Source organism: Mytilus trossulus, chromosome 10 (genome assembly GCF_036588685.1).
Source record: "Mytilus trossulus isolate FHL-02 chromosome 10, PNRI_Mtr1.1.1.hap1, whole genome shotgun sequence".
Classification (NCBI taxonomy): domain Eukaryota; kingdom Metazoa; phylum Mollusca; class Bivalvia; order Mytilida; family Mytilidae; genus Mytilus; species Mytilus trossulus.
In genome coordinates, this window is record NC_086382.1 from 53,858,601 (window position 1) to 53,920,350 (window position 61,750).

General features: G+C 32.6%; 1 protein-coding gene across 2 annotated transcripts; it reads left to right on the plus strand.

Moving 5' to 3' along the window:
- Positions 1-919: 919 nt before the first annotated feature.
- LOC134686347 (uncharacterized) lies at positions 920-46,823 on the plus strand. Of its 2 annotated transcripts, none has more exons than XM_063546024.1 (7): positions 920-1,033; positions 36,017-36,129; positions 36,845-36,919; positions 38,467-38,567; positions 40,670-40,820; positions 42,065-42,117; positions 45,827-46,823. In XM_063546024.1, the coding sequence occupies exons 2-7, from the start codon at positions 36,083-36,085 to the stop codon at positions 46,522-46,524; spliced, it is 1,125 nt and encodes a 374-aa protein (XP_063402094.1). In that variant the 5' UTR covers positions 920-1,033; positions 36,017-36,082; the 3' UTR covers positions 46,525-46,823. The 2 variants fall into 2 exon arrangements, with proteins under 2 accessions (XP_063402094.1, XP_063402092.1); XM_063546022.1 differs by lacking the exon at positions 920-1,033 and adding an exon at positions 35,309-35,427.
- Positions 46,824-61,750: the final 14,927 nt, after the last annotated feature.

Here is a 61,750-nt window from a genome sequence, read left to right on the forward strand (position 1 = left end):
AACTAGATGAAATTCAGAAATTTCTTTCTAAACAATAAGCATCCAAAGCGACTGGACTTGATGAAGTTGATTATTTTTCATCAAATTATCATGGAAAGCTTAAGCCCTAAGTATAACGTATGTAGTAAATTTAAGTATACTAGATTGTGATTTCCGAGAAATTCTTAACTTAGCTAACGTAAATCCAATATTTATACATGTTGATAAACAAATTTCTGAAAACTATAGTCGCCGTCACGTAAAATTGGCACCATGATTTTTGTCAAAATTTTCTTAAATATCGACCGCGTTTACTCGAGATCATGTTTTTCAATTAGCGGAATAAAAATCCAATCCAAATATATACTACTGTCCTACCTTTTATTGTGTTTGCACTGTATAATCCTGATCTTCACAAAATCCAAGATTATTTTGTATGGTGGAATCCGACATTGTTATTACCGGAAGTGTTGCCGTGGAGTCCACGTGCTCTCAATTTTCTTGTGTCTCTCGGAGCTGTGCGTCATCTTTAAGCAAAAAGCGCGGGAAATCGTATCATCAGTGACAATGATATTATGGGGACGAAGTCCACAATAACAGTAGAAAATTAAAAAAAAAAAAATCGGGAAAATTTCCCGTATTTTTCATTGTACTAATGAACTCAAAATCGTTCAATTTTTTTTAAGTCATGTTTTGAAATCCCGGACCTGCGCAGAAATCTACAATGTACCTCCTTTTTCCGGTCTCGTTTGTATGAATCTTTGAGTAAAATATATATTAATCAGTTTAGTATGAATCAGGAAGGAACGCAATTTCATTTTTGATAATTCCTTGATATGAAAAAACGTTACCTGATGATAGCGTTTCTTTGTTTACATTGCATATGACGTCATAACTTAAATAACGTCACAACTAAAATCCCCAACAACAGAACTAAAATCGGAAACGTTACGGTATTTCCGTTTCTTTTTTTTTTTAACAAATATTTAAGTTACAAAACTAATTCATACAGACTTCGTCCCCATTTACAGGTTATGACTGCCTCATATTACCGGTGAGTAACGAATGTTATGTAGTAAGGGATCCTCATAGAAACCAAGATGGCGGTTTTACAATGAAAACAATCTTGAAAAATGTGAAGGTCAGGATTATACAGTGCAAACACAATAAAAGGTAGGACAGTAGTATATATTTGGATTGGATTTTTATTCCGCTAATTGAAAAACATGATCTCGGGTAAACGCAGTCGATATTTAAGAAAATTTTGACAAAAATCATGGTGCCAATTTTACGTGACGGCGACTATACATACTTATATCAATACTTCCTCCTCTATCAAATTTATTTAAAAAACATGTCGCAAAACATTTTTATCTATATCAGTCAAAACATTTAATATAAAGTATCACATAAGGCAAGATTTGCATTCCGACCACTAACCACTCATGTCAGACAGCCCTTACCCAATTGACACCTGGCTTTATAAAAGTATTGAAAATGGCAATGTTGTAGGGACAATCTTTCTAGATTTAGAAAAAAACTTTTAATCTGGTTAATCACGCCAGTCTCTACCATAAATTACATTTGTACAAAGTCTCTGATCATTCAATAAAATGGTTTGAGTCGTACCTGTCTAATGGAAAAAAAGTGTGCTCTGGTAATACAGCCTCTTATTCTAAATGTATCAAATATGGGTTTCTCCAAGGATCAATTTTAGGTCCCCATCTGGTTTTTTTATTCATAAATGTTTTGACTTTAGCAGCCACTCATAAAGCCATTAATATGAATGCAGATGATACAACACTTCATGCATATGGAACAAATAAGGATGAGATAGAAAGAAAATTAAATTACGATGACAGCACCATATATAATTAGTGTGTTAGCAATTGGATGGTTATAAATCCTTTAAAAGCTAGTTTTATTTTAATTTGAACAAATAAGAAACGGACGTTGCTAGCAAATGATATGAATACTAGTATATCAATACAAGATAGCCAAATCACATCCCATGAAATACAAGTTTGTCGTATCGCACTGCGATCTAGAATTAAGAAATTTTTGGATATTGGTAGTAGAAAGCTGTTTTATAATGCTTATATTCTGAAAAAATATGATTTTTGCTGCTCACTATATATGGAGAAATTGTTATGAAAATGGATATAAAAAAAGTGCTGCACCAATACTAACACCTGGTATATATATGTATTTAAGGAGCTAAAATGATGAAATTTCAAATCTAGAATATCATATCATTAACTTCTTCTTGTTCATAAAATTGTCAACGATTAATCACCTGATTAATCAAAGAACTCTGTTGTCCAATTGTTAACCTACATAGTAGAAATAATTCAGCTGTTGTGCGACCGAACTCAAACTCAATGAAGAATATTTGGCATATAGCTCCTCAATACTTTGGAGTACACTACTAAATAAAACAAAATATTGTGAAAACCGAAGACATTATTTTTAAAAAAACTGAATGTGAATTTTTCCCTTTGCAATACTGGGTATTTTAAGCATTCCTGTCAAGTTTAGTCATAATCAGTTCAATAAAAAAAAATCTAGTATAATGAAAGAGCGATTCGTGCAAAATTTCTTCTACAAATCCAAACCAAGCCGCATCATAATAGAATAAATCGTGGCAAAAAAAAATATTTATCTCATCTGCCTACAAACAGTAGAATACGATACAGAATATGATTTAGTAAGATAAAACTACTAATGACCCTTCTTGATAATGTCTCTTTTCGTCCATTTCTACCTCTTATTTCATCAAAATTTCAACTTTTCAGGCCAATAAATAAAAATAATGGGGTAACTTTCACTCATTAATGATAGAATTGTTATAAGAAATGAGTCATTGAAGTATTCAAGCAGAATGAATAATCCATATAAGAGTTTACTTTCTCTAAGGAGGTTCTTACGTAAACATTAGATTTACGCTGCGTTCCAGAGAGGGACATAAAAGGCTACTTTTTTTAGTGAATAATTTGTTGTTACAGCATTTAAACTTATAACTTTATATTTATTAAATTATTTCTTAGAAAAATGTTCTATCATAGCAGAATAAAAGAAATAAGGAGAAAATGCTCCTCAAAACACTAAGTATGGCTTAAACTATTAACTGAATATTCATGGTAGAGTCCTATTTCCAGGATGTTTTCTAATAAAATGTGTTTTAGAGACTCAATCCACTCAGAATATTCCATTTTTGTAATATTTCACTTGAATAGCAAGAAATTTTAACATATAAGGGTACTCAAAAGGTCAAAAGTGCATATACAGTTTCCCATATTGGGTGTAATACCACCAATGATTTTCCCTATAAGTCTTTGTTAAATTTGCACTTTCAAATTATGCAAACTTTATCTTTGTTTCTAACAAAGAAATACTTGGCAGGAGTAAAAGTTTTATCCTGTCCAGTACTATAGGCTCATTTCACATAACATTTCACTGCATATAAGAAAATAACCATCACTGGAAGTTAACCAATCAAATTCCCCCCTAATTTAACCTGTGTACAAGATTTAGTAACCATGTAAGCTCAAGTTTCCAAAATATTCTATAGAAACCCCAGATAAAAAAAATGGTCCTGACATACCCAAGACATAGGTTTATGACACAGAAAATGTTTTACAGCAATAAAATGTAGGATTAATTACCGTAAACTGTCAAATTCATGGGGCTATTTTTTCGCCCTATTTTCCGGATATGACGTACCATGATTTGGTGGTATAGCACCTATACACTTTTGTACAAACATGTGTAGATTTCTTGACTGTAAACGATCGATAACAACTCACTCATATATATTCTAATGATTTTTTATTTTATATATATTTTTATATGAATTTAATTTCTCTTGCTATACCGCCACTGTAAAGTTAGCATGAATATTGCATCTATATAATATGTTCAAAATTGTAAACGTTGTAATATTTGTACTGTTTGTTCTTAGTGATGGCCTCAAGGTTGAATTGATGTTTTATTTTTTTTTGCATCAGAAATAACCACATTTATTCTATAACCCGTTATTGTTGACATTATACGAGTTAATAACATGTTCTTCTCGTATTTATGAAGGCCTGTCACTTAACTCCATGGGTATTGCATCTATGATAAAACCAAATAATGCTTTTCTTGGCACAACTTCAGCATAGATATGTCAACTGTAACGAAACATAAATCTAAGTTGTAACCTATTTTAAGTCACATGACACCGAATCAATATTACAGACTTCTACAATGACGTAAAAATGTATGCTTATTCAATAAGGATTGAGTGTGTCGTAGTATTCCATTTGCCGTATAAAGTCTAGCCCTTTCGAGCAAGTTTTGCTACTTTATTGTGTACTAATTATCAATAAGAAGATGTGGTATGAGTGCAAATACACTCTCATTTCAAGTCACTGTGCATAAAAATAAACAATTATTCTGAAGTACGACTTTCAACACAAATCCTTGGCTCACACCAAAACAGCAAACAGAAATATCTGCTTCGCTAATCTTTGAATATACTTCAATACTCATGAAGCATTCCGGGGCCGTAAAAGCAAAGCCATCGTAAAGTTGTGTATAGTATTGTAAAGATTCCAAACATAGCTTTCTGAGTAATAGACCACTTTCGAGTTCATCCGTCACCGGAAAAAAACCCGTCAATTATACGCCGTCTTTATCACCGTCATTTGTGCGTTTAGGGGCGTCGTCACTTCCCTTCCAATTGTGAGCGAGTGGTTGGAAAACTATAATTCTATATTATACGAATTATTCGGCAAATTGAATTCTCAAAATTACTATCAACACTGCTGTCATTAGGGAATTGTCAGTAAGTACCTACAGAGCAACCATTATTTCTAGTTTATCCTGCACAAAGACGATCACTAAGACGCTTGATGAACGTAAATAGTGAAGGGATACAGGCGACCCCCTCTATCTGGTAAATGACGTCATAAAGGCGTGCAAAATTGACGAGTTTTTGCCGGTGACGGATGAACTCGAAAGTGGTCTATTGATTTAGGTGGTGAAACACAGTTATTTAGTATGGCGTTCATTATCACTAAACTAGTAAATATTTGTTTATGAGCCAGCTGAAGGACGCCTCCGGGTGTGGGAATTTCTCGCTACATTGAAGACCTGTTGGTGACCTACTGCTGTTGTTTTTTTCTATGGTCGGGTTGTTGTTTCTTTGACACATTCCCCATTTCCATTCTCAATTTTATGTATGGAGATTTTTTAAGAGCATGCATTTTTCCGCGATTTAAACCTATTTCAAAATATAACTTATAACAGTCTTAATTCTGACTGAAGAACCTCTCTGTACAAAATATATATTCTTTCTATATTTCTACAAAACGGGTTTTTGTTTTATCACATACTTAATTGAAATCAGTATTTCTGAAAGACAAGACTTAATTCAAATATGAAAGTAAACACTTAAATCTATTTAGTTTCCAAAATATTACAGACTGTCTTGTGAGCTATTCACTGACTTTATTTGATACACAAATGACAATTTTTCGTTATTTTAAATTCTAAGGGATTCAATTTCTTTTCTCTAATTATTAGTTTTCATGACACTATATGGCCAGAAGTATAATGTAAAGTTCGGTGTAAACTTCTTTCTAATAACATTACATATCCAATTTAAGTAGACTGCTCCTATGAATGAAATACATAATATTGCAAAGATGTTATAAAACAAAACCATTGAAAAGGAAAAAAAAACAGAAAAAAAAAACAAACATCAACAATAATCAATAATCAAATTAAATAAAATCGAAACAAAAGAAACGTTCAGTTGTCTCTTCTTTCAATTTGAATTTTTGAGATATCTGTGTATGATGGAAATATTTTTATAAATCCAACAACAACAATAGACTGTAATATGACTAAGGAATGAAACTGCTTTATTTTGGGGGGAATAAATTTATAAAAATGTCAAAAGTGATAAAAAATAACAGGTATGACATTGATGCAGAATAAGCTATTTATATTTTACCATCAGAATTTACAACAAAAAAATGCACTTTAATCAAACATGCACGTATACATATTGAGAGGAGAATAAGAGTGCATTTGTTTCTAACCCGAAATTTTGTGATCGATGACTATCGTTTAGTAAACGTTAAGCTGCTAGAAACAAATACATCGTTTAAATAAACTTTATCGACCCCACGTTGTCAGACAGAAAAAGGTTACACTGACGCACTGTTAACAAACAGGTAAAAATACGGGAAATAATAACCAGGGGCCTGTTTATCGAAACTGTTCTAAGATCGGTCCTAAGAATTTCTCAGGATAGAAGTTAGGATAAAGTTTGGACCGACTTACGACACGTCTCAGCATGCACATTGAAGCTATCTTAGAAGTATCTTAGCGAGGACGTCCTAACTGATGTCCTAAATATTAGCGGAAAAGAAAATACAAACCGAATATGAAAAAAAACATATTTTATCAATAATTTTATTTCAAATATGGTTGATAAGAATATAATAACTAATATGTAGTTTAAATTAAAGGTAATAAATATTTTTTGTAAAATAATTGTACATTTTTTGTACAATTAAACTGTATAAAACAAAACATGACACAAAAATAAAAAAATAAAAAATAACTGTAAACAGGATATAATATAATACGTAAAAATCATAACATGTTTTTCAGTGAGTTTAATTCGAAACGTCACATTTTCATTCTTAAAACAGTTCAAATGCAAATCTCGTGCATTATTCATATCATCACGGAGAGTTTTTACTATTTTTACTACTGCATTAAAAAAAATTCGCGTGAAAATGAATAAAAGACAAAATTCGACTGTATCTAAAGTTAGGACCATCCTATTAAGACCATCTTAAGACACCTAAATTGGTATCCTAAAGTTAGGACAATTACTAGGATTTTCCTAAGTTGCGACATGTTTGATAAACCCATTTAGGACTAAGATGTGTCCTAAGTTGGTCTTAAGACACGTCCTAATCCTAAGAGAGCTTCGATAAACAGGCCCCAGGAATGGTGTTCTCGAAAGAATCCTAAGATTCGTCCTAAGACACATCTAAGACCAGTTTTAGGATGGACTTATGATCGACTTAGGACACTCTTAAGTTGTGTATCGAAGCTCTCTCAGACGAATCTTATGTTAGGACGTCCTAAACATATCCTAAGTCGAAACTTTATTCGTTAAAGATATTTTTTGATAAAACATTTATTGTTGACGAAATTATCTAATAAAATTGTTTACGAATATTATAATAACATGTACAGAATTAAATGCATAATTACCAATGTTATTATATAAAAAAAGATTGTTATTTAAACTGGTTTAACAATTTGTTTTGAAATTAGAATTAAATTGGTAGTGTAATCGTATCGTGAAACACGAAGTTCAAAGTTTAAAATCATGCATAATTTCTTTATATACGAGTTAATAACCGATGGTGCGTTTCATTTCATGTTCATTTTTCACGTAAAATAATGAGCAAAAAGCGAAAATCAAACTTTATAACACTAGGATAAAGATAGGATGCTCTTAAGACACCTTATTGGGTGTCCTAAAGTTAGGACGAAAAATGAGATATATCATAAGTTAAGAGAGCTTCGAGAATACGACTTAGGACAAAGACTTGGCATAAGATAGACTTAGGACACGTCCTAATTCTAAGATAGCTTCGAGAACACCACCCCAAGACTTTGAGGAAACAACACGTGCTCGTAATTATTTAAACGACAGATGCAGAAACAAATTCATCGTTTACACGTCTCAACGATAAACGATCAACGACTACGCGACTATTTTGCGCGTACATCGTTTACGTAAACGATGTCAACGTTGACTAAAAAGTATAAGAAACAAATGGATTAAACGACTACGCGCGTAATCGTTTACATCGTTTACACGGGTGTCATTCGGTTTATCGAGAGAAATAATCGTGAAAGAATATCTAACGGCGGTCAAGTATTGAGGGACGATCGTAAAAGTTCTGGTAACGGATCGTGAAAGACATTTAATGTACATTCTAGTTCAGAATCATTGAAAAAATCGCTTAATTTTTAAAACGCGGAACAAATCCGAACAAAAAAAATATGTCTGTAAAATGGTTTAACTTTCTCAACATAACTGTGAAAGAAGATAAAGAAAATATGAAGTACTTTTTGAAAAAAACACAAAAGGCGCAATGCGTGTCTATGAAATTAATTGCAAATAACACGCTTTTTGTACCTATAATGGTCATATTTCAAAATTATCATGATATATTTGAAATTTAATCTTTGATGTATCTGAAAGATCAGTAATTTAAAGTATGTTCTTCCATTAAAAGCGCTTATTTGTTTAAGAAAACCTTGAATTGTTGAAATTCCACCAAACTTGATCGTGAAAGATCAGGCAACGTATTATTTCGATCGTGAAAGAAAATGCGTTACCAGACCTAATACTAGTAATCAGAAATCAATATTTGTTTTACCATTCGATAAATCTGCAAGTAGTTGAAGCCTGTAACTATTTTGATAAAAATGAACATTAAAGCTATTATCTTTTTTCTATTCAACACTTTACCTCGAAAGTTAAAAAAACCAAACTAAGATCGTGTCTAAATAAGTGTGAAAGATTCAGCTCTGTGAATCGGTCTAGTGCACTTCAGGCAGACCGACACAAGTTAGCCAATAATATGGATATGCAACATTTAAACCAAAATGTTATCCATCAAACAAAAAATCATAGCAAAAAAAGCACATTTTATGCGTAATTTTGGATTGAACGATAACCAACATTTTGTGCAACAGAACTTTTTAAGTTCTTTATAAACAACGCAGACAAGGATTGATTTAACTATATAGTACATACTATAGAATACCATAGCGCAAATGCTGTAATATAAAAAAAGAAGATGGATATGATTGCCAATGAAACAACTATCCACAAAAGACCAAAATGACACAGACATTAACAACTATAGGTCACCGTACGGCCTTCAACAATGAGCAAAGCCCATACCGCATAGTCAGCTATAAAAGGCCCCGATAAGACAATGTCAAGCAATTCAAACGAGATAAACTAACGGCCTTATTTATGTAAAAAAAATCAACGAAAAACAAATATGTAACACATAGACAAACGACAACCACTGAAGTACAGGCTCCTGACTTGGGAAAGGCACATACATAAATAATGTGGCGGGGTTAAACATGTTAGCGGAATCCCAACCCTCCCCTAACCTGGGACAATGTTATATCAGTACAACATAAGAACGAACTGTAAAAATCAGTTGAAAAAGGCTTAACTCATCAGATGGACAAAATTCAAGTAAGCGTGGCCGGGTATTTATACATCCCGACACAAAAAAGTACAATGAACAGATCTGAGAGTACTCGCAGTTACCTGACAACTAGTTCAAATCCACTAACAACTTATTAAAAAATCATGCATCTAGACTTAACTATCAATCCGTACACATCCAACATCCAATGGATTTAGTGTAAAGACGTCATAAACAGCCAGAGAAAAACATGACTTTGTGCAATGTCAAGTTACAGGTATCGACAAATTGTAGATCAATGAATATTTATATGTATATAACATACTAGTAATAGTTAGTTAGCTTTTAATTTACTGATAACAAAATCAATAATTATACCAATAAAAACAATATTCAATGATCTTATTACAGTGTTGAATAGGTTACCTCTTAGAATAATTTTATTCAAAGAAGCGACAAGTTTACATGGATCATGTTTTGTTAGCTTTACTGATGATAGTATATTTGGTGAACGTCTATAATATAAAGGGTTTAACTAGAAGTTTCAGATGCGCGTAAGATTGTCAATGTTTCATAAAAAAAGGTCAAGGTCAGATGAACCATGCCATACAGATCTCTACAATAACCCGTACACCAAATAAATGTGTTCCGATCCTTACAGTGCCTTAGAAACTGACAAATGTAAAAAAAATATGCTTGGCCAATTAATTCGGAACATAAGGTCAAAAGTATTTGAACCCTGACCGACAGCCAGACATAGACATCTTACTATCATTTAATAAATCAAACACAATTGAAGTCATCATGGTAATATAAGAAACATGCAGACAGACATGTACACCATACACGAAACACCTTGTCGCTATAGCATACAGATACAAAATGAATATATTCAAAAGGCCAAACAACATAAAACAAACATTGCCGAATGATGCATGATAAAAGGTTCAATGTTAGTTGAAACCTTGCACAAATCGAAAGTATACACCTTATAATCATACCAACAGACAGTTATCCTAAAGCTTAACGAATCATCGATACGGACTTGACCACTAAAATGAATCTTTATCCATGAAATGAGGCAAATTCAGGGCCAGGTGAATCTTGTCTGACGGACATTTAGTTTATAGGATCCAATATACAAAATATTGGTATCCTATAACTCATGATAAGTGAGTACTTCACATGACAATAAAAAACTTTATCCTACAATCATCCAACTTTTTTACAAACAACATGTTCACAAATGCCCAAATAATAATTTAAATGTATTTGTCTTACTAAATTATAATCCTAGTACCTTTGATAACTATTTACACCACTGGGTCAACGCCATTGTTGGTGGACGTTTTGTCCCCGAGGGTATCACCAGCCCAGTATTCAACACTTCGGTGTTGACATGAATATCAATATTGTGGTAATTTGATGCAAATTTCTTATTTACAAAACTTTGAATTTTTCGAAAAACTAAGGATTACCATAGTCTTTGGTACAACTTTTTGGAATTTTGGATCCTCTGTGTTCTTCAACATTTTACTTGTTTGGCTTAAACCTATTGAGGATGGTGACCTATCTAGCCTTTCCTAATACCAATAACACATATCAATTATCATATAATGAAAGAATAATTTGAACGTCTTCGTAGCATCAGATCTTTCACGATCCTTTTCACGATCTTCAAAAATGTGGTACGTGATCATTCACGATCCAAAAAATCAATTTTGTGTAGATAGTTCTTTATTTACCAAGTTTCAGATTATATTTATACAAAATAACGATGAAAACCGTTTAATTAATTCAAATACAGTGCCCTTATTCTGATAAACGTAGTTTATCTAGTCGAATAAGTGAAAACATCGTGTTTGTTTACATTTTTTATGTCATTGAAATGTCGAGAAGCTATCTGCCTTTTGTCGTTATGTACTTTTGAAACTGGATATTCTGACATACTGATCATAATGTTGAACCATTTTGACAGACAGTTTTATTTTGTCGTAAATGTGTCTGTGTAATTAATTAAATTAGAATATTTATTGACCTTGCATATGACTTCTCGATTAAATCTTTCACGATCCGTTGCCAGAACTTTCACGATCGTCTCTCGATACTTGACCGCCGTTAGATATTCTTTCACGATCATTTCTCTCGATAAACCGAATGACACCCGTGGTTTAGGTTAGAAACAAATGCGCTCTAAGTTCTCCATCAATTCTTTGGTCAATGCGTCATTGACATAGTTCTCCGCACTTATCTAAACTGACCAAAGAGGAAAGCAAGTGCAAAGATCAAACATTAATAAGATTGATAAATCATTTACGATCTTAAAGAGTGAAACCGGATGTTGCGACGACAAACACTATTATTGTTGAGCGGATAGTAATATGTTGCTACTAAATATCGATGTCTCAGCCAACTCTTTAAAATACTAAATACAATCCTATAGTTTAATCTTTTTATATTTTATCATTTATAAAGATGAGATTTTAAAATTAGCATTGGTTTAATTATTTTCTGCTTTACCTTTATAAAGAACGCTTAATTATTAACAATTTATAATTAGGAATAATAAACCCTTTTACACGTCAGATGATATATTTCCAAAAAAAGAATACAGAAAAAAGTTCAACCAATGTCCAAGTGAGTTTATTGTAAAATAAGTGATTTTTTTTAGCCTTTAGCAGCATGTTTGGTTCAATTCTGTCAAAACAAGCAAATACACATTGCTAAGCTAATGAATAAATCATGCAATCTAGGTAAAAAATTGGACCTCACCGAATCGGCAGTAGTCCTTTTGCGCCAAAAAAAATTCAAAATGTATCATTTGCGCCAATAATCGGAACTCATTTGCGCCAATTTACCTGTACACATAGCTATCATAAATATGAATGGTTAATATTGTTTTTTTTTTTTTGGCTTCAAAAGTATCATATGATTATAGGATCAAAGATATTTCACCATAATGATGAGCATTTTGGGAGAAATTACTTGAAATGTAGTAGGCAGTCCATGTACAGAGAAAGAAGAAAGCGTATTGCTTTGCTGAATATTTAATACAAGATATGCCAAAAGAGAAGATAATATAAGCTTTTCCTGATTATGTTTTAGCCACATACGTTGATGACACAGTGTTTTGCTTCCACCATCCGTATGGGCTGAAACTCTATCTTCCGCAAGACGTACTAGTAACGGAGCAGAAGCATTCCATGGGGAATGATTATGAACTGTTCTATGCATTTTATCCTCCAATGTCTGTCCAATTTTTTTTTACAAAAAGTGAAGTTACAAGCTACTACATACATTAAATGAGGAAGTATCCATGCAGCAGCAGTAAGAAGAAAGTATGTTTCAGAAAAGGAAAGGAAATTTTTGCCGTGTAAACTGCATGCAGGTTCCAAGTCCGAATAAAGGTGGAGGGAAGTCATTTTTCTTCTAATTGGCGCAATCGTATGTTTTATTTTTGGCGCAAATGATACCATGTAATTTTAAAACAGGTGGCACAAACGTAGCATTGGAGAAAAAAAGTTGTGGCACAAAAGGACGCATTTTTGGCGCAAACGGATCTCTCCCACCGAATCAGTATTAATAATTCTTCTTTTTTTGAGTGTATTCAGTTACATAACAGGTAAAAGGAAAGACTTGTCAACATGGGAGTGAAACTAAAATACACTTTTTGATTGAATGATTCGATCCACAATCAATCATTCTTATACAAATAAAAACGAAGATAAGCATACTTTTTAACCATTAAAATGAAATCAAGTCAAATGATACTTGGTCGCAATTTATCTATATTTCTATTTATGTCTCGCATAACTCTTAGTAGCTTTTGTTTTTATATTTAAAGTTTTTATATTGTGTAAAAGTTTTTTAAGAGGTGTTAATTAAATAATATTTTGTCTTGCCTTGTCTTGTATATATCGGGTTATATATATCGGCTCATCGAAAGTTAAATTTTCGGGGAATATTTTGATAGTTTTTTTTAAATTAGATAAAAATACCCCGAACAAAATTTGGAGTTCATGAATTGTTAATTGTTTTTTTATACTTTTTTTGGTAATTTGAATATACGTTTTATTCTGTACTTAATCAAATATGAGAATGTAAATCAAATAAGGGAGAGTGAACTTGACAACTCATGCCTCATTCAGCAGATGGAGGGATTTGTTCATTCCCTATTCCCGTTTTTTGCTGGTTTTTCTTCCACTTTATTCATTTTTTTAATTCCACTTTTTCCCTGTCTCCTAAGACTGCTCTCCATGTTATTAACCCCTATATCAAATTCACTACTTCATTGTCTGAGTCTTGAACCTTTTGATTAAGAAATGATGTAAATTTAACTTCAAGAACTTACTATTTTTTACTGTGTTTACTATCTTCCATGCAAGCTCGTGTCTAGATCCGCTTTACACGTGGACATTTTGTTCTAAAATGACTCAGTCGCTTACTCATTCTTCATTAATTAATTTATTAGAAGGAGGTTACGTAATGCTAAATACATATCGATCCGAATTACATGTCGTATAATAACATTGAAAAAATAAATAATGTAAAATTACTTGTAAAAGACTTAACACAGTTGCGCGTACTTAATTATAATCCGGATACCTTTTACAGTGTATAACTGTTAAACAATTTTTTCATCTGATTAATTTAATTATTTTCCATTTTATTTTGCAGAATGTGTTTTTTTTTTTTATTGTAAAGCGTTTGGTTAAAACCTATAGCCAGATTTTTTCTTACAATGCAAATATAAGTTATTTGTTTTGGATAGAATATCAAGAATTATAATTTTTATCATGTCCTCTTCAAATAAAAATTTGTAAGGGTTCCGCGGAACCCAGTGTCTCGCCTACTTTTGCTGTAAATCGCAGGTTCAACAAAAATGAGGCAAAAAATCAATAAAAATATTCCTCTTGATACTATCCTATGATTGTAAGAAGGTTCTGTCCAAGTTTGGTAAAAATCTAGGACAGTTCATGAATCTAATAAATGTGTTGAAAACTTTAACTGCAGACTGTATGTAATGTTAACTGGAAGAAAATCTAAGTCAATTTAAAAGTAAAATACAAAAAAAATGGAGTTATCTTTATACAAAATTTACTAACTTATGATCATAAATAAGCTTCTGTCCAAGTTTGGTACAAACCCAGGATAGTTTAAGAAAGTTATTCAAATCTTAAAAACTTTTACCACAGAGTGAATGTAATGTTTCCCTGCAGAAAAACTAAGTCCATTTAAAGGTAAAATACGGAATAAATGGATTTATTATTTTACGAATTTTGCCTCTGGATACTATCTAATAATCATAAACAAGCATCTGTCCAAGTTTGGTACACACCAAGGATAGTTTAAGAAAGTTATTAAAATTCTAAAAACTTTAACCACAGAGTGAATGTAATGTTTCCCCGCAGAAAAAACTAAGTCCATTTAAAAGTATAATACAGAAAAAATGGATTTATTTTTTTATAAAATTTGCTTCTGGATACTATCTTATGATCATAAACAAGTGTCTGTCCAAGTTTGGTACTGTCACCGGATATAGTTATCCATTTTGGTTTATTAATATGCATTTCATATTAATTGTGTTTTCCGTGTTATATGTTTTCCATTCATATCATATTCATATTTCATATCATCATGTTTCTTGACGATTGACGACAATAGTTTTGGGCTGCATATTTTGAAATAGACTATAGCTTTATACGCTATGTTTACGTACTCAATATTTAAATTAGTACAATAGAAAGTTAAAGCGATTCTTATTATTATTTAAATGATATATATTTATATTTAAATAGCATGAGTTATGCATGAGCTCAAAGCGCGGCAATACTAACCATATATATATTAATACAATTTCACTTTTAAAGTTAGTCACTGGTCATTATTACAATCGGGGAGGCGGCAGACTAATGTCTACGCTGCAGGTACTTGTAAATTTATTTATTCTTTTAGCAATGTTTAAAATGTTTCAATTAAAGTAAAGTTAAGAGCAACCCTACAATCGGCCTTAGAACGTATTTCAGAATTAGAACGTTTAGAAACGGAAAACCAAAAAACAATCAAACACATGAAAACCGAAAACAATAAGCTACAAACTGATCTCGAAAATGTGAATGACATATTAAGTCGACACTGTGTTGCGAACGAACGAAAATTTATACAATACGATGCTAACCACAAACTATTTAACCAACAAACCAAAGCAATTGGAGAATTCAATTTTGATTCTTATACGACCAGCGTTCAAAAAATAGGAGCTGAGATAGAAAGGTTCAACAAATTACAAGCTTCTCTACAAAAACAAGTTAACGAGTTAAAATTATCAACTCAAAAATCATATGCCGAAAAAGTATCAACGGAAACCCCGGCTCGAACCTCTAATCAACCGTTTCCAAAACAGATGAACTCTATTCCGAATAGAAGTAATCAGCAGACAAATATAAACATTCCAGTGTGTTCACCCGTAACGGACTTACCAAGCGAAGTAAACAAATCGACTAACGGTAATATTTCACCACTGTCAACTCCGAAGTCTTACACGAATACACACTTGGACTCACATAAAGATAACGGTTCGCGTGAAATTGATAAACAATCGAACACGTCTTATAAAATACCTGTACGATTGGATGGAGTAACCGAGAATATTGATACCGCCCCCGCAGAATCGGATGAAAACTTTTTTACTGGTGTTAAAAGAAAGAGAACGGCGAGATATTATTTATCGGGCATTAATCCTAAATCCACGAGATCAGGGATTCTAGCTTATCTCGAGAAAGAAAACGTACATGTGACTTACTTAAGATTGTTTAACCCAAAACATAGTGCACAGCGAGTATCTGCCAAACTCAATGTTGTTGAAAATTGCGCAGATTATGTTGAATCGTATAACTTTTGGCCGGATGGCGTACAGTGTAGAAAGTGGTTAAGTAATTATGAGTGGAACCATCGTTTTTCAAATGAAACTGAAAACGAACAGCACCATGAATAAACTCTTTTTCAAAATGTGTAAAACAAAACTTAACTATTGTATTTTGCGTATATTTATTTTGTTTTTGATTATGTCTAGTCTCAAATTATTAGCTTGGAATGTTAGAGGCATAATGTCCTCCACTGTCTGTTTAAGTAGTCTTTTGAAAAATACAGATTGTGATATTTGTGTAGTTTCTGAACACAAACTTAAAAAGAGTTCCCTACATTACCTTTCCACTATTGAACAGGGCTACAATTGTATAGGTAAAGCTGAAGACTTACCAAATAAATATCACGCTTATCATGGGAAAGGCGGTGTTGCTATATTGTATAAAAATACACTAGAGTTCTCTGTTAGTGAGATACATGATATCAACTCTGAAAGAGTTGTAGGTTTACAGATAAAAACCAAATCAAATGGGTCAATTTTTATTTTTGGAGCATACTTACCTTCTGACGATAGCTTAGATAATTATAGAAATGAATTGAACATGTTAGATAATTTAGTTTCTTATTATTGTAATTATGGCAGTGTTATTGTAGCAGGTGACCTTAATGCTAGTTGTCGTACTAAAGACAGATTGCATTCAAACCATTGTAAATCTGATGAATTGCAAAAATTTGTTAAAAGACACGATTTGTTATTTTCAGGTGGTCAAATTAAGCATACAGGGCCTGATTATACGTTCATTACTAAAAAAACTATGATTGATTACTTTCTTGTAAATAAGAGTGTCCTAAGGCAACTGAGGTCTTGTGAAATTCTTGACGAAGGTTCGATTAGCAGTACTTCTGATCATTTACCGATAGAAGTAGAACTTTCGATAGATAATAATCCACACCGAATAATGAATTCGTATAGCAAATTTCCGGCTTGGCATAAAATTAATGACGATCATATAAGAAAATATCAAGAATATATGGACGTACCAATAGAATTGTTAACCGACCGAATTAATTCAGACAATTTAGATGTAGATACTGTTAACACGGAAATCGAAAGTATTTTACATGAAGCGGCAGATTCCGTTATTCCTAAGTGCGTATTTAACCCATATACAAAACCATACTGGACACCCGATGTTAAGAAAGCTCATCAAATGGAACGGTCAATGCGTAAACGATGGCTGGCAAATGGACGACCCAGAGGAATGAGTCATGAATCGTATAAACATTACAAAAAAGCCAAATACGAATTTCGGAATGTGCAAAACGCAGCTTACGAACAATATATTCAAAAATGTTACGATGACATAAACGAAGCAGCTGAGTGCGATATCCGGTTATTCTGGAAACTAGTAAAAAGATGTAAACCATCAACATCAAGAATTTATCCGGAAATTATCCATAATGGCGATACATGTAATGATCCAGAAAGCATTGCGAATGCCTTCATGGACTATTTTTCAAACATTTGTACAACAAACAATACTGATACTTTTGATGCGTCAAAGAAACAATTTATTGACAGTGCGTATTCAGAGATTTTAAACACCTGCTGTAACTCCAAAGAGAACCTACCTGGTGGAGTCATCAAAGAATGTGAAGTGCGCGATATTGTCAAATCATTGATGCGTAAAAAAGCCAGCGGTCACGATAAAATTCAAAACGAACATTTAATATACGGCGGAGAAGTCCTTATCCGTTGCCTTACTTCATTTTTTAACCTCATAGTGAAGAAAGGTCGTGTTCCTTATGACTGGAAGTTTGGTTTACTGGTACCACTTTTTAAAGGAAACAATAAACCTAAAACATCTCCTGACAGCTACCGTCCGATTACACTTTTGCCGTGTGTTTCAAAGGTCTTTGAGCATGTTATAAAAAACCGTTTGCTTATCATATTGGAAAACATAAACTTCCCTAACTGTCAACAACAAGGATTTCAGAAGAACCTCGGTTGCCTAACAGCTTCCTTTAATCTACATGAGACCATTTTTCATAATCTTGAATTTTGTAGTAAGATTTTTGTAGCTTTTCTTGATAGTAGGAAGGCGTTTGACACAGTCTGGAGACTTGGTCTTATGTACAAATTGTTTCAACTAGGTGTTAACAATAAATTATGGGTAATAGTAAATGACTTTCATACAAATACAAAGAGTGCTATAGTTGTTAACCAGCACCAGTCAAATTTTTTCCCAGTGTTAGAAGGTGTAAGACAAGGCAGTGTGCTGTCTGGTTTACTGTATTTAATTTTTATTAATGATTTAATATGTGAAATTGAGAAATGCAATCAAAACACAGGTATATACAGTATCAATTGTGTTGCACCTGCTCTTGCCGATGACATATCATGTATTGCCACGACCCCACTGTCTCTCCAACGCATGCTTGATGTGTGTTTCGAGTACTCTAGAAACTGGCGGTTCTGTTTTAACGCAAGCAAATCAAGTATTATACAATTCTCCATAAATACGAGAGAAAACAATGTTAACTTCCACTGGTGTATTGGAAATAAGAATATTCCTTTATCTAACAACTATACACATTTAGGTATTGAACTTAATTCTCGATTCAAAACAAAGAACAGAACTATAAATGCTTGTAGAAAAGGTAAAAACGCATTCTTCGCGTTGAAAGGAGTAATGTCAAGAGCAACTAATCCGTCTGTATTAGTTAAATTGTACAAAACTGTTGTCTTACCAAGCGTTCTTTATGGCTGTGAAACATGGTGTAACCTCAAATCCTTTGATATAACGACGCTTAATTGTTTTCAGCACTTCATTGTCAAACACATTTTAGCTTTAAAAACTTCTACCAGATCTGATATGTGCGAGAGCATTATTGGAATTCATCCGATTATGAGTTTTATCCACAAAAGAAAACTGTTCTTTTTTCAAAAACTGTGTACGTTAGATAACAATTATCTTTCAAAAAGAATATTTTTGGTTCGTCTATTTTCATTCCTCATAGACCCTCACCGCCGTCACTATGGATACATCCCGGATATCATTGACATTCTAAGAACATATGGACTTATTCAGTATCTTACTGAATATATTGATACTGGTAGTTTCCCATCAAAAAGTCAATGGAAATCGATTGTTCACAAAACAGTTAACGAACAACAGTCAGTCAACTGGTTAAACCGTATTGCGTTAGATGACAATTTTGTGCGTTTTAGAAATATCCATAAAACAGTTTCTATGACAAACTTCTGGAAAAAAGCACAATCGTTTGCAGAAATACGAAATTCATATTTTATTACAAAACTGTTAGCTGATATACCAAATTCATCAGGAGATAAGTGCATCGAATGTGAAAATGATTTTAGTGATGTATATGTACATGCATGCTGTTCCTGCATTTGCACTTTAGAGCTGCGCGAATTGTGGTGGGATATTATCATCGAGAATTTTCCGCTACAACTTTATTCTGAGCTAAGTGAATATGACGATGAGGATATATATCAAATTTTGCTCGGAAGAATTCCATTAAATTTAAGTGTTGAATATTCTGAGTTTGAGAGACTATGTCACGCCCATGTGGTTCAGTGCTTAGCATTATATGGCCGTTGTGTCAGGCTATGCAATACATGATATGTCATCAATCGAGATTATAGAAGGCCTTAATTCTGAGTGACCAAAGTGTATATATTTGTCTGTATATGAGAAAAACTGTTGTGTACCTATTTCGTTTTTTTTTGTTGTTGTCTGATATTTAGTTAATTGTATGTATTCATTATATCTCAATTATGAGGAAATAAAGACATGAATGAATGAATGAGTATGGCTTGAAAGCCGCATTTTGGTATATAAGTTAATGTCAGAATAAAGCTCCGTTGCATGCAAATATTTCAGTATATATATTGTTCATATTTATTGGAACATAATTGTAAACCAAGTTTACAATTATGTTTCCCTGCAGAAAAACTAAGTCCATTTAAAGGTAAAATACGGAATAAATGGATTTATTATTTTACGAATTTTGCCTCTGGATACTATCTAATGATCATAAACAAGCATCTGTCCAAGTTTGGTACACACCAAGGATAGTTTCAGAAAGTTATTAAAATTCTTAAAACTTTAACCACAAAGTGAATGTAATGTTTCCACGCAGAAATAACTAAGTCCATTTAAAAGTAAAATACGGAAAAAATGGAATTTTATTTTTACAAAATTTACTTCTGGATACTATCTGATGCTCATTAACAAGCTTCTGTCCAAGTTTGGTAGAAATCCAGTATAGTTTAAGAAAGTTATTAAAATTTCAAAAACTTTAACCACAGAGTGAATATTTGTGGACGCCGCCGACGACGACGCCGACGACGGAATGTAGGATCGCTTAGTCTCGCTTTTTCGAAATAAAGTCGAAGGCTCGACAAAAATGGTCACCACATAAGCAGTCATCATTTGAAAAGGTTTGTATTTCAATTTGTCACAAAAACAAAGTGCATTAAGTCATCGAAAAATATCCGTCTCCTCACTTGGTTGATGCATTTAACAGTTAAAGCGCTTAACAGTACATGAAGTCACAGTGGGACATTTATCACAAAGCAAAAGTAACAATATGAAGACCGCCCTCTAATTGCAATTTCGCGGAATAATTTGGATGATTTTGACAATGCTACTTATGCTTATTTTTTTTTTCAGTGTTACACGAAATGTAGCCTCAACTATTATTTTCAGTACGATAAAAAAGAAAATAACAAACAAACATACCTTAAGGTGACCTATAGCTGTTAATTTCTGTGTCATTTGGTCTCTAGTGGAAAGTTTTCTCATTGGCAATCATACCACATCTTCTTTCTTTACAAACAAACAAACAAACAAACAACAACAGCAACAAAAATACCAAAACGTTAAATATTCATAAACATCAACATTTAAGATTTTTGCCACGCAATGTTAACAACTGTCAACATTAGCTCTTATGGTGTTTCACATTTATATATATGCATTTTACTTACAATTGAGAATGGAAATGGGGAATGTGTCAAAGAGACAACAACCCTACCATAGAGCAGACAACATCAGAAGGTCACCAACAGGTCTTCAATGCAGCAAGACATTCCTGCACCCGGAGGCGTCCTTTACCTGGCCCATAAACAAATACATATACTAGTTCAGTAATAAAGAACGCCATACTAACCTCCAAATTGTAATTAAAGACTTACAAAGGCCAGAGGCTCTTGACTTGGGACAGGCGCAAAAATGCGGCGGGGTTAAACGGGGTTCTGAGATCTCAACCCTCCCCCTATACCTCTAGCCAAGGCAGAAAAGTAAATGCATAACAATACGCATATTAAAATTCAGTCCAAGAGAAGTCCGAGACTGATGTTAGAAGGTGTAACCAAAGAAAATAAATACAAGAGGCTGTCACAACGACAGCAAACCGGATTTATTAACATTTATGTGTGTCCTGGCAATATCACAAGTACCATTACTGATGATTGGTGAAAGTGAAAATCGTCAGTATCAAATTTGACCTCCATTTTGTCATCATTATCAACATATTAAAATTTGAAAATCTTAGAGTGAATGCATGGTTCGTGAGTAAATGCAACAACGTGAATGAAAACACCATTTTACGATCTTTCAAGAACCATAACTCCTGAACGGTAAAAGTCAAAATCATCATTATTGAACTTGACCTCTATTTTGTCATCAGTAACAACATATTGAAATTTGAAAAGCTTTGGTTGAATGGTTCATGAGAAAATGCAAAGACACGACTGGAAACACCATTTTTCAATCTTTCAAGAACCATAACTCCTGAACGAAATAAGTCAAAATCGTCATTATTGAACTTGACCTCCATTTAGTCATCAGTAACAACATATTAAAATTTGGGAAGCTTTGGTAGAACAGTTCATGCGTAAATGCAAGGTCACGACTGGAAATGCCATTTTACGATCTTTCATCGACATGACTGAAAACGCCATTTTACAATCTTGCAAGAACCATAACTACTGAACGGTAAAAGTCAAAATCATCATTATTGAACTTGACCTCTATTTTGTCATCGGTAACAACATATTAGAATTTGAAAAGCTTTGGTTGAATGGTTCATAAGAAAATGAACGGACACGACTGGAAAACCCATTTCTCAATCTTTCAAGAACCATAACTCCTGAACGGTAAAAGTCAAAATCGTCATTATTGAAGTTGACCTCCATTTTGTCACCAGTAAAAACATATTAAAATTTGGGAAGCTTTGGTAGAACAGTTCATGCGTAAATGCACGGACACGACTGGAAACTCCATTTTTCAATCTTTCAAGAACCATAACTCCTGAACGGTAAAAGTCAAAATCGCCATTATTGAACTTGACCTTCATTTATATATATAATTAGTTGTCAGTAACAACATATTAAAATTTTAAAAGCTTTGGTTGAACAGTTCATGAGTTAATGCACGGACAACATTTGATTGCCGCCCGCCCGCCGAGCATCCCCAAATCAATAACCGACATTTTTGTCACAAAAATCCGGTTAAAAATGACAATAGTACATAGATATCATCCAACTTCGAGCAGTTAACTGATATGCCAGCTCCAGACTTCAATTAAACTGATTGAAAGATCATGTCGCCATCATATGAATATCAGGCAAAATCCTTCCATTGAGGGGTTTAGTATCCTACCATCATAACATATATGAGAAGAACATAACCCGTGTCATGCCAACAACTGGTTTCTAAATTAATGTGTTTATTTCCGATGCAAAGACCCTATAAGTGAATAAATATTAACGCCAAAATATGCAATCTTTAATGACCTGACAAAAGTATCGGTACTATATCCCTTCTTAATAAGTCTATTTAAAGGTTTTGTCAGCTTCTGAAGTGAATACTGACATTTTTGTACTTTATAAAGAATATTTACAAAAAATATTGGATGTCAAATACCTGAATGTATAAGAAGTCTGCATGTTGAGCTATATTTACGAATGATGTCCTTAGACCGATGATAAAATAAAGTAAATGTTTTGACTAGTTTGTGATATCGAAAAACCCTGGTGTAATAATTTTTCAGTAATTCATAAATTTCTCTCGTTAAAATATAAAACATTGTACTATGCGGTATGGGCTTTGCTAATTGTTGAAGGCCGTACTGTGACCTATAGTTGTTAATGTCTGTGTCATTTTAGTCTTTTGTGGGTAGTTGTCTCATTGGCAATGATACAACATCTTCTTTTTTATATTACATACACGATACTTAACCCACTTCTCTAGCGTCATTCTATTGTTCTAACTGTAATCTTTTTATGATCTACTGTATTAACTGAAGATAAACTATATCTATAATACTAAAATTACGAGGTCCAATTTGTCAGCCGTCATCACGTAAATACGACGAATCAAAGAATTCAACTTTATATATAACTAATATAGTACAAAGGTGTAGATTAAAAATTACATCACTCTAGGCACTTTTGTTATCCACGTAATTAGTATTGCCAATAATTAAGAAGTTCCGGGTCGATTCCGATATCGATACCAATATTATATTCACCTGTTACCTATTACCTTATCTGTATGTTCCGCATCTGACAGGCACACCACCAAACGGTGTATTTAGGATTAATATGCTATATACACTGGTCATAATCACAGGGTTGACACTACTAAATTGTCAAATTGTTACCTATTGTAGTATTTTATTCAGTAAGACTTTCTAAGATAACAATACGAATACTAAAAATCTGGACAAAAATAAGGCGTATATGTACATTTTTTCAATTTGTTAGCAGGCATGACGTAAAACAGCGAATCAAAGAATTCAACTTTATTTATAACTACATGTACTATAGGACAATGCTGTTGATTGAAAAATACTCCATTACAGGACCTTCTGTTTTCCAAATAATTAATATTACCAATAATTGATAAGTTCCAGTTCGACGGGTTCAAACAGAAAGATTTGAAAGCAGAGAAAACTGTGTATCTTATAATCGGCATAACTTTATCAGATGACAATACTAATACTAAAATAAGGGTTGCGCATAGTTATGTACTTTAGTTCAGTCACGGACCCGCGATATCACGGGTGTGTTCTAGTATAATACTAAAATTACGAGGTCCAATTTGTCAGCCGTCATCACGTAAAAACGACGAATCCAAGAATTCAACTTTATATATAACTAATATATTACAAAGGTGTAGATTCAAAATTACACCACTCCAGGCCGTTTTGTTTTCAACGTAATTAATATTGCAAATCTATAATTAATAAGAACTATCTTTAAAAAAGATATCCGACGTATTTAAATTTGAGTGTATGTTTAAAACTATCATTTCGATAACCTTCAGAAGCACAATGACTTAATGATGCAGGACCTCTTGAATAAAATCTCCAATTTTAAGTAACTACAAGAAATGCTTTACTAAGTCTGGTTATATTAAGGCAATAATATATAAGAATATTGTGATGACACCTAAAAGTTTTATTTGTCAAAAAATCTAGTATAAATAAAAAGAAACAAATATACATTTACTACTTGTTTTAAACTTAATTCATGGTTACCAAAGCTAGAAACTATTGGTAGTATAGATTATTTCTGTTTACATTTATCAAAACCCCGCGGAAATCTCACATGCGTAGGTGCGTTCTTAAAGTCATGTACGTTCCGAGTACAACAAAGTTTACATTAAAGATTATATAAAAGCTGTCATGGATGCAAAGAACTATCGGAGAAACAATTAATTTAATAAAAATATAAATCTTTGTAAGATCTAGTTCAAATATTTATAGTTTTTCATTTGCTTTCCATCACGATATAATTTTCGAGATGTTTTTTCAAACACAACCAAATCACCCAGCATGATAGCATTTTGTCCAATCACAGAAAGGATTTTCGAGCATGCGTAGTCTGTTGCCATAGTGAAGCGTCCTTAAGTTCAAAGTGCACAAACCGAAACTATACTGACTACGTCGGAAAAAGTTCCAGATCGAGTCCGATAGCGATACCAATAGTATATTCCCCTGTTACCGATTACCTTACCTGTACGTTCCGCGTATGACAGGCGCACCGCCAAACGGTGTATTCAGGATTAATATGCTATATACACGGGTCATAATCACAGGGTTGCAACTACTTAATTGTCAATTTTTAACCAGTAAGACTTTCTAAGATAAGAACACGAATACTAAAAATCTGGACTAAAGATAAGGCGTATAGGTACAGTTTTCAATTCGTTAGCGGGGCATGACGTTAAACAGCGAATCAAAGAATTCAACTTTATTTAGAACTAATATAGGACAATGCTGTTGATTAAAAAAAATACTCCATTCAAGGACCTTTTTTTAAAAAACAATTACGGGTTCAAACGCTAAGATTTGAAAGCAGAGACAACAGTGTATCTTATAATCGGCATGCCTTTATCAGATGACAATACTTATACTATATAGTACTAAATTAAGGCTTGCGCATAGTTATATACTTCAATTCAGTCACGGACCCGCGATACCACGGGTGTGTTCTAGTATCTTGTTATATTTATCATCCTAAGAAATAGTTTCATATGAAAGGTGCATACGTGCGCATATTTTCATCCCGAATAATTACAGTCTGTTGTATATGCATGATACCACGACTGCTGACATTCCAAGATGACATCCGAAGACAACGGATTGTCATATTACTCGATATAAACATATATATAAATAAATATTGAACACGAACATGCAATCAGATTTTTCCATGTCTGTTCTCTTTCATGTTATCGATTTGAAAAAATGTATTACTCATATTCTTTACCTGCATAAGATTGATTTTTTGTGGATCGAATCAGTCAACAAAATTGCTTACCCTTGTTTAACTTTCAATTTTGACAAAATTAATAAATGAACAAAGCTAGTAAATGTGTAACCCACCACCAGCAAAGGGGTTGCACTGAAAGTTACATGAATAATCTTAAATGTTGACTTGCAAGACTATTGTATTTCAGCGATGCCATCTTTTAATCTTATTCTTTTTAGCTTACTTTTATTTTGTTTGCTTTAATAAATAATACAATGCTAGTATAATGACTGCTTATAGAGAAATGTTTCTTAAAACTCCACTATTATCTATCTTACTTGAAACAAAACCAATCGTATTTTAATTCTATGTCTAAATTGTGAGTAAAGACCCTATTATATCCATTATTCATGATATTTGAACGTTCTTCAGTATGTTTATGTAGCGATTTCAAAGTATAGAATAAAAACGATACAAGAAGGAAAATTACTCATAAAGATATTTATTTCTGAGGACTGGTTTGAACAATGGTCGTTTCTCCGCACCGTTGTAATAAACTGAACCTTTCAAAGCAAATGATAACAGGTGCTTTTGGTTTGACAATAATAGTTGTATGCTATTATTAATGTTCCGTTGTTTGATTATAAATTGTCCAAATAAACGTCACGTCAACATTAGGCGGACTGTTAGAAGTTAGATGTAAAAGTAACGATCTTAAAACTATTATTTGGAGCACTACAATTCAAAACCAAAATTATCACCGTAGGAAAACTGAAACATATAAAACCTAAGAGATTAACAATATTTTGCTCGGTACCATACTTACTATAACAATATATCATGCTGGTACAAGGTTCCAATTTTTTACTTCTAATATTAACGTCGCTCGTTAATTCGTTTACGAATCCATTATAAATTATTTGATACATAACTGTTTTTTCAATGTTACTACAATATGAATATATAATATAGGGTAATTCCTAATCAAAACTAAATTAAAAGTAGCATTTTTAGCTCTAAATTGTAGTCTAGACTGGATCTAAGTTCATAATATAAACTTATATCAAGTATGACTAAAATGGGTTGATGGGGTTATGAACAAAAATGTGAACATGAGTAGTAATAGCTATTTAAGGATTGCACTGAATAGACATAGATAATTCTAATTATTTTACATATCGACTTCCCATTCATATATCTTTGCATTGGTGAACACACATTCTGTCTAATATTTCTGTCTATTAAGACAACTATCACTATTAATAGTTTTTTATCTGTATTTTATTTTTCATTTACATGTTGTACTGTTAAAACAAAAATCATCCTTAATCAGAACGATAGTTGTACGAGTGAGTGTATGCGAGTTGGAGAGGAAAGCTTTTTTATTTTTACTTTATGTGATTACATGCTTGTTATGAGCCCTATGCTTGGGAAATAAAATATCTTTATCTTATCTTATCTATTAACCTACAAACACGGTCATAATTGCAATTATATTAAACATCCTAATTTTGGGTGGAACATTGTGACTTGCCATTGAGATATGTCAGGATCTAGTAAATGAAGTGATAAAGAACGAAAAAAAGTAAAAAGGAATATAAAATTTGCTTGTACAAGATGATCTCCTAATAACTATAGGATAAAATAAGGGCAAACATGTCATGCAAGGATCAGGATTTTTAATAAAGTTCGACAAAATATCAATACTTGGTTAAAACAGTTTACTTATTAAAAGTAATTTGTTCTTTCAAATCGTTTTTAAAGTCTGGGACCTTTTTTTCGAAAGTATTATAAGATATTTCATAATATATAGGACATAATTTATGATCATCTTATGAATATCATATGATAAGTCATAGGATGTAGATCAAAGCTGCCGTAAGATAGACATAGCTATTATATTCTTAAGACGGTCATAAGTGAACACTATTTTCTATCATTTTAAATAATGATTAAAATATGATACAAGTACTGTTTGTATCAAAATGAAAAGTATGAACATATTAATTCTGACATTTAGTAATATTTACGAATATTTGATTTTTCCCTTTGTAATGAACATGACATTTCATACAAAAAAGACTTGAAATATGAGTTGATAATTTGTTTGAATTTAGTTAGTAATATATAATAAATCACAAACTTCGCGTTCATGTATTATCATACATACAATGTTATTTAATTGTGCAAACTTTAAGATTCGGTACATCGAAATGCCCGTGCAAATATGATGATATAGTACTGTACTAGTAAAGAAATAATGTGTATATTTTTTTATAAAAAAAAAACATGTTTTATTTTCTGTACCTTACCCGGATTGACAAAACAAATAGTTGTTTCGGAGCCTAATGCATTTGAAATGAAGTATACCATTGTCCACTATATGAGTTTTGCTGGAGAATGATATTACATTTCAGTTACCATTTAGAATTGGTAATTTCAATAGCACATTGAAAATCAAATTCTTTCTGTCTATTTTTATCTGCATATGTGTCAGCTGACTGAACAAACTACTTCAAGTATCATAGTCTAGATAATGTTCTAATATCAGTCAACAAGAGAAAAACAAGATATTACACTTCCGACCACAAACTTTCAATCACCTAATTAACGCGTAAATGCACGTTCTATCTAATAGTTCATACAAAATTCTCAGAAATGATCCTGAATATGTTTAATTGTCATTTGTTCCATGTTTGCATTGTGTTCTGATTCTTTGTAAATATTTTTTAGGGTAAATTTATTTCTGTTTGATGTGATGCTGTTCTAATCTTATTTTAATTGTCTTTTGTTTATACTGTATCTTTTCTGTGGTAATCTGTTATGTAATAGGGAAATGTGTGTTAACACCTGAGCAAAACATCCAACCTCATATCTTCTTGCAAATTCTTTGACCTGACAATTAAACCATCCTGATCTAACTTTCGGCCCTATATTTTAATTTTGCTAATAAATGTGTCAGTGAACAAAATCCTCAAAGTCACACATAATGAGTTCATATTAATTTCATAGTAATTTAAATAATTTAATTACCCCTGATTTCTTTCAGAACACACCGTTTGAACTCATGATATGTAAAATTAAGGATTTAGTGCTCACATTATTATCAACCTAATTTTTCCTGCTATCACCTATCTTGTAAATAAACTCCTGGGAAATACTGTGTAGCAATGCCATTGGTATCCATGTTTGAATTAAACATAAATCATAATTTAATTACAACTTTTATTTTATATATATACATCACAATTATAATTTGGCCCTTGGGGAAACTACTCAGCTAAAAAATTTAATTTTTTGCTCCATGCCTAAACCAAGAGCTTAGCTATGTGCATACTGAAAAGTAGCAAAGTATAGACCCCTGGCTTGACATCACACCAACCCAATTGGAACGATGGTTCAAAATAAATGCAATGAGGTTATCAGGAAGCCTATGAGGCTATCATTCCTAGAGGCTATCATGCCTATGAGGCTATGAGGAAGCCTATAATGAGACAATGAGGAAGCCTATAAGGAGGCTATGAGGAAGCCTAGTAGTGTTGATGTTGAATTGGTGTTGGAATGAATTTGTATGAAATTTGACAGTTTATCCCCAGAAATTCTTGGGGGATGAGTGAAATTTTTGAAACAACCAGTGATAAAATTTCATAAATGGCCATAACACAGATGGTAACAGCTGAGTGTCCCCAAGGATTTGTGAGGTTAGGGAGGGGGTACCTTCAATAAAGCCATGAAATAAAAAAAATAAAAATAAATGTTATCGCATTATAATACACAATATCAAAATCAATTGTCAAACAAAAACAATATCATCCAGAATCTCTGTAAAAAACATGCGTATGGAATATTTGAAAATGAGCATGCTCTTAAATTCTACCTAACCTACTTTGAGCTGTTTTAATAGAATGCTGGCGTTACCCTAATGTATCTGATGTAACTATCTGAAGTCCAGCGCCCTAATGTTTTTATCAAGTGATCTTCTATTTTTGCCTTACCAGCACTTGTAGCTGCCCCAATTCTAAAACTATGACCATTATAATGACTTGAGTTGAAACCACATATATCCAGTACTTTTTTAATACAAGTGATGAAATATTGTCTCTCCAGAGGTTTCTTAACTTTCATTTTAGTGCCAAACATGTTCCAGGATATCAGAATGATATAAGTGATGCTCTATCTCGTTTACAGATAGACAGATTCCGCAAACTAGCTCCCAGTGCAGCACAACATCCAATGATTTAGTGCCAAACATGTTCCAGGATATCAGAATGATATAAGTGATGCTCTATCTCGTTTACAGATAGACAGATTCCGCAAACTAGCTCCCAGTGCAGCACAACATCCAATGAAGTGCCCAAGCAGCTCAGATGTAATGTGGTCCTAAATCAAGCAGTGAATGAACTTTGGAACAGTGCTATTGCTAATACTACAAGAACTGTGTATGATACTGGGTTCAGAAAATTTGAGACTTTTATGTTATTGAATGGTTTTCAATTTTCTAACTTACCTCCTATTTCTGAGGATATTTTAATTTATTTCATAGCCCACTGCTTTAAAATTCTGAGTTTACAATACTCTACCATTAAACTATATTTATGTGGAATTAGGTATAAATATGTACAGGGTAATCAAAATGATCCCTTACAATCTGCTCATAATACACCTTTAATCAGACTTGATTATGTTTTAAATTCTGTAAAAAGACTGCAAAAACCAAAAAATCACATAAGATTACCAATAACTTTCGAAATTTTGGAAAAAATTGTAAATTGTTTGAGGAAAGGTTTTTGTTCCAAGTTTACTGATTTAATGTTAAGAACTGCATGCATTGTCGCATTTTATGGATTTGGAGTAGTAGCCAGATATGGGAAATCATGTAGTCATTGACCTTGCTTATTTGTTGTTATTTTCTCAAACTTTTGTGAAGAGTTTACTGTATGTGGCTTAGATTGTACTTCAGTCCTACCTTGAGAGGAGAAAACTTTTTGACAAGATAATAGGGTATGACCAGCGACTTTACATCTGCTACAGATATGTGAAAAATGACAAAAACTCCTGGTACAACCCCTACTGGTATTAAAATTATTGCAAACCTCCCGCCCAGAATGATAAATTTTCTTTCTACCTAACTTATCAGTAGTGTCTACCTGCCTTGATACTTTATCTGGGTAGTCTTGATATGTCATGGAGGTTTGCATAGGACAAAAAGCAGTAGTGTGATCAACCAAATTACAAATTTTGCAAACATTTACATTCCCACCAGCAACTTTTAATGAAAGAAGATCCCTATCTCTTTTGCTCCAGTCAACTTTAATCCTTCTCTCCCTTAAAAGAGCTGCTGATTTTGCAGAAAACAATTTATGGTAATCATAAAATCTGTCATTATAAAAATTACTAATATCTATAATCTCATCTTCATAAGCATCTAGCTCTGCTCTACGGTCAGGGTAAACTGATGACATGACCCTCTTAAACTTGCCAAATGCCTTAATGAATTCTTGAATTGTGAGTTTTCTATTAAGACGGGGATCTGGCTTCCCAGAAATATTTAACTCTAACCCATTAGCTGCAACAGAGTGAATTTGGGGAGTTTCATAGTTTGGGATAAGAAGAGATGCCAAATTAACATCCTTACCGTCAATGATTTGCTTTTGAATAGAAGGAGATATAATGTCCACATTAGAATATTCATCCGAACGCACTCCACATGAAACATTTCCAACTTGTGGTCCTGAGATGAAAGATGCATGCTCTTGTGTATTTCCATGTAAAACGGTATTATTTCCTCTGTTAGACGTTTCACTCCTATTCCCAATCCCTGCATGGTTGTACCACTGTTGAAGGTTGAATTCGCGATCTCTACCTGTGTCATGAGTACAATTGTCTCTGTAAATTAGCTGTTTGAAGGTCTCTTGAAGTCCTTCAAAACACTGAGCTATGTTCCTGTCTGTTCCACCATTCTCATTTTCACCATTTGTAACACTGCTTCTGTGTTGAGGCACTGATTCTGCTAAGTTAATTGGAAGAGTGCTCTCTGGTGAGGAATCTGCGTTAATCTCATCACTAACGGTGTCTGTCTGTTGTGTCTCTAAAGATGTTTCTCCATCAAAACAATTCTCTAAATAAAGTTGTTTTAACACTTGTTTTGACATACCAGAAGGTGTTCTTATTCCCTTTTTTTTAAGTTCTTCTTTTAGTTTGTTTATTGTCCAGTTAGAAGGGTTATTAGAATCCCATTGGGTCTCATACGGAGAACTCCTAGTTTTCCTTCGAACACCTTTTCCTCTGCCAGACATTTTGTTGTCAGTTATTCCAAAATAATGTTTATTTTTTCAGGTTATATAGTTTGAATTATATTTAGTTTTTTAAAAACTGTAATATAGCTTTTGTAAAGTAATCCAAACACTGAAAGTTCAAGTTTTTAGCTAAAACACTATTAGCACTATTAGCCAAGATTATTCTATAACTACTTAATCTGCATTTAGATAAATGAATACTCAAGGCAGCATACACAGGTTTTTAATACACAACTTGTTAATGGGATACTCCTAAGTGGGAGGAGTTAAAACTGCACCCAGATTAATGTATCAAGAAACAAAGGACAAAGGAAGCCAAATGCCACAAGTGGTCACTAATTAACAAGACATGTATATTTGTATTGGAACTGATGAAATTAGACCTCCTGCTAAGAACATGTGATAAACTTCATATCTAACTGATTGACATATGATAATAAATCTGTTTCATCTCAACAGCAAAGAAAATACACATCCTGGGAAAATCCTAAAATAATGACTACTGAGTAATTAAAATCAAATTATGTATAAACATAACTTATATAACATATAAGCACCTAATATGATCAAGCTTTATTCAAAGTCATGTATCTTGCTCTTCTTTAAAGAATTTTAAGAATTGGGGATATAACTGACAACAAGCAGAATTACAATGCTGTTGCATGTTAAGTCCAATTAAAGTTTTGAAAGGAAACAGATTTACTTATGTTTCAATAATTGTAGATGATGGTTCCCGTAAAGAACAGTTGATTCAGTCCAAAAATTAAATCATGAGTTATGGTGGTATTTACTGAAAAAAATGTGGTTAAGCGGAGATAATTCTATCTTCTTTGCTATTTCAAAATAAGCAGTTATAAAGCTTTCCGTGAACAACTTGTTCACCAAGTATCAAAATAGTAAACGAAAGCATCGATTCAATTTAATATTGCTTTAGCATTTGTTTGTGTAAGAAGTTTATTCTATATTCTTTAAAAACAAGTTTTTCTAAAGTATATTTATAAGGGCACTAACATCAGTCAAATTCATGGTCACCGATTTGACTCAAATTCTCATATTTGATTTATAACAATGTAAAACATTTATCCAAACTATCAAAAGTCTAAAATAAACAGTTTACAGAGCATGGGGTAGATAATATATAGGTTCGTTTCGTGTGTATTTTAGTTCAGACGCCATCTAATTAACTATCGATTTGACTTTAGACGACCATATAAGCGATGTAAACATAAATAAAGATATGAATAGATTGAACCAACACGTGTAATTGGATTTTTATAGGTCTGTTTGATTTTATTTATAGAATAAAAATAGATGTTTCTCGTTGTTTTTAACCGTATAAGAACTATTTTATGTGCATCGAATTGGTAATCAAATGATTTGCCGTAGTCTCACTTTCATTATTGACAATATTTTTCTTTAAATAACCAGTACACGTACTATGCATGCGTTGTCAATCTCTAGCTAGGGGTTAAATCGAAGTTCACATGAATACGGATTTAAAAGGGGCGACTCACGCACTTGCAAAAGAATAACTAATTTTCAATGTTTCTCAGTGTGACTTGACAGAAGTTAACCTTTTTGGCTGCAAAAAGCGAATTGTTATTTCACTATTTCACTTTCATTATTGATTGAACAGAAAAAAAAATAAACTATAGATATTTATATATCTCGTAGATAGTGCCCCTTTACCGTAATAAAAAATAATGTATGGTTAGATTTTTTTGATTTTATGTAAATCTCTGTTTTGATCATACTATTTGTTAACATTTATTTATCAATTAATGTGAAGGAAAATGTGGTCACACTGAAAAAAAGACAACTACCCTTCTTAATTTTGTATGTATTTAAAGTCATATGAAACGAGTGAGTGGTGAAAAATAATGTTTGTCCGATTCTTAAACCAATGCATGTATACATCATAAACTTAGTCCTCTGTGCACGATTTTATCATTATTTTCGCAAATATATCATATAATCGTCAATTTATTTTCTGTCTGTTTGTTATGATTTAACAAATATGGCTGCTCATTAAATGCCGTGTTTTGAAGTCGAGTTTTATCTATTGTAACCTTATAGTAAACAAGTCACAAAATACATGGGTATAGAGCACGTGTTTTACATGTATAATCAGATATTTGTTTATTTCAATGGCAGATCCCTGTGTATTGTGGTCACCGAATTTTTACGAGGAGGGTCACGCTCGGGTCACTATGCATACGGAAAATATGTCGGCGAATTGCTTCCTGGAAGCAAGCAATTAAAAATAAGTAAACTTCTTCTAAATGTGGACAAATTAAAAAAATGTCCTCAGAAAAAAGGATATGTTTATAAGTTGTATAATGAAAACTATCCATTTAGTTATAAAAAACATATGCAAACTTGTTTTTTATTTGAGGTTTCTTATGACTTTAACATGAACCAAGGCAATAGGGTAAATGTAAGGAGGTGTAAAATAAGTAATACACTGTCCATATCCAGGAACACATACTAAGTTTATAATTTATACTGCCAGGTATATTGCTCTTTACGGAATATTCGTCTTAAGATCTCATTTTTTCATTTATGTTGTTCGTATATTTTTATCTTTAAACTTTCATATTTTACCTGTTTGTGCATATTAATTTTTCATTAGACATCTGCAATATTTTGTCAAATCCAAGTATCAGAATAATCTAGATAAAACAGATGGGGAATCTGTCGTACTCAAATAAAACTATGAAAAATTCACATTCTTAACTTTTGCAGTCCGTTTAATTACAAAAACTTATTATGAATTTAAGTCAACTTCATATATAAATCTGACTGAGCTAAAAATTATCTTTTTAATCCTTTTATTGTGTGGACACACGTATACTTTTCCATAGCGACAACTCTGACACAAAAGAGGATAATTAGCAAATATGAAAGCAAATATAATATAAATTCTTATATAGCAAACAGTTTTTTTCAATAAATGTCATTTCAAGTATTTTTCTACATTTCATATTAATAAGCTTGATATATGTCAATTTTTTTTTCATTCGAACTATCGTAAAATCATGACAAGAGAGAAGAATACAACAATTGTAGCTAAAATTAGAATCCCTTGTGTTAATCAGGTCAATAAATGTTTATATCTCCTGAAATGATTTCATACACTATATCTGAAGATGCATCTTAAGCCGGATTTGTTACTAAATCGGCTTATCATATTGAGATATTTCCTGTATAAAATCTGTATTTTTGACATTTATCACTAGCTATGGTATGTATTTTATTTCATTTATAATCATTTCTTTTTTCTTATTTAAGTTCGGAATCTTTTATTTCATTTAGCATATTGAAACACCGTTCCAATATTTGAAAATTCAAAACGTTTGAGCACTTTCTATTTATGTTTTTAAACATAAGATGAGGAATTAAAGGCCTTATTTCTTATAATAAGATAAATTTTCATCCATGAACAAATAATTAATGATACATTTATCTATTGATACTAATAACTGTTCCAGTTTCGATATCATTTATCAAGTTATAATGGATTCAAAGCAAAAGGGAATCTCTATGAATTCAAGAATTCGAATTTCAATTTACATAGATCAATTTTCATTTTGATACATTGTCGAAATATCTATCCCAAATTCCTATGGATATTCGTTTCATCCAGGGATCATTCCATTTGATAAGTATATATTTAATATAAATATCATTCAATGAAAATCGAATGTTTGAAATCTATACATGAAGTGTTGAAAAACAAGTAAAGCGCTTATTTATGATAATTTACTAACTCTATGTTTCCACTGTTGTACATGATTATGAGCTGATTGTTTTTTTCTTTTTTTTAACTACAGGATAGATCAATATTCAATGTAGTAATCTTGATAGCTATTCTAGTTGTTGGTGCAAAATGTTTATATATGGCTGAATTGCAGTCAGGTGATAAAATCTGTGAGAGAACCATTACGTAAGTTGGCGGGAAAACTAAACAGGCAATTGCTTTAATGATAGATTGGTTGATCGTTGCTAACTGCATAGTGAAAACATACTTGTATATTCAGGATAATGTACACTATACAAAATATTATCAAAAGGAATATCTCTGAATACGATTTTAACATTACAGTTTTACGACAGTAGCTTTGTTTATTAAAAAAAGGTTAACAAACAGTGTCGCATGGAGAGATTTGTGGAGTTACGAATTACGAACTACGGTCTCATTCCAAAGATCATTGATTTGATGTTATGTAACTGAACCTCCTCTCCTCCAAACAAGTAAACTGGTCCTAAAGAATTCTACAATCCAAAACAGAAGGCATTTGTCTATGCCTTACAAATGCGTTTAAAATGTCACCTAATACACTATGATTAAATTGACCAAATAATACTTTTTTTAGACACCACTCATATGTTTACTAAAGACAACTGTTAACGTTAGTCCTGCATTGATTTATGTTCGTTATCTTTTTTCTCTCATAAATTTCTGTTATATATAAATAAAAAGTAAAAGCAACAAAATACATAACTCCGAGGAAAATTCGAAACAGGAAGTGTCTAATCAAATGGCAAAATCAAAAGCTCAAACACATCAATCGAATGGATAGCAACTGTCATATTTCTAAGTTTGTGAGAGGCATCTTCGTAATTAGAAAACGTTTGAAAGCATATTAATTGTTTTGCAGGAGAACAGTAATGTATACTGCATACACTACCAGGCAGAAATGGGTTTGCAATATATTTGGTAGAAACTGTTACTTGTAAGTATAAACATTGTGTTAGTTCTTGGGAAAATTATACACAAAAACCTTTACATTCGAAATAACATTTTCAAATGAAGTAAAATACTTTTTCGAGTATTATCCATTGGAATACTGGAATTCCTAAAAAAAAAGCATATTGCTTGTTCGACAAAACGGTTCCTACCAACACAACTGTATATAAAGGATAAATTTGGTTGAATTTCCAAACCTGGACTCTCTTATACCGAGTGGATTACAACTAAAAAGTCTGTGCCGTATCACGAACTTCTATCCTCTGTTAGCTTTGTGTGTTTTATTTTATTTTGGTTCATTTATGTTTCGGATTTTAGTGTGGCGACCACTACGTTAACCTTCTTTACACTATTGCTTAGAGGCATGTTTCTGATTCGGAACTTTTTTGTTGCTTTGAAGATCTATTGATGGCCTTGTGCTGTTTTCTGCTCTTTATTCGGGTTATCTCTCTGACACGGACATATTCACTGTTTTCTTTCTCAATGCTATTGATGGTTTAGAAGCATTATTTTCTTATAGATAAAATTGAGGATGGGAATGGGGAATGTGTCAAAGAGACAACAACCCCATCATAGAGCAGACACCAACAGAAGGTCAACAACATGTCTTCAATGCAGCGAGAAACTCCCACACCCGGAGGCGTTCCCCCTCCGACCCCCAAACAAATATATATACTAGTTCAGTGATAATGGACGCCATACTAAACTCCAATTTTGTACACAGGAAACTAAAATTTAAAATAATACAAGACTAACAAAGGTCAGAGGCTTCTGACTTGGGACAGGCGCAAAAAGGTGGAGTTTCATCAGCTACATAACAAGTACAAAGTATTGATGTGATTTATAACAACCTTTTCCAAAACTATTCGTTCATAAATTTTAAAATTTTAAACAAAATAAGATTTCAACTCACTGACCATGGCTGGATTTGGCTATATTTAGATCCTTCATTTCTTTTCAACTGTTTCGGTTCTTATAAATCTCTTTCTTTTGGTTAGTTCAAGTAACTTTATTCCATCCTTCTGTTTTAGACGTATTCTATCCTTAGAAAAAGTTTCGACAGGATTTTTTTCTATCGCAATTGATTTCGAGAGGAATGTTCATACATAAAGTCATATGATTTCAGCCTCTTCATGACTGTGCTATTTATTTCAAGGTTTTAGAAAGAATATATTAAACTCTATAGGAAAATTACGAAGAATGTTTTGATATGTTTTCGTTTGTTTTCTATTGGCCATGTTGATGTCTTTTTGTCAACTTACTGGTTTTTATTGCATCTTAAGTAAATTGAAAAAGAAATTCAAAGGTTACAGTTATATTATACGCGTAGGTTGATAGGAAATGAATAAGAAATAATCTTCTACCAGATTTGCATGTTATGATTTTTACAACTTATTGTATTGAAAGGTTTTCTATTTAGATATTATTTACTGACATTTTCAACTCATTATCATTTTGTATTACAAAATAAACATTATAAAATGATACAACATGTTTTATTTAAATAGTATACAAAAAAATTATTCTTTTTAGTATGTACTTTATTGTTTCTGTAAAACAAACAAGAACTGAAACTGTTGTAACTCCAGTATGTTGTGAAGGATACATCGAAGAGGACGAAAAATGCATAAGTAGTAATTGTCTTTTTATTGGATATTATTTTATTCTGCTACAAACATTCTCAAAAAAAATAATAGTCGAATTAAAAAGACAAAATGCTGTACTCAAAATGCTACATAAAGAAATAGTTCCACGTTACAATAGGTCGCCACATAAAATATGTTATCCTATAAAGTAGTTATGCTCAAGCCAAAACAAAAATTAAAATCGTCTGTCATTTAAAATATTCTACTGAATATATATTAGATTTTATGTAACCGTATTTCTCAAATGTTCAAATATCAAACATCCATTTCGAAAATACAAATTAAGGTAAAAATACCCGAGGGAATCACACGAAGTACATAAGTAGTAAGACGGGATGTGTCTACAGAGTGAGCGTATCCTGCTAAGTATTTCAATCGGAAATAGGAAAAGTTCAGAAAAATTCCAGATGATACATCTATCCTTGTATCAAAATATCTAAGACTGTGGCGAGTTAAGACACGGACACAGCGTATCTGTCAACCTTTTTGCAATAGAGAAAACAGACATGTTTCCTCATAACTATGTTGGAACATAATATAATTACATGTATGTATATAAAAGAAAGGAGATGTGTTATATAAATAAAGGCAACAGAAGTATACCGCTGTTCGAAATTCATAAATCGATTGAGAAAAAAACTAATCTGGGTGACAAACTAAATCTGAGGGAAACGTATCAAATATAAGAGGAGAACTGCGACACAACAGAAACACAACATTCAAATGTAACACACACAGAAACGGACTATAACATAACAATGGCCATTTTCCTTACAATGGCACAACTATCAACAAGAGCCAAAATAACTCTGATGTAAGTAACAATATGTGACCGCACTGAGTTCAACAACAAGTAAAGCATAAAATGTGTAGTCGGCTATGAAAAAGGCTGATATGAAAAAATATAAAACAATGGAAATGAAACCATACTTCAAAATAATTTTTGTGACATAGCTTTTCCGTGTACAAACATATATTATGTACGTTATACCATTTTTTATGTATCTTCAACAAAATTACTCATATATATGCTGCAACGAACAAACAATCATATTTTCAAGCAAACTATTTTACCAATCAATCATGCATATTTTTTCGAAACAGGCGATTAAATTATAAATTTCTTCTGTTCAGTCTCATTTTTTTATTTTGGAAATATCAATTTGACGTAGCTAGGTACTTATACATTATATATCTGGTCATTGCGTTATTGTGCTATGATATTGTTTTGTATTCTTTCCTTTCCTTTTTGATATTGTGCCTTCTATCAATGCTATTTTGTGTATCTTAGAGTGATTTAAGATTATAACAAAACTGTCGTATCTCTATGTTTTACCTTTTTACCTATTTTGTCTGTTTGTTTGATTAGTACATTGATATAAAGGAATTTTACGCGACTGTCATACAAGTTAGAGGTTTGGATATCTATAAAACCAAGTGAAATTCAGCATTTTCTATAAGAAAATGTTTGTACCAAATCAGGAATATGATATTTATCATTTTATATGTTGTTAAGGTCTTGGTTTTGACTTTTTTGTTTAGAATTTCCCTCGCATTTTCCTTCGATATTTTCTATTTCGTATATGTCAAAAGTGAGAGATACGTATGTCATGCTTATATGTATAACGACAAAATTGAATACAATGAATCGAAGGAACTTTCAACTATCCCAAATCAATAAATATTTTTCTTACCTTTTTCAGGGTTAAAATTTTGTATTTGTTTTATTAATTTTTTTTCTTTTCACAATATTTTGTCTGTTTTTCTCTGGTATATTGCATTAAATAATCTCCGATGTACTTTCCGTATACGTCTTATGCCTTTCAAAGGTTATGAGCTGATGCACACTTGAATACCAATCGACTTCATAGCAGATTCCTATAAAAAAAAAAAACTAAATACATTTAAATACCCCGGAATATCGTCTACGGTCAGACTTTTTTGAAAATCAGAAATTGTCTAAAATTGAAGTCAAAAACACTCATCATTGATATGATATGATAAGGTAGACAGACATTTACTTATCATGGTTATTGCAGAGCCAATTAGTGTACGCAAATCTGTCGATGTATATATTTTTAACATTACAGCTGTAACAACAGAACCTCCAACCGGAAGCTTGGCGGGTAATTTAACAAGTACCTCTCCGGTAGTAGTCAGTATATCAGTCGTACTAATCCTGATTCTTATAGCGTTAGCTGTAGCACTTATATTTGTTTTACATCGCAGAAAACTTAAAATGTAAGTCATTTTCAAACTCTATAAATATTCAATATATACATAAACAGATTGTTAACGAAATTATAGACAAGAATGTAAACACGTAAATTATATGGGTTGTTAAGGTGACTCACCCCAGTAAGGACCTCCGGTATTTTATTATTTCCACATATTTTGTAGATGTTTTTATGCTGAATCCAAAACTGCAAAGCAAAAAGGATCACCAGGCTCGTTTCCCCCTTTTTCCAAAAAGATCCACCATTTTAACTATAACAGCTTGATCAAATTCAAAGATAAAGTGTCTATCAGTTATAATGTATTGCACAAACTTGGATGGATGGATATCAGAAAGGGAATATTCTACATGCACAAATAATTTAACTGCTACTTATAACAAATATATCTAATTTTTTAAATTATGCCCCACCTACGATAGAAGGGGCATTATGTTTTCTGCTCTGTGCGTCCGTGCGTCTGTTCGTCCGTCCGTTCGTCCGTTCGTCTGTCCTGCTTCAGGTTAACTTTTTGGTCGAGGTAGTTTTTGATGAAGTCCAATCAACCTGAAACTTAGTATGAATGTACCATATGATATGAACTTTCTAATTCCAATGCCACATTAGAGTTCTGATTACGATTTCACGGTCCTCTGAACATAGAAAATGATAATGCGAGTGGAGCATCTGTGTAATGGTGACACATTCTTGTTTTGATTATAAAAACTAATTTTGATAAAATAGTATCTTAATTTGTAAAAGAAAATCCATTAGCATGCCTTCATCTATCAGAGTGTGTTTATATTTCTTTTTAAAGTCCTGGTTTTGTTATCACGATACTTCCTTTTAAAGCTATTTAGGGAAATAATAAATTTGATATATTGCTCACAAGCAATAGAACTATATATAAATTTGTTCTAATGTAAGTAAACCCCCCTTTGATGAATTTGTTTCAGTCTTTAAAGTCCAGTATTGTCATTATCTTGTATAGTTATGGTCACAGCCGTACCGAATCTACTGTAACCACACAAACTGATTGTAGTGTATGCCCAGAACATGCAACTTAACATAGACTTTAGAATAAGTGACCTCAAAACTAATAACGATCCTTCTTTCGTCACAAACATTCCTTTTATCAAACCATCTGAAAAGAAAAAAGAACCGAAAACCAAGAAGGACAAATAGAAGGGAAGTAATTCCAATATTTTTTTTAAAAAGAAAAATGTAAACTAGTGTATGTTTATAAATGTCATTTTAATGTCATTTTTGCAGACCATTTTTTGACAAAAGCCGAAAAGATTCAGTATCAAAGAGCCCAGTCTGTGGTAAGTTTGTCAGAATATCGACTGATCGAATCTATGGTCAGTTTGCCTAGATATCTACAAATCTATTCTACAACACGTAGACTGAAATCTACTGATGTAGTCTATAATAAACTGGTCGCCATATCGGTTGATGCAGTATATAACAAGTAATCCGGGATAATGACTAATCCGTTGTATGGTGGGTAAGCAGGACTTTCGACTTGTCCAGTGTTTGCCCCATCGTTTTTTATATGGTAAGAAGACTGGAGTATCGATTGACCAAGTCTATGACCAGTAGATAGAATTATCGACTAATCCAGGATATCACGATGAGAAGACCGAAGTATCAAATGATCAAGTCTATGGCCGTTATATCGAATCATCGACTAATCCAGGGTATAGTAAGAAGACCTAAGTATCGAATGATACGATCTTTAGTAAGATAGCAGATATGTAGCAGCTGTTCCAGTCTATGGTAAGTGGCAGGGCCTACTTTCTATAGATCGGATCAGTCGACAGGCCGGTCTGTAGATCTGTAGCAGGGGTGTATATTGCTCCAATCGATATTAAGTATGCCAGAGTATCAACTGATCCAGTCTAGGTTAAGTATGCAACTGTGTTGCTTGATCTTGAAGTCTATGATTAATAGGCTTTAGCATCGACTGCTCTTGTATATGGTAAGTATGTCGGAGTATAAACTGATCCAGTCTAGGGTGAGCCAGTCTGTAGTAAAATGTCCGGGTATCGACTGATCCGATCTGTCGTAAATAGGAACGATTATCGACTAATCCTGTTTATGGATGGTGAGTAAGCAAGAGTATCAACTGATCCAATATTTGGTTAGTGGTTAGAAGGCAGATGTATCGACTGATCCAGTATTTAGTTAGTGTTTAGTAGGCAAAAGTATCGACTGATCCACTTTTTGGTTAGTGGTAGTAGGCAGAAGTATCGACGGATCCAGTATTTGGTAAATGGTAAGTAGGCAGAAGTATTGACTGACCCAGTATTTGGTTAGTAGTCAGAAGTATCGACTGATCCAGTATTTGGTTAGTAATTAGTAGGCAGAAGTATCGACTGATCCCGTATTTTGTTAGTGGTAAGTAGGCAAAAGTATCGACTGATCAAGTATTTGGTAAATGGTAAGTAGGCAGAAGTATTGACTGACCTAGTATTTGGTTAGTAGTCAGAAGTATCGACTGATTCAGTATTTGGTTAGTGGTTTGTAGGCATAAGTATCGACTGATCCCGTATTTTGTTAGTGGTAAGTAGGCAAAAGTATCGACTGATCAAGTATTTGGTTTGTGGTTAGTAGGCAGAAGTATCGACTGATCCAGAATTTTGTTAGTGGTTAGTAGGCAGAAGTATCGACTGATCCAGTATTTGGTTAGTGTTTAGTAGGCAGAACTATCGACTGATCCAGTATTTTGTTAGTAGTTATTTTGCAAAAGTATTGACTGATCCAGTATTTTGTTAATGGTAAGTAGGCAGAACTATCTGCTGGTCCAGTATTTAGTTAGTAGGCAAAAGTATCGACTGATCCAGTATTTGGTGAGGGGTTAGTAGGCAGAAGTATCGACTGATACAGTATTTGGTAAGTGGTTAGTAGGCAGAAGTATCGACTGATCCAGTATTTAGTTAGTGGTTAGTAGACAGAAGTATCGACTGATCCGGTATTTGGTTAGTCGTTAGTAGGCAGAAGTATCGACTGATCCAGAATTTTGTTAGTGGTTAGTAGGCAGAAGTATCGACTGATCCAGTATTTGGTTAGTGTTTAGTAGGCAGAACTATCGACTGATCCAGTATTTTGTTAGTAGTTATTTTGCAAAAGTATTGACTGATCCAGTATTTTGTTAATGGTAAGTAGGCAGAAGTATCTGCTGGTCCAGTATTTAGTTAGTAGGCAAAAGTATCGGCTGATCCAGTATTTGGTGAGTGGTTAGTAGGCAGAGGTATCGACTGATTCAGTATTTGGTAAGTGGTTAGTAGGCATCAGTATCGACTGATCCAGTATTTTATTAGTGTTAGTAAGCAGAAGTATCGACTGATACAGTATTTGGTAAGTGGTTAGTAGGCAGAAGTATCGACTGATCCAGTATTTAGTTAGTGGTTAGTAGACAGAAGTATCGACTGATCCGGTATTTGGTTAGTCGTTAGTAGGCAGAAGTATCAACTGATCCAGAATTTTGTTAGTGGTTAGTAGGCAGAAGTATCGACTGATCCAGTATTTGGTTAGTGTTTAGTAGGCAGAACTATCGACTGATCCAGTATTTTGTTAGTAGTTATTTTGCAAAAGTATTGACTGATCCAGTATTTTGTTAATGGTAAGTAGGCAGAAGTATCTGCTGGTCCAGTATTTAGTTAGTAGGCAAAAGTATCGAATGATCCAGTATTTGGTGAGTGGTTAGTAGGCAGAAGTATCGACTGATTCAGTATTTGGTAAGTGGTTAGTAGGCATCAGTATCGACTGATCCAGTATTTTATTAGTGTTAGTAAGCAGAAGTATCGACTGATACAGTATTTGGTAAGTGATTAGTAGGCAGAAGTATTGACTGATCCAGTATTTGGTTTATAATGATTTGTAGGCTGTAGTATCGACTGTTCCCATCTATTGTAAGTAGACTGGGGTATTGACTGAAATTATCTTTGGTGAGTAGGCCGTATTATTGACTTATACAGTCTTTGGTAAGTAGGAACTAGTATCAAATGATCCAATATATAGTCACAAGGCCGGCGAATCGACTGATCCAGTCTATGTTGTGATGGCCAGATTATTGACTGATTAAGTGTATTTGAAATATGTCGGATACTTGACTGATCAAATCAATGGTAAGTAGATTTAGGGTATCAACTAATCGGGTTTATGTTAAGTATGCTGGATTGTCGGCTGAACTATGTGATGATATATGGTCATGGTATACCAACTGATCTAGGCTATGTTGAATGGAATGAGGTATAGACTGATCCAGTCTTTATAGTTAAAAGGCAGGGTATCTACTAATGAAGCCTATATAGACAGGGTAATCGACATATCTTGTATATGGTAACTAGCTATATATAGGCTGGAGTATTGTAAAATAAATTGTCCAGTTTAAGTCGGAAGTATGTTTACTGGACATCAATTTGTAAAAATATGTTAAGACTAAACATTTTTTTTTATTTACTGTATGTATGATTAATTTAACGAGTTGTTTTTTATTTGCCTGACTTATACGTTCACGTTAAACTTCTTATTATATGAGCTATTGTATCATTTCATATGGACGCATAACTGGCAATTCATGATGACGCGTACTTGTTGAGACACCGGTTTTGATCGTATTGGAATATATACCATCCAACATTTAATAAACTTTGTTGCCTCAAAATAATACAAATAGGTCAAAGATTGTTCATTATTTTGTATGTAAATCAAAGAATTACTATTCTTGTATGGGGCCCTTCATAGATTGTTGATCGGTGTGAGCCAAGGCTCCGTGTTGAAGGACGTACATTGACCTATAATGGTTTACTTTTATTTTAAAATTGTTATTTGGATGGAGAGTTGTCTCATTGGCACTCACACCACATCTTCCTTTATCTAGCGATAGTTTAATTCATCAAATCCTGGTTTGATTTATGTAACTTCCAAAGAAATTATAACATAAAAATTAAAAATGAATTATAACCGTTGTGTAAACGTAAAGCTTGGTGATACTATGCACTTACTACATTTTTATTTTTATTTTCACAGTTGAACCGAACAATGATATTCCCGAATACCTAGACTTGGAACAGTCGAAAGAACCACCCAGTAAACTAAGTATTGCAAATGTCCTTTACAATAAAATGCAGACACTTCGAAGAACAAAGGAAACAAAAAACCAAAATGATTCTGAGTTACAGATTTATGACACGTGCGAAGATACCTCAGACTCTTTAGAATACAACAATCTTAACAAAACGGGAATTTCAAAAGGCAGTTTGAAAGGTATGATCACGGAGAAAGTTAACACCGTCAGTTCATCAATAAAAAGAATAAGAGAGAGTTTGAAATCAAAGGAAAATGTATCCGATAATAAAAAGGAAAAGTTAACTTCCATGAAATCCATGGGCAGAAGTCAACTTGGGACCTTGCCTGAGATTCCGTCAGATAAAACCGACAACAGCAGCCATGATGTTACATTAAGTGTTAAAAAACGTCGGTTTATTCAGCCAATCGGAGAATTTCCGTTAACCGCAAATACTGCGTACGGTGAAGTTCAAGATGAACCAGTTGAAACGCTCGAATATTTGAACAAACCTAAATTATTATCCAAAGAAAATGATTACCACGAATTCGAAAAAAAGGAAAATAGAATAGAAGAAAACATAGATTCTGAAAAGGAAACAGATTCTAAGGAGGACATTCCTCCAGTGTATGATGACATACACATATATGCTGATATTTAGCATAAATAAACAATAAATGTTGTTTAACACTACGCTAACTTCCAGTCGTTCCAATTACAATACGCTAAATCATTGAATAACTGTTATAACATATGATTGACAAATAAGAATGCATTGGAAATATATATATATGAAAAAAGCTAACTATTTATTATACATTGCTGTATTATTATCTATTTTTTTGTTACATGATTCTATGTTAATTGTCAATCAAAAGGCAACAATCGATAAACTTTGACATCAAAATCTACAAGTTAATAAGCAATCACAGAATGAATTTCTTTTTGTAGACCCTAATATAGAGGACATATGCTAGTATATATGCATACATTGGTTCAATTGATCTAATTACGTCAAATTATTTGATTATACAGTTATAAAATGCAGTATTTTTTTTTATATTGTCTTGATATCGAAATGGTCGAACTATATAACAACATTATAGACATCAGAAAGACCTCGACGAATTTCCTCTGAACAACTATTTCTTATTTGAGAATGTAATAAACAATACTCAACAGCCTAAAGCTGTAGGAATAAAAAATATTAAATCATTTTTTAATTTTTAATAGATGTTAAAAAAAAATGTTGATGTCTAACATGAACTATAACATTACGTATGAAAATAAGAATATACGGTAAGATTTTTCATGAGACAACCACCCGTTTCTGTAAGATCGTACTGGAAAATAATATACGGTATAGCCATCTATGATAGTCCCCACTATGACAAAACGTGAAGCACTTCGGAAGTGGAAACCAAAGACAAGATTTATACTCTAACAAGCAGCGACAAACAGCACTAGTGAATCGAATTTTCCTGGCTTATAGTAGGCAGATAACGTATACTTAGGTGTTTAACATATTTGTGAAATTGCATAAAAAAGAAATTATCATATATATAAGTTGAAAATGACCAGTAAGTTTGATCGTTGAATTTGAATAAGGAACGAAGAAGCTGATTAGATTGATAGAAAATAGGTTCAGCAATTGATTCTGCTTTACTCTTGTTAATCTAAAATCTTTCAGTAATATTCTATGACAACAACAGCCTGTATACTAGTACAAAGTACGATATAGCAGTGTACTTATTTGAAAAATGTTAAACTTTGTCGACAATTTTAAAAATCTTTGATATATATATTGACTTCCAAAACAACTTTGAAACAAAATAATACGTGTTTGTTTAATCTTAAGAGTGTTTCCCTCTGTCGTGTAAAAAAGTATAAAGAGTAGATATAGGTCAACCAATCGCCATTTGGAATTTGAGTCAACATTTGAGGAGTCTGATTTTTGTACTATATTTATGTATATTTATAGTTGTCCTTTACATATGAAAACAACATTACAGTATATTGAGCTCGAATAGGATTGGCTGGGTAAACGTACAAATTAAAAATCCATTCTTGGACCAACGAATGACATCATAGATATTAGAAGATGTCATATGAGTGCCAATGAAACAATTCTCCATCAAAGTCACAAAAACCATTATAGATCAAATATACACGACCTTCAACCTGGAACCTTGGCTCACATCGGACAGCAAGCTATAAAGGGTCCCAAAAATTACTTATATAAAACCATTCAAACGGGAAAATCAACGTACAGCGAGAAACACTTATGAACCACATCAACAAACGACAACTACTAAACATCAAATTCCGGACTTCGAACAAGTCCATAAAAAATATAGAGGGTTAAATCTGAAACAATTGTGTAACATCACAACATAAAAAGACACACTATAGAATATCAATTGAAATTACTTAACTCAATCAAAATACATATTAACACTAGTGAACATATAAATAAGGCTGTTAGTTTTCTCGTTTAAATTGTTTTACATTGTCATTGCTGTGACTTTTAAAGCTGACTATGAGGTAGGGGCATATTGAAGGCCGTGCGGTGACCTTTAGTTTTTAATTATTTCTGTGTCATTTTGTCTCTCTTGTGGAGAGGTGTCTCATTGGCAATCATACCATATCTTCTTTGTTATATTCACTAAACGAATTATTTAATCTATGATACAATGTAACTACAAAATCAATAAAATAAAGGCTGAATAAATAAAGGCAACAGTAGTATACCGCTGTGAGATGTAAAACAATATAAGGAAAATAAAAAAAAGGCAAATTAACAAAAACTTCCGATTTGTGAGTACTCGTAGTTACTGACCTCGGTTACTGACAGCTAATTAAAAGCCAAACACACTTAATATTAAAAAAATCATCCAGCAGTGACTGATGTTTGTGACATGTTTGTTTTAAATTAGTATATCTAGGCTTCCACAGACAAGTTCATTTGGAACTTAGTGCTCTCTTGATGTTGAATGTAAACTAAAGTATTGTCCAAGTTACATAATCTATCAAATTAAACATATATAAAAACAATCCTCTCAAAGCATGGTCAATACCGAACGTTTGTTTACATTATAGGACAATATTGACACTTTATTCATATTGACTTGTTGAAGAATATTTAGTAGCTTTAGAGTCAATATCGACACAAAATGTGCTTTTCCTATATTGCTAATATGTTTTGAAATATTTCTATATTTCAAATACCTTTGAGTTTTCTTATTTATCAAACACACAGAAAGACAAGATTGCAGGACGATATTTCATTACAATCACCACGGGTGTCATTCGGTTTATCGAGAGAAATGGTCGTGAAAGAATATCCAACGGCGGTCAAGTATTGAGAGACGATCGTGAAAGTTCTGGTAACGGATCGTGAAAGACATTTAATGTTCATTCTAGTTCAAAATCTTTGGAAAAATCGTTTAATTTTCAAAACGCGGAACAAATCCGAACAAAAAAAATATGTCTGTCAAAATGGTTTAACTTCCTCAACATAACTGTGAAAGAAGATAAAGAAAATATGAAGTACTTTTTGAAAAAACACAAAAGGCGCAATGCGTGTCTATGAAATTAATTATATATAACACGCTTTTTGTACCTATAATTGTCATATTTCAGAATATCATGACAATGTTCTGGTAACGGATCGTGAAAGACATTTAATGTTCATTCTAGTTCAAAATCTTTGGAAAAATCGTTTAATTTTCAAAACGCGGAACAAATCCGAACAAAAAAATATGTCTGTCAAAATGGTTTAACTTCCTCAACATAACTGTGAAAGAAGATAAAGAAAATATGAAGTACTTTTTGAAAAAACACAAAAGGCGCAATGCGTGTCTATGAAATTAATTATATATAACACGCTTTTTGTACCTATAATGGTCATATTTCAGAATATCATAATATATTTGAAATTAAATCTTTGGTGTATCTGATAGTACAGTAAAATTAAAGTATGTTCTTCCATTAAAAGCGTTAATTTGTTTACGAAAACATTGAATTTGTTGAATTTCCATCAAACTTGATCGTGAAAGATCAGGCAACGTATTATTTCGATCGTGAAAGAAAATGCGTGACCAGACTAAATACTAGTAATCAGAAATTAGTATTTCTCTTACCATTTGATAAATCTGCAAGTGGTTGAAGCCTGTAACTATTTTGAAAAGGATGAACATTAAAGCTATTTTCTTTTTTCATATTCAACACTTTACCTCGAAAGTTAAACTAGAGGCTCTAAAGAGCCTGTGTCGCTTACCTTGGTCTATGTAAATATGAAACAAAGGACGCATATGGATTCATGACAAAATTGTGTTTTGGTGATGGTGATGTGTTTGTACATCTTACTTTACTGAATTTTTGCTGCTTACAATTATGTCTATCTAAAATGAACTTGACCCTGTAGTTTCAGTGGAAAATGTTAGTAAAAATTTACAAATTTTAGGAAAATTGTTAAATTGACTATAAAGGACAATAACTACTTAGAGGATCAATTGATCATTTTGGTAATGTTGACTTATATTTAGGTCTTACTTTGCTGTACATTATTGGTGTTTATAGTTTATCTCTATCTATAATAATATTCAAGATAATAACAAAAAACAACAAAATTTCCTTAAAAAAAACAATTCAGGAGCAGCAACCTAACAGCAGGTTGTCCGTCCGATCCATCTGAAAATTTCAAGGCAGATAGATCTTCACCTGATAAACAATTTTATACCATGTCAGATTTGCTCTATATACTTTGGTTTTTGAGTAATAAGCCAAAAACTGCATTTTACCCCTATATATGTTCTATTTTTAGACATGGCGGCCGTATTGATTGGTTGGCCGGGTCACGCAACACTTTGTTTTAAACTAGATACCCCAATGATGATTGTGGTCAAGTTTGGTTTAATTTAGCCCAGTAGTTTCAGAGGAGAAGATTTTTGTAAAAGTTAACGATGACGACGACAACGACGCCAAGAAAAACTCACTAAGCCCTTTGGGCAAGGTGAGCTAAAAAAAAAAACAAACTAATAACGTGTCTAAATAAGTTTGAAAGATTCAGCTCTTTGAATCGGTCTAGTGCACTTCAGACAGACCGACACTAGTTAGCCAATAATATGGATATGCAACGTTTAAACCAAATGTTTTGTTATCAATCAAACAAAAAATTATAGCAAAAAAAGCACATGTCATTTGTAATTTTGAATTGAACGATAACCAACATTTTGTGCAACAGAACTTTTTAAGTTCTTTATAAACAACGCAGATAAGGATTGATTTAACTTAATACGACATACTATAGAATACCAAAGCGCAAATGCTGTAATGTCTTGTTTGCTTTACTTATGATAGTATATTTGTTGAACGTCTATAATACCAAGGGTTTTAATAGAAGTGTCAACTGCGCTTAAGATTGACAATGTTTAAAAAAAAAAAGTCTATGGTCAGATGAACCATGCCACACAGATCTCGTACACCAAATAAATGTATTCCGATCCTTACAGTGCCTTAGAAACTGACAATTGTAAAAGTTATGCTTGGCCAATTAATTCGGAACATAAGGTCAAAAGTATATGAACCCTGACCAACAGCCAGACATAGACATCTTACTACCATTTGATAAATCAAACACAATTGAAGTCATCATGGTCATATAAGAAACATGCAGACAGACATGTACACCATACACAAAACACCTTGTCGCTATAGCATACAGGTACTAAATGTATATATTCAAAAGGCCAAACAACATAAAACAAACATTGCCGAATGAGTTCAATGTAAGTTGAAACCTTGCACAAGTCGAAGATATAAACCTTACAATCATAACAACAGACAGTTATCCTGAAGCTTAACGAATCCTTGACCACTAAAATGAATCTCCATCCATGAAATGAGGCAAATGCAGGGTCAGGTGAATCATGTCTGGCGGACATTTAGTATAGGATCCAATATACAAAGGATGGGTATCCTATAACTCATGATAAGTCAGTACTTCACATGACAATGAAAAACTTCATCCTACAATCATCCAATTATTTTACAAACAACATGTTCACAAATGCCCAAATAATAATTTTAATGTATTTGCGCGTCTGTCGTACAACATTATAATCCTAGTACCTTTGATAACTATTTACGCCACTGGGTCGATGCCATTGCTGGTGGACGTTTCGTCCCTGAGGGTATCATCAGCCCAGTATCAAACACTTCGATATCAACATGAATATCAATAATGTTGTCATTCGATTCAAATTTCTTGTTTACAAACTTTGATTTTTTCGAAAAAACTAAGGATTACCATAGTCATATTTGGTAAAACTTTTTTTGAATTTTGGATCCTCCGTGCTCTTCAAAATTTTACTTGTTTGGCTTAAACCTATTGAGGATATAAACCTACCTAGCCTTTTCAATATCAATAACAAATATCAATTATCATATAATGGAAAAATAATGTGAACGTCTTCGTAGCATCAGATCTTTCACGATCCTTTTTCACGATCTTCAAAAATGCGGTACGTGATCTTTGACGATCCAAAAAATCAATTTTGTGCAGATAGTTCTTTATTTACCAAGTTTCAGATTATATTTATACAAAATAACTATGAAAACTGTTTAATCAATTCAAATACAATGCCCTTATTCTGATAAACGTAGTTTATCTAGTCCAATTTGTGAAAAAAATCGTGTTTGTTTACATTTGTTATGTCATTGAAATGTCGACAAGCAATCTGCCTTTTGTCGTTTTGTAATAACTATGTATTTTTGAAACTGGTTATTCTGACATACTGATTATAATGTTGAACCATTTTGACAGACAGTTTTATTTTGTGGTAAATGTGTCTGTGTAATTAATTAAATTAGAATATTTACTGAACTTTCATATGTCTTCTCGATTAAATATCTTTCACGGTCCGTTACAAGAACTTTCACGATCGTCTCTCAATACTTGACCGCCGTTGGATATTCTTTCACGATCATTTCTCTCGATAAACCGAATGACACCCGTGATCACTCTATGTTGGCAAATATTCTCTCTTGAATTGACATCTGTTTCAAATAATTATGTCAAAACATAACGCTGACTTATGTCAGAATCAATAACTACAATTCTAAAGAACTTTTTAATACATATACTAAAGATTAACAAAGAAGTGCTGTTGATATCGTGACTGTCTTCAGCACTATCTATATGACAGAAAATGTGACCTGAATTTTATCAGATTTGTATAGGTCTTTAGGAATGATACATGAAATGGGGTCATATCTGTAAGTTTGATTTAAGAAATTGCATGTTGTTATTGAAATATAATGGACAATGTAATCAACTTTTACAGTTATTGGAAATTGGAAACAGTAGTCACTTGTTGTTTTGATTTTAACCATAGCTACTTCAAAATATATTTAGAATAAATCATGAGTGAAGTAAAATCCATAGAACATAATATGTCAACGGTAGATACGCATGTAACATTATCAGACATATAATGTTTTAGGTATCAATTGTCATGTCGACCAACCCTGCCCTGGTCTGTTTGGGGTCCGTTTAAACCCGTCATGGTTTTTTCCTCTTGGTTTGGACAGCGGTAAAATTGTGCTCTCTCCTATAACGTGGAAAGAATATCTGAGATGCGAATTAAATAGTTATCAAAAGTACCAGGATTATAATTTAGTGCACCAGACGCGCGTTTTGTCTACACAAGACTAATCAGTGACGCTCATATCAAAATAGTTATAAAGCCAAAAAAGTACAAAGTTGAAGAGCATTGACGATCCAAAATTCCAAAAAGTTTTGATATTTCATTAAAGCAAAATTAAAACAGAAGATACGATTTTATCACGGTGGCGTAATATACCAAAGGGATATTCAAATTCACAAACAAAATAGTAATCATATGATAAATACGAAAAAATTACCAAAAGACATACAACGGTCCATTAAATAAACCTTAAGTCTGAGCAACATGAACCCCGCCAATAACTGGATGGAATCTCAGGTGCTTCGAAAGGGTACTTACACGGTGGGTATGGTTGTCCTGCGAGAGAACGTACCGTGCTGGTGATTCGGTCCTGACGGGTGCTGGTGATCAATAAAAAAATGTAAACAAAGACGAAAATTATGATTTTTGACGTTTTCACTAATAAAAAATGGAAGAAAACAGTTGAGATTTTTCAATTTTGTTTCTTATGGGTTCATATATAAACCATTGAAAAGTTGACCCTCTAAACTGTTTCAGTAAGCGTAACACAAAAATACTAATTTTCAGAAAATCTCGAACTGAAAAAATAAAACAAAAATGCTCATTGAGTCCGCTTTCTTTACCGCAATCCACACGACAAAACTATTTTGTAAAAAAACATTGCAATCTATATAAATTTAGCATTTTCTCAATTTACTCATGTCCTGATACTGTGCTGGCGGGTCCTGTCATTGTGCTGGTGGGTCCTGATACGGTGCTGGTGATTTTGGATTAGAAGTTGGTAATATTTGAAACAAATGTTACAAAATCAATATAACATTGGGCAGATAATTGTTGTCAATAGGATCTATTACTCCTATTTAGCTCTTGTGCATCCATTTGGCTGTTTAATATGTGTTTTCAAATTATCGTAACTTGTATAACATAATTACATAAGAGGGCAACATCTTTCGTCCAATATCAGAGAACAATATATAGTATCTAAAATAAGAATAGTTTCATTAAGATATTAAATGCCCCTTACATTGATGCCTCAACAATGATCAAAGCCCATGCCGCATAGACATGTTTGTCAGCGCTCCGCATACCCCTCCCAACTTCCACCCAACCAACCCTCCTCATCCTCCTTCATTGTTACAATGGTGTACCAACACAACAATTTATCACATTAAATAATTACACAAAGCCACACATTATTGAATAACGAATGCTCGCAGGTACTGAAAGCTAGTCCAAAGCCGCATTTTCAACTTATAGATAAACCATGTTCTCATATACAAAAATCTCAATCGTGTCTCAAAACTTAAGTTCACATTTTAATGTTTGAGGAAGCAGAACTTTAAAAGTGTGGAGTGAATCTTGTGCTCACAACAGTTATTGTCATAATTATGTTTACATGAGACTTATAAAGGAATTACGAAGGTACCAAGAAATGTTTTACAGTTCAATTTAATTATCATGAGTGGAAGGTGAATGAAAACTGTGAGGGTAAAAATCTTAAATTGCTTATAAATGTTGCTTGACCCAGTTTCGTTATCTGATCTGAATGTTCTGAAATGTGCAAGGTGGAAAGACATTTTGATTTTTTTTACTCGGAAAGTTTTGCCCTAATTGCTTGAACTTTTGCATTATAAAAGCCGATTTCAATGAGTGTGAAGACAAAGGGAATATATTTGGTTATATTGCTTGATGAACAGAAAAGTCATTTTTAGGTTATGTAAACTACCCTACTTTAAGAGTATACTAGTCCGACAAATGACACATCTTTCTGTCTGTACGACCAGGCTACTTTGAAAGGAGGGTACGGTTTAGCTTACAAGTAAGCTAACCAAAGATATTATGTTTGCCTATATACTCGATGGAATCGGCTGTAACTAAAAACTCGAATACTTTTTAAAAGACAGTGGTCATGTTTATTGATGAATATTGTTTTTCCTAGATTCACTCTTGAAAAATCATTTGGTAACATTTGGTCAAGTAATTTCAGAAAAGATCTTTTTGTAATTGCGGACGCCAAGACAATACATGAACCTCACACGACCCCTCGTCACAGGTGAGCTTATATATGATCTTATAGCGATTCAGGTTGATAACTATTTGAAATTAAGCCAGTTTTTGTGTGTGTGTATAGATTTGTATTGTTTTAAACTGTTATGACCTTTTAAAGTTAAATGTAGGTGTTTAATCTAAGAATTTCTTTTTTAAACTCAATTGGTAGTATGAAGCTATTGATTGATTGATTGTTGGTTGCTCAAAGTCCAGTGGCAAATAGTAAATGCATATTCAGGACGAGAACAAGTTCACAATAAATACAATAGGTAGGTCTTGTCATAAAAGAGGCCAATAGTCGTGAAAGTTTGGACTGCCACTGGAAAATGAGGATGTATTGGATAGGAACAGAAATTTTGCCTTGCAGCAGGTCACCTACGGACCCCTCAAAGAGTTGCTGCAAATGTTATTAACGTGCAAAGAGCGTGGCGCTCTCTTTACACGAGAAATCGGATTTAACGTCCCCATTCTGACCGGACGCGACTGCGAACTTGATACATCCCGCACAGCCAAACGGCCGCCCCACTTCGGCAAGCGTTTTACTGCCGGTCAGGAGAAGACCAAGTGACCATATTTCCATTTCCCAGTAACCCTTAGGGAATTTTGAAATGCACAATTAACAAAGCAAACGCTAGTTTCAAATACTTTTAAATAGATTTTTAAGGATAATGTACCCTTGCGTTGATCCAATGCTAAACATAACAAAAATCTCTTTACAAACGTCTGTGAATTTTCTACAAAAATAATGATTTTCTTTTCACCAAATTCTCTTTTTCTACTAAAAACAGTAATGAACTATAAATAGTAATGCTTTGCAAGAAGTTTCCCCTTGATATGTGTACAAAATTATGTCTCTATTATTCATTGTCTGTGCTGTTTTGATACTTTTGCAGTTTGCACATTTCGTAATTGACAAGCCACAGAAGGGGTAATAAACCATACACGAAAAGATAAAATATTGATCTGAGTACTTAATTTGCATCTCTGAACCCCCACCCCGGTTTGTTTTTTAGGAGGGTGTCTAAAAATGATCTATTACAGACAGCCGAGTACGCATTTCACGTTCCAGGCGTGTTTCATTGATTGTTACTGTCCTGAAAACGGATAGATGGAAACAAAAATGTTTGATATATCTGGCTTTATATTCGTTTTTTTTAAATATAAATTAAGGCTACATTTAAATATATTAATACTAAGAATTCACAATATTAAAAAATGCAGAAAAAAATGGATGAAGTGAAAATATTAGTATGGAGTCATTACTACAGAGATGGTGTGTTTGACAAACAAAACTTAAAAGCTTAGTGATATTACCAATATTAAAATAAAAGTGTATTTGAGTTAGTTATTTTTTCCATTTACTCATTTTCAATTATGATTAAGGCACATTTGATTTTTATTCATAAAAATATTTAAATATAGTAAAGTAGGACACATTGTTCACCTCCTCCCCCGTAATTCTTTATCAAAAATATTTATTTATTCTGGAATTTTGAATGAAAAAGCTAAAAAATCTTAGTTTTGTTTATAGTGGTCTCTAGGTTATCTCGTCTTCATTCTCTGATATATTCTAGTCTGCCCTTTCATAAAATAGTGATTTGTTTTAGTGTTCTATCGAACTTTCGAAAAAAAACTGATAACCATTCAGACAAAAAGTTATGTTGAAAAAATCTTACAGATACAGCAAGTGATTCTTAATGGCTATAAGATACATTTTTCTTTTAAAATACAACTTTTTAATCTTACGGGAAACTATTCCAAGCTTAAAACTTTAACTACAACCTCGCTCTTACTTATCCCCATCCCCCCAAAAAAACAAAAAACAAACAAACCTGCAATACTATTGTTATTGTTATAGTCAGTACTCAATTGTTCACAAAAATATGTAATTTTAAGCTGCTAAAGACATATGATTCAAACGCTCAGAAAGTTCTTTGTTCTATATTTTTTCTCTCCATTTTTATGCAAAACGGTAACCTTTTACATTTTTATTTAAGGGCATACGATACAGTTACAGGGGAGGTAATGACGTTGCTAACGTAAAATGTTATTTTCGCGACGTTAAATTATGACATATCGGGAAAAGATGCATTTTTCGACTAAATTCTATCATTCAAACTGATTTAATTTGAAAACGAGTGCATGGACCCCTATTGTTTAAAACGACATTTTGTTTCATTTTGCAGGGAGATTATGTGGACTAAATTTTATAAAACTGTAAATAATACAAAATTTCGACCTCATTTAACTCAAAAAGTAGCACATGAAGGTATTTTTTTTATTACATATTTGATTTCATCAGGCAAAAAATAGCCTATATGGAAATTTTCATCAAACTGTAAATACAGAATCAAAACTGTATCGTATGCCCTTAATGGGTTATTGTTGAAGGTATTACGATGACGTATGGTTATTAGCACATACTTCCTTTGGTTTCTTAAGGAAACTTGTCCATTGACAACAAACATACCACATCATCTACTTTAAATAAGTATTGTATAAATTACAACGTATTTTGGTGATCTTGCAAAATGATCGTAATCCCGAAAATCGTAAACATATTTTCTTATCTCAAAAGGGGACAAGAAGGGTTCCATTAACAGGCCAATAAATAAGATTACAGTTAATTTAAAAAAAAAATAGGGGTATTTTACTTGCATAATAACAGTAAACGGATTCAAAACAATGTCAATTTCAAGAAAGCAGGCAACAGTTAATTAGTCAATAACAGTACAGCATCAATGATCTTGAATATATGCCACTTTTAACTAAAATATAAAGGCACAGAACCAGGACATCGGAGCACAGAACCAGGACCGTTTTTCTTGTCACCAGCACCGCGTCAGGACAATTCCGTTAAACGAACTTGCACGACTTTTGCAATATAATATTGTTGTAATATACTTTGCATGGTACTTATGACGCATCAGAGAAAAAATAAGCAACAAAACAGTCGTTTTATTGCCGTTCTGATACAATGTAAACAAACCCACCAGCACAGAATCAGGACCCACCAGCACCCGTCAGGACCAAATCACCAGCACAGTACGTTCTCTCGCAGGACAACCATACCCACCGTGACTTAACAGATCTTCCTACAAAAGCTCATTATGTTATTAATCAAAGGAATATTAGGCGGGTAAGATATAATATTTGTTATAAGGCATTATTAATTAAACGTTCAAACAAAAACAGGTGCATTTATATTTTTCTAATGTTGGTATAACCCCTAGCTCTAAAGTATATATACACAACTTACAGCTAACAATATATAAGTTACGATAGTTTTACTTAGTAGTGATAATGCATATAGTTGTTATTTTTTTTGTGTCACTTTTTTTTGTGGAGAGTTGTTTCGTTGGGCAATGGCAATCATATCATATTTGAATTAGCATGCATGCATATATGTTTTTTTTATAGATTAGACCGTTGGTTTTCCCATTTGAATGGTTTTATACCAGTAATTTTTTGGGTCCTTTATAGCTTGTTGTTCGTTGTCAGCCAGAGCTCCGTGTTGAAGGCCGTACATTGACCTATAATGGTTTAATTTTATAAATTGTTATTTTGATGAAGAGTTGTCTCATTTGCACTCACACCACATCTTCATATATCTATGTAACATTAATATGCACAAAGGGGAATAACAATTTTTGTACAAGAAATTAAATGTCAATGTGTATGACACGTTTAATTTAATACAATTTTATGATGTAAATCATAAAAAAACCTAGTCAGGTTCATTTTAAAGCGCGATCAATCAGTATCCTTTCATTAACAAGAAATGTATGTCCGATGTATGTAAAACCCTCGACTAAAGTATTCTGTACTTATTAAAGTAACAGACATCTGCTTAAAAAAAATCAGACATAATAAAACAACACAATAAAATTGAGAAACGAAATGGTGAATATGTCAAAGCGACAACCACCCGCCCATAGTACAATGCTTACCTTGTCTATAGTACATAATCATTACTATGTACTAGGCTTTTTTGAGTAATTCACACTACTTCTTACAAATACAAACATCACAAATAACAAATACGATTACCAAACTGAATGTAGTAAAGATGTCTACATCTATAATGAGCGGAAATATACGAACACGACGAACCTCCACAGTAAGCCCTTTGAACCAGGGGCTTCCCCATAAATTTTAATCTAAATTTGAATTAAGGACAAAAGAATACTGTAAAAAGATAATTCCAATAAAGCAAAGGAATAATTTAGAAACAGTAGATGACGAAACAATAAAATAAAATCTAATTATAGATTGACCATGTCTTTTACATGGATTCGAGGGTTACATTTCGTTAACCGAGGCTTAAATTTTTTCATAGTCTTGAAAAGTTTCACACATTAAGAATCAAAATAACTTCAAAATAACCTTAAAGTGAACAACAGATTTTTTTTCATAAAATTCACAAAAGGCTTAAACTTCATACGCCGTTTAAAACTATTAAACTACAGCTAGTCTGCCTATGATGATGAACTCCGCAAACATAGAATCATATTCAAAACAGTGTGGTCCTGGCCATTGATTGACGACCTGAATTATTCCATTGACTGTGACAGATTAGGTGAACGTTTGTCGGTTACAAGCACTGCTCACTATGTACTTGTTAAAGACACTGAATCTGTGGGGTCACCAAAGGTTCTCAACACCTAAATAAAGCAATTCAAAAAACGAATCCGGAATAATACGATGTGTTGATTTATATCATTAATATAAATCAAAACATAAAGGTTATTCCTGAATAATTTTTCGAATTATTTTATCATTAAAGGCGTTAAAAACCTTTGGTGACCCCACAGTTTAAATTCTATAATAAGTAAGAAGTGAGCAATGTTCGTTACAGACAAACGTTCACCTAATCTGTCCCAGTCAATGGGATAATTTAGGTCGTCAATCAATGGCCAGGACCACACTGTTTTGAATATGATTCTACTTATAGGTTAGACTATACTTGGTCATGTTTTATGAAGATTTAAGCCCAAGGCGAAGCCGAGGGCTTAAATCTTCATAAAACATGACCAAGTATTGTCTGACCAATTTAGAACATATTCATACTTTCGAGTGACCTTACAAAATGATCCTTTCCCATTGTAATAGTCAAACCTGAATAAGAAGACTTCACTTTTTATAATGAACTAAATGTAAAACATAGGTAATCATCATTACAATGGATGGAATGAAATAGCTCTGACATAGTTTGTCAGGACCAAATGGATAAATTGTTTTTCTTCTGCTTAAGGTAAAGTTTAATACTTATTTATCTTGAGATTTTTTTTCTTTTAAAAAGCAACATAATATTATAAAACTTCCCTTTTTGAAATTTGATTTTTTTTTTATAAATATAAAACTCTCCATATAAATATTTGATTTCGGACCATTCAACATTAAATGCTTACTTTTTATTGATAAATTTACATGTATTGTACATGTGTTTCTTTGAAAAAAATCCTTTGCTGTATATATCAGCAGTCTGACATTGTTTTCTTGAAAGAAAGAAAAATCCCTCAAATGTCAGGTATATAAAGTAAATAAATACTATTTTACCTATATCCTTAAGTTACCCCAATTATTTTTGTTTATAATTCTATTTACATGTATGTGTAACATTAGAAAATGTATGAAAATTTGCAAAATTAAAAATGTTTTGTTTTAATCTTTGCTCTATCACCTTTAATCAGTAGACATTTTTTCCCAGGAAAATGCCTCAGGGAGTTGTATACTTTGTTAGTGCAGTTATTATGAGTTCACTTTCATAATTAACTGACAATGAAAAGTCATTCATGTATAGCATTTCATAGTGCATGGAAAACCATGTACTATGAAAATTAGAGGGGGAAAAACTGACTTTTCATTGGACGAGAAGGGGTGAGTATGTTCTAAATGAACATAAAACAGTATAACTGACTATAATTAACAAGTTGTACTGACTATCAGGCCACGAATGAAACATATTTTCCATAATACTACATAAAACTTGATACAAAATCAAGATATTGTTTTTGCTGTAGAACATGTTTATGGAAGTATGATAATTATGAATAATAGTTCTAATAAAATAATCAATATGACTAGAACAAACATAACCTTAAAAGACTTTTTACTTGAAGCTCACAC

What these genes read in the sequence shown, in the direction of transcription:
- LOC134686347 (XM_063546022.1), top strand. An exon ending in TTTGGTAGAAACTGTTACTT is followed by an intron (nt 36,920 to 38,466) that starts GTAAGTATAAAC and finishes TATTCTTTTTAG; the next exon opens with TATGTACTTTATTGTTTCTG. An exon ending in ATCAAAGAGCCCAGTCTGTG is followed by an intron (nt 42,118 to 45,826) that starts GTAAGTTTGTCA and finishes TTATTTTCACAG; the next exon opens with TTGAACCGAACAATGATATT.